The 72,089-nt window shown below is 45.2% G+C and overlaps 1 protein-coding gene and 1 pseudogene across 1 annotated transcript; one reads left to right on the top strand and one right to left on the bottom strand.

The window, feature by feature from the left end:
* Positions 1-30,638: 30,638 nt before the first annotated feature.
* LOC133379060 (vomeronasal type-2 receptor 26-like) lies at positions 30,639-49,948 on the top strand. The gene is made up of 6 exons (XM_061613668.1): positions 30,639-30,856; positions 32,863-33,154; positions 34,026-34,283; positions 39,487-39,714; positions 47,799-47,925; positions 49,038-49,948. Exons 1-6 carry the CDS (start codon positions 30,639-30,641, stop codon positions 49,946-49,948), a joined length of 2,034 nt encoding a protein of 677 aa, XP_061469652.1.
* A 957-nt stretch (positions 49,949-50,905) lies between these two features.
* Positions 50,906-51,023, bottom strand: LOC133382521 (5S ribosomal RNA; annotated as a pseudogene).
* Between the last annotated feature and the right edge of the window lie 21,066 nt (positions 51,024-72,089).

Here is a 72,089-nt window from a genome sequence, read left to right as displayed (position 1 = left end):
ATATTACTCAAGTAGATAGTGGTTGGAATGCAATGCATCAACTGGAGAAAGCAGAGATAGGACGGATGAGTGCAAAACACTGATAAACAAAGCCAAGGCGTTGGCTCAATGCAAGGTTATGAAGAAAGCTGGAAAGTTACTAGCAGGACAGGAGGGGCTGTGTTAGGAGGGCTTCAAAGCATATATAACTTGTAACTGTGTAACTATGCTTTAGACTGGTTCTCAGGCGTGAGCCAAAAAACCCAGTCTCCTTTTGCAAAGCTATTGGTGATCAATAAAGGTGTTGACTTATACTTTGGTCTCCCATCTGGTGTGTGTTTTGGGGCTTCCTCCAGATGCAAAGAACCCCTTTTTGGTAACACTGTAGGATGGTGTAACCTTTATGAAATGCTTTAAGGAAATTGCATGATTGGTGAAATGATGTCACATGCTGTGCTTAGTACTCTATCAAAGATCCATGCATGCAGTGACACTTTGTAGTCCTCACCAGTTCTAGAGAGGCTGTCCTTGCATACCCTCATACAGAATAAAGGCCAAAACTATTGGAATGAGAGCCAGTGTGGTGTAGTGGTTAGGGTGCTGGGCTAGGACCTCAGATCCTCACTCAGCTGTGGAGCTCACTGGGTGACTTTGGGTCGGTCACTGCCTCTCAGCCTAACCCTGCCTCACAGGGTTGTTGTGGCAGTTAAATGAGGAGGGAGAGAACCATGTATGCTGCTTTGAGCTGCCTGGAGGGAAGAGTGGGGTATGAATGCAATAAATAAATAAAATAATGAATGAGTGAATTCCGGAGAGCTTATGAGTTTGTTTACTGTTATGTGACCATTTGGTTGGTCCTAATAAATTAACTAGTGAATCTAAGAGATCTAACGTATTATCTTGCTCTGGTCTGGGAGGCATGTGGCATGACACATGGTGGAAAAGGCTGAGGGGATTACAGTTTTGGATGACAAAGAAGAGATTTTGCACATAGCTCTGAGGCTCAAATCGAGCTCTTACACACACACACACACACACACACACACACACACACACACACACACACACACACTTTGTTGATCTTTTCATCTGATATGCGATCTGAACTATGAACCAAGATGGCGGCAGAGGCTTCAGCTCCTTAGGGAAACCTCAGCCACCATCTTTGTTAAGGGCACTGCTACTTGTGCAACTGCAGAACAAAGTAGGTTAAGCAAGGGAATGGCAGAGCCCTGAAGCTCTCGCCATGCGATCCATGGCAGCGATCCTGCTGTGAATCTTGGAAAGGGAGTGCTGGGGCCTCAAGCAGGCTTGTGCCCAAGTGCCCCAGCATGTCTGAGACCAGCCCTGTGTAGATATCAGTCCCAAACATGGTTGCCAGGCCCAGCCTCCAAGACGTCTTCTGTATCTTTAAAAGTTGTGCATCGGGAAGGGAGAATTTCACCTTGTGGTTTTTCCCATTACAGTAGGGCCCCACTCGTATGGCGGGTTACATTCCAGACCCCCGCCTAAAAGCAAAACCCACTGAAGAGTGGAACTCATTCAATAGAATGGCGCGCGATGCCCAAAAAATGCCGCAAAAGTGGAACAAGCATCTTGTGAGTGGGGCCTTACTCTAATTGAAAGTCACTGTATTAGCAGAATGCCGAAAAGCAGGCCGCCAAAAAGTGGGGCCCTACTGTACAGTATTTTAAGAAAACCTGCACTTGGCTGAATTTTCTCTTCTCTTAAAGATACAGAATCATTCTCAGGCCCTGAGCCTGGCAACCCTACCCTAAAGTGTTCTTCATGTAAGAAAACATGACAAAACATACAACTACAAACTTTACTATGACTGTTGCCAAAGATGTATTGTGTGTGATTTTAGGAAACAGTGGGGGCAATTCCTCAAGCTCCTTTGAAGCCATTACAGAGAACGATGCCATCAGTGTATCTGGTCCCCTTATCTACCCAGTCGATCATGGAGCTTTCAGATGAGTGCCTCCTGCAGGACCTTTAGTGTCATGGCAACTTTCCCTTTCCCTCCCCTTAAAGATTAGACACCATTTCTGTTAGAACATAAGAACAGCCTGCTGGATCAGGCCAGTGGCCCATCTTGTCCAGCATCCTGTTCTCACAGTGGCCAACCAGGTGCCTGGGGGTAGCCCGCAAGAAGGACCAGAGTGCAAGAACACTCTCCCCTCCAGGTGGGAAGAGGGGAAAAAACTGAAATGTATATACTTACCCAATTTATGAGATTTTCAGATAAACGGGGGGGCACCATTTTCTGGCCTTGCAATATGGTTTACTAGACACTGCCACAGGTCCAACAAACACTTCACTGATTGGCTGCAATCCTGAATGGGTGGGGTTAAAGCTACGAAGTGTTATACAGTAGTTTAAAAAAGATTTAAAGGGGGCGGCTGACATTTTTATGTATATCTTGAGAACCGGACCACCTAGAAACTTAATTTTTTTTAATTAAAGCTGAGAGTCACCCCCCTCTGATGGTGTCACCCGGTGCTATCCGCACCCCCCACACCCCCCTAGTGATGCCCCTGCTGACTTCCTTCTGTCGCTAGACTGCTGCGTCTTTAGGAAAGCTTACCTGCCCCTCCTCCTTCCGCCCTTTCCACTTCCTTCCTTTGTCCTCTGACTTTCCAGGAGAGAGGAGATATTCCTTTGTCTCTGTTCTCTCCAAGCCATGAGGCTAACTCCTACACCTGGGCGTTATGCCTCCAACTTAGCTAATTAGTGAGAACTGGGTATGCCTTTTCTATCTACTATGTATTTCTATAAATAAAGTAGCTTTTCTTATTTTACTAAGTCTCCAGTCTCAGTGATGCTGATGCAGGGTAAAAGCCTGCATTCTTAGGCAAACTCACGCACACGCCGGCACACTCGCATTTCAACATCTGCTGTTACTCTGCTGCTGTGGTGCTGCTTTAAACGAAATTAAGCACACAAATTACACACAGCCAACAGTCGATAGCGGGAGGCAGCATGTTTTCATGGGCCAAAAAACTGATTTAAGGGTGAAAAGGAGCATTAGGTACAGTACATTGCACCCCTTTGGCAACTAAACAACTGTAAGGTTATGAACTGTAGCACTAGATGTAAATGGATATTGGATTCCTGTTGGTCTGATTTGAGTTGCATGTGCCTGCCAGCACTCGGGGGCTCCTCCCAGGCCCATGGGCATGCTTGCTGTGTTAAGGCAGCCTGTCTGTGACCTAGGGAGGGCTCTATGGGGATGCTCACTCCCCTTTCCTCCCTTTGTCCCCTACAGGCTCCTTGGATCTCTTGAGGTGGCGATGCTGGCGCAGCAGCTGCCTCAGGAACCGCTGCTGAAGGGTCTCCATGACACTCCTGCCGCCAATCCAGGGGAGGTGCCTGGAACAGCCAAGGCGCCCTCGGCAGCACCTGCCCTGTGGAACTCGCTTCCCTTAAATATTAGACAGGCGCCATCTCTGTTATCTTTTGGGCACCTGCTGAAGGCCTTCCTCTTTCAACAAGCCTTTTAAGTTGATACCTATCCCAGTCTGCGTCTGTGTTGGAATTGCTTTTTAATATGTTTTTAAACCTTTTTTAAAAAACAATGTTTTTAACCATTTTTTTTAAAAAAAGATGTTTTCAAAGCTCCTGCTGGAAGGAAGGGCAGGATATAAATCAAATAAATAAATAATGTATTTTAAAGTCTGTTTTTATGATGTTTTAAAGTATTTTTAATGCTTTTGTTTGCAACCCGGCTGGGAGGAAGGGCGGGATATAAATCTAACAATAAATAAATTCATTAATAGACAAAAAACCTTGCGGTTTAAGAATATACCTATAGCCCACAGATATTTCTATCAAACGTTAAAAAGCAGGGAAATTGGGCAGCTATAGTGAATGCACCAGGGGAGCGGGAGACCTGACCTCCTCTCTGAGATATTGTACTACCCTAGAAATTTGTCAAAATGCCAACACAATTTGGATTGGTCTTTCACAGTCCAATCCACTTGCTGCGTAGCTTGGAAGAATTTGGTAACATGTGCCTCTGAGCATATGGTGAGTGGTGGCAACACCTGCCATCTCCAAAGAAAGAGAATTGCATTTTTGTATGTTTGTTGGTGTTCTTCTTCCTTTGCTTCATTCCTGTGTTACTCTTGTTTCTACAGAGAATCTAATCTTGAAAATTTTATTAATCTCAAAGCCTTTTTATTGGTCAGTGCCAGCTGGTTCCTGAGACCTTTGTTCTGATATTTCAGGCCCCATACGGCATTAACTCAAGACTTAAAGCAGTGGTGCCTTCAGGACTACAGTAGGGCAGGCTTGCAGTGGCCCCAGCAGCTCCCCGCAAATGAGTCTCCTTTATCTGTCCCCACCCCCTGCTTTTTCTATGGCAAAAACAGAGCTTCCAACATCAATTGGCAATACTTTGCTGCACACTTTAGTAGTAGATACTCTTTCTCACTTTGCCACTGGGCTGGCGTGGAGGAGTCAGTGGGCGCCCCTGGCCCCAAACAGAGAGCGTGTGAGCCTGAGGAGCTGCTTATTGATGTCGATCTTCAAAACAGCCAGCTGGCTGCATGGAGAGGTACTGCTGTGCGTGAGTGAGAATGAAGTTATGTCAGCCTAAAGACATCTAGCTCTGCTCCAAGGGAGCATCACTCCTCCCCCCCAAAAAGGTTGTAGGGCCAGTGAGCATGGCATGGCATGGCCAATGCAAATCCATGGGCTAGTGGGGGGAGGGGTCCTGGCTGGCCTCATTTAGCTCGCAACCCAGAGATTCCTCACCTTTAACAGCAAAAGGAAAACTTGTCCCTGACTCTTGTTTATGAGCAACGTGAGTCATGTTCACTTTCCCCATTTGTTATCCATCTCAATGGTTGGAGCCACATCTGGGAGGTTTTGCAAACAGGTTTCTCTCCAGCCATTCATCTGTGCAGGGAGCCACTTCAAGCATTAAGTATATTGCAGAAGCATCCCATAATTATCAAAATCATAGCGATTCCTTTTCATCTTCTCAGCAAAGCCCCAGGGATTTCTTCAAAGACAGCCTTTGAATCCACAAAAATAAATTGCAGAGTCAAGAACAACATGAGGTGACGTCTTGCATTAGAGCCTGAAAAGACTCGTGAATAAATGTCTCTTGTGCCCTTGAGAGCAGGGGCTGAGATTTAGGGCAGGTGAGGAGGATGGTGTGTTTGAGAGGTTGACTTCCATCCCTTTCAGAACTGAAGTCTTGGCTGGGCTCCATCAGCGCTAGGAAAGCCACTGAGCCTTGCAAAAAAAGGTTTGACTTGATCTACCGTTCTTATAAGTAGTTTGGAGAATAGCCAGAAGGTAATGGAGCTCCTGCTGCTGCTGAATCAGTGACCTCCAAGAGCATCTGTCATGAACCACCCCAGCTGCGTCATTAGTCACAGCACTACTTGTCCTTGTCCTTCGTTCTTCCCCAGTAGCTCGGTGAGTGCCTTCTGACCTGGGGGTCTCATCTTCCAGCACTATCTCGTGTTGCATTTTGGATACTCTGTTCATAGGGTTTTCGTGGTAAGAGGTATTCAGAGGTGGTTTACCATTGCCTTCCTCTGAGTTTGGATGCATCTTAGCCTGTTGTTTCAGCTTTGTCCATTCTGCCTTTGGTGCTCCTGCTGGGAGTCTAGCCTCTTGATCTAGACTCCTGACGGCATTGCTCTCAGCTTCTTCAACCCTCTCAAACCCTCTCACCACATTAAAGTGTGCTTCCTAAAGGGGGAAGGGTGGGATTGAAATCAAATAATAAATAAATAAATAAATTTAAGGCAAACATACCCCAATTGGCACTTTCTGAAACAGCCATCCTTCAAAATTTGCGCCTCTCAGAATCTTGCAGTGCAGTTCTGCAGCTGTGCACATACTAGGGTAAAGTGAGCATTAAAATGCATAACTTCATAAAAATAATGTACACAGATGTGTTGTGCAAGGGAAATTGCTGGGCAGAAATGTGCATATTAGGCAAAATTGCATCCAAAATGGCAAACTCATGTGGCAATGTGGAGAACTTAATTTAAGAGTGGAAAAATAACAGGGGAATATACTCCAGTCTCCAACGAAACTTATTCTATCTTACCTTTAAGACTCTCACACATGGGCAAGACTAGAGTATGCTGTCTACCTGTTACCCAATGCTTTTTTGGAGAACAGTGCTCATCTTTGCAGAGTATCATGACCTCTTTTTTTTTAACAACAATTTTGCGCTGGCAACCACAACACTTTTATCAAGGTATGAGTACCAGCACCTCATATTTTGCTGCAAATGCACTGCTGTGTCCTATTGCCTGCGCTGGGTCCAAGGTGGCCCACCAGGCCATTTCCCCTAAACCACACCCACCTCCAATCAGCTGACATCACTGGTGAACTTTCTGCTTAGGCTCAGGTGTGAGGAATGGATAAATCTGACAGTTTATAATCCAGAGAAGCAAGAATCTAATCTGTGAACATTCACTGAATTCAGGATGATGATGATATGATATGTATATTCTTGTAGGGTATTATCAACAAAGTACTGGCAGCTCCTCTCCTTCTTGTTTGCCATTCAGGATATTGACCAGAATCCCAGGCTCTTACCCAACATCACGCTGGGCTACAGCATCCATGAGAACTTTTTTCATGGAAGAGTGACATGTGATGCTTTGCTAGACCTGCTGTCCACTGGGGAGGCAAATGTTCCAAGCTATAATTGTGGGAGACGGAATAACTTACTGGTGGTTCTTGAAGGATCTGACTCTGAAATCTCCATCCAGATTTCAACCTTGTTGGCCACCTATAAAATCCCCCAGGTAGGAATGGAGGGAGTGGGGCATCTGCTGGCTGAGCTGAATTCCCCTTCACAGGCCTGAGGACTCACACAAGAATATTAGGGCAAGATACACACTACTCACAAAGCTAGGAATTCCCTATTAGGAGTCCCCTTTCCAGAGCATCTTGCTGGGGGTATTTCTTTAAAAAATGATTACTCGAAGTACTGCAAGGGAAACCTTGTCCCCAGCAAAGATGCTTTCTAGAGATAGGATTTAGGGATGGATGAATCTGTGAGTTTAAATTTCTCTCATTTTTGCAATCTGAAGTTCACCTTTCCACATTTCTCCAGCAATTTGTTTTTTAAAATATATACAAATACTTCAGGAAAATTCGACAGCCTATTATAAACATTTCTGGACAAAAGTTTCCCTGATCTATAGCACATTTTATTACATGAATGCATGCCTTTTCATCAATCTCTCCACCATCCCTAATCAGACCTCCCTCCCTAATCTCAGCCAGGATCTTTGCAGTCCTTAATAATCATATTGGGGTAATAACTATCTGTGCCTTGATTCAAAACAAAGCAAGCCACCCATCTTCCTTTCCTTGCCAGGTCAGTTATGCTTTTGCTTCTCCTGTTCTGAGCGATAAGACTCAGTTCCCTTTTTTCTACTGGAGGGTGCCCAGAGAAGAATCCCAGTACCCAGGGATTGTCAAGCTGCTCCTGCACTTCAGATGGACGTTCATTGCTCTCCTTGCTCTTGAAAATGACAGTTTAGAGAGGTTCATGAAGACCTTGATACCTCTGCTGCTCAGGAGTGGCATTTGTGTTGCCATCTCAGAAAGCTTCCCACGACCGAAGACAAATGAATTGAAGATCAATCATGTTGCATTCCAAAAATGGGGACAAGTCCATGTATTTGTTTACTATGCAGAGACTGCTTTCTTCTTAGAGGGAATAGTGATTATAGAACAATTATTTCGCCATGTGATAAAATCCTTTGCAGGGAAAGTCTGGATCACAACAGTTATGTGGGACATCTCCCTTGATTTAATGTATAGTGGTTTCTATTTCCAACGCATCCATGGATTGTTTTCCTTCTTTATTGAGACAAATAAAAGGACAAAATATGATGATTTTCTCCCTTTTTTCCTTGCTATGAAGCAGTTTCTCGGGAAATCTTTTAATTGTTCCTATTCCAAGCATGCATTGTCGGTGAGAGGCTGGACCAGATGCAGACAGAAAGAGGACCTGGAGATGCTGCCCCAAGAAGATCTAGAAAGAATCCTCTCTCTAGACAGCTACAGGATTTATACCGCTGTCCAAGCCGTGGCTCATGCTTTAGATGTCGCATATTCATCTAGATCTAAGCGGACAGTGATGGAGGTTGCAAAAAGGCTGGACGTTCAAAGGCCACAGCCATGGCAGGTATTTCCTTTTTCATCACAGGCATCATTGTAGAAGATGGCGACCAGCTGTACAATTCCAGAATGATTGCCTTGGAATTAATATTGGAGAAAATGTGAAATGCTGTGGGGAGGTGCAATTTTGCAAACCCAGTTGGATAACACTCTGAATGGGTCCCTCTTTGTGGCCTCAAAGGACACTGCCCCCCATCACTGGCATCACTCCTCATTTGCCTGCAGGGTCCCATTTGGAGTCTTCCCCCACCCCCTACAATGGAGTTCCCTTGGGGAGGGGAGATGGCATTGCACAGGGTGTCCCTAAGCCTTCTTCCCTCCTGACTGAGAGGCTACTACAGAGGACTGCTTGCTGAAGGAATCCTCTTCAGAGGACCTGGCACTTCTCAGGGCAAATATCATTGGGGCACAGGTGGCATCAGGGGACAGTGAGGCAGATCTGAGGGCTTAAAGGTCCTCTTGAGGCTCATGGTTAAAAGCCTTCCATTCTCTAGGTGGCTCTTTTGTTGCCCCTTTGTTTCACCTTGGACTCTTCCTGGAACCTGGATTTTGTGAAGTCCCAAGAATTTGAGTTTAGACTGCTGGCTTTGATGCTACCTTAAGTAGTATAGCAGCCTTTCCCTGAGGAAGCAGATGCCTCCCACCACTCTTCCCCTCTTCAGTGGTGCAGGGAACACACCAGGAGGGAGGACATGGAACAGAGGAGGAGGAGTGGCTCCCTTCGGGCCAGGTCATTGACCATTTAAGGTTCGGAAGGTCTCTCCAAGGCCATGGAGCCTAGGGTAGAGACACGTGCTGTTGCACCAGTTTTAGTGCATCTTCACCTCTGTTCGTTAAAACTGGGGGCACATAACATTAGTCAAACTCTGCTCCTTTATACTCCAAAATGAGGGAACTAGTCCCAGGCTATGGTCTGAAGGCACATGAGGTCAGCACCCTGCTGAAGCTAAGCAGGGTCAGGTCTGGCCAGTTCCTAGATGGGAGACCGCTTGGGAACCATTTGTAAGCCATCTTGAGTTTTTAGCATGGAAAGAAAGGTGGGGTATAAATGTAATAAATAAATAAATAAACTTTGTGATTGGATGCTTTTTTCTTGAAGCCAGCTTAACTCTGTCTTCACAACTGCTTGATAGATCAACCCCTTGCCACGCCAAGGTGTCCAAAGGAAATGCTTTACAGCGGCTGACTCAGACACAGTGATTGGCCCCGTGCTTTGCTGTGCACAGTCCTGTCTGCAGTCTGACATCAGCAGTGGAGAGGGGAGACAAGGACAGCCATGGGCAGATATGTTTCAAATCGCAGCCAGACAACATGGTGTTACTGCTTTTGAAGCGACTACTGTCCACATATAGCCCCAGAAGCAGCAGCCTGGGGATAAATGCTTACAAGGTCGTGGTCTGCTTCCAGACTCTGATGGAGCAAGTTGCTCACTTGGAGCTGGCCGTGGTCCTGCTGAGTTGCCTGCTGGGTCTGACATCTGACCAGAACATGACAGGTGTCTGGGTGGCTCATGTGCTCCTAATGATTCAGTTTGAGATCTGTGTACATTCCTGATGTTTTAGTATTGTTGTAAAGCTGCATTTCCCATTTTGCATTGAAATTACACTTTTATCTTATATGTGTCAGAGTGTTCATGTTTTTTGTATGGGACAGATGTGTTTTCAGTATTGAAGATTTTATCTGTATTTGGACTATTTATGTCTGGTTGTGTTTAATGGTATTATAAATATCACATTTTACGTGAATTGCTTAGAAGATTCTGTTGATGAAGCAGTATACAAATCTTGGTAAATAAAAAAGTAAAAATGTAGGAACTTAAAAAAATCTTTTTCACATTTTATACAGCAGACTTCCTTGTATTTATTTTTATGGAGAGCAGATAACAGCTGTGTGTTTGGAACATATTTTCATCAACCTGTACAATCTGATGTTTAGGCAAGCAATTCCGGTATCTCAGCCAATTACATAACAAAAATACAATATTTTACATCACTGCTTATTCAGGTCTAGCTAGAAGTATTTAAGTTTAGTGGGACATACTCCCAGATAAGTATATACAGGATGGCAGCCTAGGCTTACTTACCTGGGAGCAAGTCCCATTGGGAGTAAATCTCAATGTAGCAAATATATTGAAAAACACACAGGTGCAGGCACTGAACCAACTAGGAAGAATTGGATAACCAGTTAGTTTACCCGTATTCTAAATGCTGCTGTTTCTGTTTCAGCTTCACCCTTTCCTAAGAAGTCCCCAGTTTTACAATTCTTCAATGGCCGGAGTGTATTTGGATGAGAACGGGGAACTGGCAGCCAACTTGGACATTGTGAACTGGGTGCAGTTTCCCAATAGCTCTGTCCTTAGGGTGAAGTTTGGGAATTTATACAGACAGGGATCCCCAGACCAACAGTTCACCATCGACCAGGAGGCCATTGTGTGGCCCAAATGGCTCAACCAGGTGGGGGAAAATAATGTCTTTCATTTCGTTATATTTCCCACTGCTTAAGCTCTAATAAGAGATCCATGCTCTGTGTGGGACTGCTTTGAAATGCCTGTCCACTCCAACCTTCAGCAGTTCTTCAGGATCTAGCAGTGGGTCCCATAGAAAGTGTAGTATGGTGGGTTCAAATCTTCTGGGGGAGCAAATTCCAAAGGGGTTGCTTCCCTTAGTAACTAGAGGAGATGACCAAGAGCTCCCCCTGGCCCTGCCATATTTAAATTGCAAAAAATCCTCATATCGCATCTGTAGCAGTGTGAAGCTCCTGGCAGCCCCCTCACTGGTTGTTTCCTCAAATGCTCCTATGCACCCTCTAGGAAAGGTCAGGGGGAGCTTCATGTGCATGGATGACAGCTGACCCCCCTCCCTTGAACCCATCAAGGAAATTTCACCATCCCCCAATGGCTGAGGATATATCATCCTCCCCCTCCCCCCAACTTTGATGAATGCAAACAGATTGGATGAAAAACTGTCCAAAGTCTAGTTCAAACTCTGATTGGGGGGGGAACTACTTTGCCAGTTATTTATTCAGTCAATCATTTCAGGGGTGGGCAGGGGACTTAAATATGACAAATGGGGGAGCTTGGGGGCCACAAAACCCATGTTGGGGTGCAGGGCCATGGCCAACGCCATATGGCAGCCAGGTTGGGTCCTGGCTGAGGGCCCCTGCAGCCCAGAGGGGCCCTTAAATAGCACCTCCTTAGGGTGGGAGGATGGCACTCCCAGTCCATGATCTGTGGCAGCATTGGATCCCCCAACTCAACCCTGCCGCAGATCATAGATAGGGAGCTCCAAGGCACCCCCAATACAGACAACATGGGCTTCAATAAACCTACATGCATGCCCCACCCACCTCTCTCATCAGTGTGAATGCCATGCGCTCTGCACATATGCGTGCCATCCCCCAATATGGCGGTGTGGGCTTCCCTAAGGGACTAAAGCCCCTGCCGCCATTTTGATAGATGGCAGGCATGCACCCTATGTGCGCATATCATTAGCATGACAGAAAAGGTAGGTGGGGCATATAGCCGGGCTTATTAGCTCTGTGCTGCCTGTATGGGATGGTGTTGGGCTATAGTGCTGTGAGCCGAGGTAGGCTGGTGCCCAAAGGCCCAGTCATACCTTGCACCAGATTTGCCTTTCTCAGCTGCACCTTCTCCATTGTCTTCAAGGGCAGCCCCATGTGGAGTGTATTGCAAGAGTACAATTTTGAGGTTAATGGAAAATGGAGAACTGAGGGCAGGCTAACCCAGTCCAGGAGAAGCCACAGCTAGTGAACCTGCTGCAAGTGGAATTAGACAATCTGTTCCACTAAGGCGACCTCAGCTTCAAGCAACAAGGAGGTTGTTTCAGTTTTGCAGGCTTGCAACGTTAAACCAGCAAGTAGGGGTCCCCCTGGAATCTTCAAAACCCTGTATCTCATCATCATGTTCATGCCTAAAGAAGCCCTAACACATTTCCCTTGACTCTCCTTGTCTTTATGCTTAGACCCTGCCTCCTTCCAGGTGTGTGGAAAGCTGCCTGCCCGGATTTGTCAAGGTGGTTCAGGAAGGGAAGCCACTTTGCTGCTATGACTGTGTTCCCTGCGTGGAAGGGACCATCTCCACTCAGGAAGGTGGGTGAAAGGGGCATTCTTGGAGAAGAGTGCAAAGGTTCACTCAGCTATCCAGGGCTTTTCAAAAGGGAAATTTAAACCTGCCCAATGGTATGTGATTGCAATTCATGTGCAAAATGCATGCTGCTTCAACACACCAGTGCATTTTCCTTCTGTGTGCATGCATGCTTTCCCATAGAAAGTTACATTTCATGGTGCTTAGAAGCCTCCATAGAGTGGGCAAAATTCTTCAGAACTGGGAATTGGGCAGCACAAATGTATTTATATATTAAAAGTTATATCCCACTCTTTCTCCCAAAGGGAGCCCATTACTGGAGTGCAGAAGAGTGCTAGCCAAGGTTCACACATGAGGCGCCATGAACTCCAGTTTACAATGATATTTCCAGGCACAATAAGAACCCTGTTAAAAATGCCATACAGGATATTAAGGGTATTACCACCATTATCATAGTATTAACCTCTCAGGAAAGGGCTTTCTCCAAGTTCTAGAATTGTTTCCTTCATATCACAAATACTGGTGAATAATCAGTGGAGATTAGTAGTGGAGTCAGAGGGAAGAGCCTTTTGTAGAGGGAGGAGAAGTGGGCATACTTGAACTGGGTCTGGTTTCTAGGGGAGCCTGGACTACTCTGTTTACTTTTAAAATTGTTATCAGACATGTTTTACATCCCCTAGAATAGTACAAGTTTTGCATGGGGTTTGATTTAATAATAATAAAATTTTATTTTTAGGCCGCCTATCTGGCCGAATGAACGGCCACTCTAGGCGGCGTACATAATTAAAAATACAACATATAACACAGTTTTAACATATAAAACAATTATAATCCACCAACCTACATCTATACACTGTAAACTAAAATTATCTAGGAGACTTGTATGCCCGCTGAAACAACCAAGTTTTCAAACCTTGGTGGAAACCTACCAGGGAGGGGGCATGGCGAAGGTCATATGGCAGAGAGTTCCAGAGGGTGGGGGCCACAACTGAGAGTGCCCTCTCTTTGGTCCGCACCAGCCTAGCTGTCTTAACTGGTGGGACCGAGAGAAGGTCTTGTGAGGCAGATCTCGTCAGGCGGCATATTTGGTGATGCTGGAGGCGCTCCTTTAGATAAACTGGACCAACACCATATAGGGCTTTAAAGGTTAACACCAACACCTTGAATTGGGCTCTGTACACAACTGGTAGCCAGTGCAGATCTTCCAGTACTGGGGTGATATGATCCTGGTGGCGGCTGTTTTTAATCAACCGTGCTGCCGCATTCTGTACCACTTGTAATTCCTGGACCGTCTTCAAGGGTAGCCCCACGCAGAGCGCATTACAGTAGTCTAAGCGAGAGGAGACCAGGGCATGCACCACCATGGGAGCAGATGGACCGGAAGGTAGGGTCACAGCCTCTGTATCAGACATAATTGATACCAAGCTGCCCGGCTCACCGCTGACACCTGAGCCTCCATGGACAGCTGGGAGTCAAGAATGACCCCGAGGCTGCGAACCTGGTCCTTCAGGGACAATCTAACCCCGTTCAGCATCAGGTCAATATCTCCTATCCTTCTCTTATCTCCCACAAGCAGTACCTCGGTCTTGTCAGGGTTCAGTTTCAGCCTGTTTCCTCCCATCCATTCACTTACAGACTCCAGGCACTTGGAAATAGTCTCCACAGCCAACTCTGTTGAGAACTTAAATGAGAGATAGAGCTGAGTGTCATCCGCATATTGGTGACACTGCAACCCAAATCTCCTGATGATAGCTCCCAGCGGCTTTACATAGATGTTAAACAGCATGGGAGAGAGGATAGAACCCTGTGGCACACCACAAGTGAGAGGCCAAGGGTCTGAAACCTCATCCCCCAATGCCACCCTCTGGTGCCTGTCAGAGTGATAGGAACGGAACCACCGTAAAACAGTGCCCCCAATTCCCATTCCCTCCAGGCGATCCAGGAGGATACCGCGGTCAACGGTATCAAAAGCCGCTGAGAGATCCAGGAGGACGAGGAAGGAGTGTTCTCCCCTATCCGCCCTCCTTAAATCATCCACCAGAGCAACCAAGGCTGTTTCAGTTCCATATCCAGTCCTGAAGCACGATTGGAATGGATCTAAGTCATCTGTTTCCTCCAAGTGTGTCTGTAGCTGTTTGGCCACCACACGTTCGATCACCTTGCCCAAGAATGGTAAATTGGAGACTGGGTGAAAGTTGTGCTCTATGGGTTCCTGGGCAGCTGGACCGAACAGGCTTCGGACCACTTGGAACAACCTCCTGGGACAACATTCTGCGGATGCAATAGAGGCAGCAAAGAAGCCCTTCTTTGCTGCCTTTGTTGGCACTTGGTAGGCTGCTATTGCTGCTCTAACCAGTGTCCGATCGTCCTCGGAGCGAGACTTCTGCCACCAGTGTTCTAGCCGTCTCACCTCCTGCCTCAAACCCCACAACCGTGGTGTATACCATGGTGCGGTCTGAGTTCTATTCAGGGGAAGAGGACGTTTCGGAGCCACCCGGTCTATTGCCCCGGTGAGCTGCCTATTCCACTCTGTCACCAAGGTTTCGACCGGGCAGCCTTCAGACAGCTCCCAATCTCCCAGCGCATTCAGGAATCCAATTGGCTCCATCAAGCGTCTGGGGCGGACCATCCGAATCAGTCCCTGTCCCCTGCGGAGGTTGTGTGGCAATAAGAGGTCCATTTTCACCAGATAGTGATCTGACCATGACACAGGGTTCGAAGAAATAGCCCCCATTTTCAGAGCACTGCCGCCCCCTCCAGAGACAAATACAAGGTCGAGAGCATGACCAGCTACATTTTGTCTGTTATTGCAGGAAATAGAACTGTGAGCCAGTATCTCAAGTCAAAAGTTCATTCAGGAGGCCTGAGTTCTGTCCTAAGTATCATTTACAGTATTTCCTAAATGTTCCATAGATCAGGTTATTGTCATGATGGTTTATGATATCATTTCAAAAACCAGCTTGGAACAATAGGCTGGAAGTAAATCAATAGATATTTGTGGAGCCTGGAGCAGGAATGACTGGGGGACCTTTGGGTGAGAATATATACTGGCTTAAGCACCCGACAGGGTGATTGTGAGGTGCAAAGGCAAACCATATCCATTGTGGTGCCCACACTTCCCCTGTTGAGATCATATGAGCACCAACTGTGAGGTGCTTCACCACCATTTCATGGCATACCTACTCCACCAGGTATTCCCTGACCAGTAATCAGATTTTCCTGGATCGGTAATACTTTCTGTAAATGATAAGCAGTATGGATAGATATATGTTAGATACAGAGCTTGGAAAAGTTACTTTTTTGACCTACAACTCCCATCAGCCCAATCCAGTGGCCATGCTGGCTGGGGCTGATGGAAGTTGTAGTTTAAAAAAGTAACTTTTCCAAGCTCTGGTTAGATATTACTCAACTTCTTTGCAGATGCAGATCTTTGCATGAAATGTCCAGAAGATCAACATCCAAACAAGGACCGAGATGGATGTGTGCCCAAGATTATCACTTTCCTGGCTTACAATGAACATTTGGGGATCCTCCTGGCTTCTTCTGCCCTATTCTTTTCCTTAACCACAGGTTTTGTTTTAGCAATCTTCATTAGATTCCTCGAAACTCCGATAGTCAACAACAGGGACTCTCCTTTGTTCTCACCTCCCTCCTGCTCTCCTTTTTGTCCTCCTTCCTCTTCATCGGCCAGCCGAGGAAAGTGACCTGCCTTGTCCAACAAATGGCCTTCTGCATCATCTTTTCAGTTGCCGTCTCTTCCGTGTTGGCAAAAACCATCACGGTGGTGCTGGCCTTCCTGGCCACAAAACCAGGGAACAGAGCAAGGAGATGGCTGGGGAAGAGTCTGGCCAATTCCATTGTCATTTCCTGTTCCAGTGTCCAAGCTGTCATCTCCACCATCTGGCTGAGAATGTATCCCCCATTCCCAGATTCTGACTTGCACTCCCAGCCTGGACACATCATCCTGAAATGCAATGAAGGATCTGTTGCCATGTTTTATGGTTCCCTTGGCTACATGGGCTTCCTGGCTGCCATCTGCTTCACGGTGGCTTTCCTGGCCAGGAAGCTGCCTGGGGCCTTCAATGAAGCCAAGCTGATCACCTTCAGCATGCTGGTCTTCTGCAGTGTCTGGGTGTCCTTTGTGCCCACCTACCTGAGCACAAAGGGGAAATACATGGTAGCCGTGCAGGTCTTCTCCATCTTGGCCTCCAGTGCTGGGCTCCTGGGCTGCATCTTCATTCCCAAGTGGTACATTATTGTCCTGAGGCCTGATCTAAACACAAAGGCATATTTAACAATAAAAACAAGAGAAGAAATCTGATTCTTATGAGAGAGTTTTTCAGGACATTCCATAACAAGTGCAAGGTGAAACTTCTTCAGTGTTTCTGAAGATGTGGGATGAATCCGAGGGAGAAATTGTATCTTTGGTTACTTTTCCGGTTCCTGGCACTTACCTACAAGAACTTCCAATGTAAAAATGCATGCAGTACTTTCTGTTTATAAACATTTTTAAAAGTAGTTAGATAAATTAGGCAGACACTCTTTAGTAAAATGCTATAGCTCAGATCCAATAATTGAAAAATAATATATTGCTAAGGGCTTCTCCAGATCATGGGTCAAAACAGGATCTCCTGAGCCCAGTATACTCTGTGTGGATTGAGCCTTCTGCTGGATTCACAAAAACAGACACACATTTGCATAAAAAGTATGTACACTCTATGGCATTTGCAAATGTTTACCTTCTTTATCAATAGCAGTTGGAGAGCCCCAAAATAAATCAGTGGCCATACCCAAGTGATGAAATGCCCTACACACAGAATACCAACAGGAAAAGCTTTCCCCATCATCGTAGTTCCATACTTGGAAAGGCCTACTCTGTTTCACATCTGTCTGCCCCATAGCTGTAAAAGGCCCAAGAGCCCTACTCTCCTCCAATGCCAAACCCTAATCCAGGCAAAGGCGTTAATTTTCATTAGTTGTGAATGAGTTATGTTGCTGTGGGACTTTCACCCGATGCTGTTCAGCTACTTTCAATGTGAGACCAGGCATGGTAATTCCGATGGAGGGGTTGAAAGCATTTAAGTTTTGCAGCAATTCAGATGCTCTTGCTGGGATAAAGTCAAGATGTAACTAATTAAAAAGCAAGCACTGTATTAATTTGTTGTGGTCATTTATTTATACCTCATAACAAATATAGCATTGGATTGGTGGTTTTTTTTAAGGTTTGAGGAAAAATAATTTGAAATCCACACTAAGTCATGGAGCTCAATGGGCGACCTTGTGCTACTCACAGTCTCTTAGCCTGACCTACTTCAAAGAGGTGTTGCGAAGATAAAATGTAAAAGAGAAGAGCAAGGAGCAATTCCCCAACACAGACACACCATATACTGTGAAGGGAATAACTAATAAAGATTACTTGTGAGTATGTGGTAAAGTGTTTGAGTTCTGAGAAACATGGCTGAGTTTGTGAAAATGAAGAGAGAAGAGCTTGTGGGAAAATGTAAAGCTTTTCATTTACCTCATGAGGGTAAAGGGGTGGATGAATTGCGGGTAGCATTAATAACTTATACATCAGTTCAAACCAAAGAACCAGTAAGAGAAGCGACCCCACAAGGGTACCCAAGCAATCCTGCCTATGTGCAGTATTTAAGAGAGAAGCTAAAATTGGAGGCTGAAAGATTGAGAATGGAGACTGAGGAAAAAGACAAGCAGCGGGTCTTTGAAGCTGGGGAAAAAGACAAGCAACGAGTGTTGGAGGCTGAAAGATGTAAAATGGAGGCTGAAAGAGTGAGAATGGAGGCTGAGATGCAAGTGGAAAGGTTAAAATTAGAAAGAGAGAAGTTTCATTCTGACAAAACAAGAAAAGAGATGAAACAAAAATAAAAGTCACTCCAAAAGACTTTGCTGTGTATGAGCCTGGTCAAGATCCACAAATTTACCTCACAACGTTTGAAAAGGCAGCTCAGATGTGGGGGCTACCTGAAGATAAATGCATGCACTATTTGTCAAATTTAATTAAAGGGGAATTGGCTGAGGTGTATCAATATTTCCCCTCAGACAGGCCAGTGACATATACTGAATTTAAAGAAGCAGTGTACAAAAGATTTAGACTGGGGCCTGATTATTTTAGAAAACTTTTCAGAAACTGCCAGATACAGACAGGAAGATCTTTCTTGGTGTTGGGAGCAAAACTGGTGGACATATTTGAAAAATGGCTGACAGGTGCTAAAGCTCAGTCTGCGGAAGAAATGAAAAGCCTTATGATATAAGACCAATTATATCATCAATTGCCATCAGAAATTAGATTGCTGGTCAAAGATCGTTCCCCTAAGTCTGTGCAGGAGGCAGCAGAACTGGCAGATCATTTTACCTCAAACCGATCTGGTTGGATGGGGAAAACACCAAGAGAATTTAAATCAAAACCAAATAATAATGGCAGAAGAGATGTGGTACCACAGAGAGTAAACCCTCAAATAAAGTCAGAAGGTGTCAGGCCCAGGATGTGACTCAGGAACCAGACCGACGGCTGTAGTTAATTCGTGTTTTATTAGGGTAATGTCCAAACAAAGACTGCGTTTTCTCATGAAGCAATACAGGGATACAGGTCCTGCGGCATTGGGAGAAAGTTGACAGAGCAAGGGACTTCTTCCCGCCTGTTCTTTAAGAAGGGGCCAAACGGGCGTGCAATCTTTCACTCCTCCTTAACTGCCCCTCAGGTACTGCCCGCCTTCCCCCCCTTCTCTCCTGTCTTTTCAGCTGTCTGCGTGTGCGCGGTGAGGGGGGAAGCATCACCCCCTCCTCTTCTGAAGTGTCCGATTCCAGGATGGGGGATAGGGGAGGGGCTGATGGTAAACTGCCTCCCCGCTTTTCGTCTGTGAGCAGCCCTCCCTCTTTCCCCTCTTGCTCTGAGCCTGAAAGAGGGGGAGGCGTGAGAATGTCCAGGGAGGGCTCAGGCTCCCCATCGCTAAGCGACCTTATCACTGGCAGTTCCTCTGTTTCGTCTTCTCTCCAAAGGGGGGAAGTTCCTCCCCCTTCCCTCTGCCATCCATCCGAATACTCTTCTCCCAACTCTCTGGGATCCAGCTCCCCGGGATTGGGACCCCAGCTCTGCCTTCTGACAGAAGGGCACAGGACACCTCATGTTTCCTAAAATGGAGGAGAAACTCTGCTATAAATGTGGTAAGGCAGGCCATCTCTGTTTTCAATGTGAGAATATAAACCCCATCAGTAATTCTGTTCAAGGAAGAACAGTGAAAAGAGAACCGAGAGAGGGAGAAATTAAGAAAATACAATTCTGTCAAGTAAGCTGCTCAAATATTCAATAATAATAATAATAATAATAATAAATTTAATTTCTTCGTCGCCTATCTGCCCGATGGCCACTCTAGGCGACTTACAAAATTGTTAAAATACAATTGATAAAATACAATAATACAATAGAAAAACAATACATCTGCAGCAACAATATTAAAACTGGGCAGGAGGCATTACAATTATAACAATTAACCCTCCCCAGATACCCCGAAGGCCTGCTGAAAGAGCCAGGTCTTTAAGGCTTTCCGAAACACATTTAGGGAAGAGGCGTGCCGGAGATCTTGTGGGAGGGAGTTCCAAAGAGTGGGGGCCGCCACTGAGAATGCCCTCTCTCTAGTACCCGCCAATCTGGCTGTTTTTGTTGGCAGGATTGAGAGAAGGCCCTGTGTGGCCGATCTTGTCGGGCGGCATAATTGGTGGCGTTGAAGGCGCTCCGTGAGATAAACTGGGCCAAAACCGTGTAGGGATTTAAAGGTCAATACCAACACCTTGAATTGGGCTCGGAAAACAACTGGTAGCCAGTGTAGGTCGAACAACACTGGTGTGATGTGATCTCGGCGGCGACTATTCGTAAGTAGTCGAGCTGCCGCATTTTGTATCAGTTGTAATTTCCGGACCATTTTCAAGGGTAACCCCACGTAGAGCGCATTACAGTAGTCCAAATGAGAGGTGACCAGGGCGTGTACCACCAGTGGGAGCTGGTGAACAGGAAGGTAGGGTTGCAGCCTTCGTATGAGGTGTAGTTGGTACCAGGCTGCCCGGCTCACTGCCGAAATCTGAGCCTTCATGGACAGCCTGGAATCAAGCACAACCCCAAGGCTGCGGACCTGGTCCTTTAGGGGTAGACTTACCCCGTTGAACTTCAGGTCAATGTTGCCCAACCTTCTCTTGTCCCCCACAAGTAGTACCTCGGTCTTATCAGGGTTCAACTTCAGCTTGTTCCTTCCCATCCATCCACTCACGGATTCCAGGCACTTGGACAAGGTCTCCACAGCCAACTCTGGTGAAGATTTAAACGAGAGATAGAGCTGAGTGTCATCCGCATATTGATGACACTGCATCCCAAATCTCCTGATGATTGCCCCCAGTGGCTTCATATAGATGTTAAATAGCATGGGAGAGAGGATAGAGCCCTGTGGTACACCACAATTGAGAGGCCAAGGGTCTGATACCTCCTCCCCCAACGCTACCTGTTGGTACCTGTCAGAGAGAAAGGAATGGAACCACTGTAATACAGTGCCTCCAATTCCCAATCCCTCCAGGTGAAGCAGAAGGATACTGTGGTCAACAGTATCAAAAGCCGCTGAGAGATCGGGGAGGACAAGAAAGGTGGATTCTCCCCTATCTAATGCCCTCCTCAAATCATCTACCAGAGCGACCAAGGCTGTTTCAGTTCTGTGACCAGTCCTGAAACCCGATTGGTATGGATCCAAATAATCCATTTCATCCAAGTGTGCTGACAACTGGTTGGCCACCACTCGCTCAATGACCTTGCCCAGAAATGGTAGATTCGAAATTGGGCAGAAGTTATCGAATACTTGGGGATCCAAGGAGGGCTTCTTTAAGATGGGCTTTACAATTGCCTCCTTGAAGGCTGATGGCATCACACCCTCTTTCAAGGATGCGTTTACCACCGCTTTGATCCCCTCGCCCAATTTCTCTCTGCAGCTCACAAGGAGCCACGAAGGGCAAGGATCAGTAAGACAAGTGGTTGGCTTCACAGATGAAAGCACCTTGTCCACTTCCTCAGAAGGGAGAAGCCGAAACCGATCCCAATTTACCGGCATGCAACTGGCCAACTCTGGTTCATCCACTGTGTCCACGGTGCACGGGATCGAGCTCCGTAAGTGTTCGATTTTATCGGCGAAGTGTTTTGCTAATAAGTCACAGGAGGCCTTTGACTGTTCCAAGGGTTCCTGAGCAACTGGACCGACCAGGCTTCGGACCACCTGGAACAGCCTCCTGGGACAACACTCTGCAGACGCAATAGAGGCAGCAAAGAAAGCCTTCTTTCCTACCTTTATTGCCACTTGTTAGGCAGCTACTGCTGCTCTAACCTGTGTCCGGACATCTTCAGAGCGGGATTTCCGCCACCGGCGCTCTAGTCGTCTCACCTCCTGTCTCAGACTACGCAACCGCAGTGTATACCATGGTGCTAGCTGAGTTCTATTTAGGGGGAGAGGACGTTTCAGAGCCACCCGGTCTAATGCCCTGGTGATCCCCACGTTCCACTCCTTCACCAGGGTTTCGACCGGGCGACCTTCAGCAGGTTCCAATTCCCCAAGCGCAGTCAGGAATCCATCCGGATCCATCAGGCATCTGGGGCAGACCATTTTAATAGGTCCTTCACCCTTGCGGAGGGGGCATGGCAACGAGAAGTCCATATTTACCAGGTAGTGGTCTGACCATGACACAGGAGTGGCAAGAATCACTCCCAACTTCAGACCACTTCTCTCCTCTCCCAGGACAAATACTAGGTCGAGAGCATGACCGGCTACATGGGTGGGCCCAGTATTACTTAGGTACAGTTCCCAGGAAGCCATGGTTTCCAGGAAATCCCGAGGGGCTCCTGTGAGAGCGGCCTCGGCATGCACGTTAAAGTCACCCAGAACTAACAGCTCTGGGGACAATGCCCGTACAGCCGAGACCACCTCCAGCACCTCGGCCAGGGAATCTGCCATGCAGCGGGGTGGGCGGTACACCAGCAAGATCCCTAAACTGCCCTTCGGGCCCAACCTCCAGTACATACAATCAACAAATTGAGTCCTATGGAGGGGAGGTCTGGCAAAAACCAAGGACTCTCGATAGATGACTGCCACACCCCTTCCCCGCCTTCCCACCCTCGGCTGCTGTGCGTAACGGAAACCTGGCAGACACATGGCCTCAAGAATTGGAGCAGAGGCTTCGTCCAGCCAAGTTTCCGTAATACATGCCAGGTCTGCGCGGCCATCCAAGATCATATCATGGATGAGCGAGGTTTTCTGAGCCACAGACCTGGCATTACATAACAGCAGTCGAAGGTCGGTAGGAACCTTGCGTCCCCCAGTTTTCGTCTGGTTCTGAGCAGACCCGGAACATGGGATGGATATAATGCATCTGTTCCGTGTTCCCCTATTCCGGCATGGTCTGCTAGCAGCACCCTTCCAGCGCCTGTCGCCCAAACTTCCTATAACTCGGCCCCCCACCTCCCTCTCCGGCTTGCACATGCCTCAATCCCTATCTGCTTATCAGCAGGCCACCCACCCTAATAAAATTAGTCCGGAGACCCGCCTCCGTACCCTATAGCAGCAGTATTTACTAATTTAAATTAAAGTAATTAAACCAATTCAATTAATTAATTAAACTAAATTAAATTACATCAAATTAAATTAATTAACTAAAACAATACAATTCAGTCCAATTCACATTCATACACATTCACACACTCATACAACTATGCATCCATACATACACCAATTTAAAACAGGAACCGGGTTGTGATAGCCATTCATCTCAACCAGATCAACCCACCAACGCAGTCCCGCACTCTGTGCGCGTAGGAGCAGGTTCCAAGATCTCTCCTAAACAGTCAGATGGCAATGGTGACAAAAGACATAGGCCACCAACAGGAAGCAGCAACCGCAGCGGCAATGATGGAAAAACATAAACACAGCCGCAAGAACACCAGGAGCAGCAAGGAAACAAAGCTGCCTCCGCCACGGGGCACAGGCTGCAATGCAGGGTGAAGCTCCTAGCAGGGGCAGCAACAAGGGCCTGATCTGCCGCGGCGACAGAAACAGAAGCGGGCGGACCACCCAGCAATGACCAGTCGCAATCCCGGCAAGCGGCAGACGTTGCCCGGCCGCAGCAACGACCAACAACCAGCAACCAACAAACCAGCAGCAGCAGCAACACGGGAACACAGCAGGCACAGGGATAACGCAGCAGCAACAGGCGACGACAGATGACGACGACACCAAGCGACAGCGACAACGGGCAGGCAGGACCCCCACAGCCAGCGGGACAGGCGACAGCAGCAGAAGCAGCCCAGACGACTCTAACCGGTGACAGCAAGCAGGCAGGACCCACACACGCCGCGGCGGCAGCAGCAGCAGCAGCAGGAAGCCCAAGCCAAGCAAAAACGAGGCAAGAGCAGGAGCGAGACCAACCCAGCAAGGCCCAGCAACGGGCCAGCAGAAAGATTTTGACTCAAGCTTGAGAGAAGAAGTATGTGTGCAAGAGGCAAAATATTGGGCTTTGCTGGACACTGGTGCTGCTCAGACCTTACTGAGGCCAGATTTGATCAGATCTGAAGAAATTTTACCTCAGGAAAAGTTAGTAATCCTTTTTTTTTATATATAATAATTTTTATTCAAATTTTCATAAAAAACAAAACAAAATCAAAAAAACATAACACAATAGAAATGAAAATAAAAAACTTGACTTCCGATTTGTCACAGATCAGCTATAAGTATATAATATATATCAAACCTGTCCCTAAATACATACAAGATCACTTTTCTCTATAGTCTATCTTAATTAATCGTCAAATCCCATTATCATCATTTCATTTTTATCTTTCAACAAAAAGGCTAAGAGAGGCTTCCATTCCTTAAGAAATGTATCTGTCGATTTTTCTCTAAGTAAACATGTCAATTTATCCATCTCTACTAAGTCCATTAATTTCAATAGCCATTCTTCCGTTGTTGGTGTTGATTCCATTTTCCACTTTTGTGCATATAATAATCTTGCTGCCGTAATCATATATAATATTATTCTTCCATATTTCTTTTCTATTTGTTTATCCATAAAACCCAATAAAAAAAATTCTGGCTTTGACTGAATATTTATCTTTAAGATTTTTTGCATCATCCTACCTATCTGTGCCCAAAATAATTTTGTCTGTTTACACAACCACCACATATGATAAAATGATCCTTCTTGTTGTTTACATTTCCAACAAACATTAGAAACATTACTATACATTTTTGACAACTTTTCTGGAGTCATATACCAACGGTACATCATTTTATAGAAATTTTCTTTAAGATTATAGCATAATGTAAATCTCAAGCCTTTTTTCCACATATTTTCCCATTGATCCATTTGTATATTATAACCAAAAAGTTTTGCCCACTTTACCATACACTCTTTTACTTGTTCTTCTTCCATATCCATTTTCAGCAAGAGTTTATACATTTTCGCAATTATATTTTCATCATTTGTACACAAACCTATTTCAAAATCAGATTTACTTATTTCAAACCCATACATTTTCTTATCCATTTTATATCTTTCTAACAATTGTAAATAGGCAAACCATTGAGAACTATATCCCTCCTTTATCAGTTGCTCTCTCTCTTTCATTATATATTCTCCATGTACATTTTCTAATAGTTCTTGATAAGTTAACCATTTCTCTTTTCCAGCCATTTCTCTTCTGTAAAATGCTTCTTGACTTGAGACACATAATGGTATTTTCGAATAAAACCTTGGTTTATATCTATTCCATATTTTCAACAGAGAGCATCTTATAAAATGATTATTAAAATCCACATTAACTTTTATTTTATCATACCATAGATATCCATGCCATCCCCACTTCAGGTTATGGCCCTCCAGATCCAGTAGTCTTTTATTCCTCAATAAAAACCATTCCTTTATCCAGACTAAACAACAAGCAGCATAATAAAGTCTCAAATTTGGTAATCCGAGTCCTCCTCTTTCTTTGGCATCTTGTAATAATTTAAATTTAACTCTTGGTTTTTTTCCCTGCCAAACAAATTTAGAAATATCTTTTTGCCATTGTTTAAAAGGTAAATCAGAGGATATTACAGGTATTGTTTGAAACAAAAACATCATTCTCGGCAATACATTCATTTTTATCACGGATATTCTGCCCATTAATGACAATTGTAATTTATCCCATCTTAACAAGTCTTTCTTAATCTCTGTCCATAATTTTTCATAATTATTATGAAACAACTTTGAGTTTTTATTTGTCATAATTATACCTAAATATTTCAACTTTTCCTCTATTTTAAAATCTGTCTTGTCCATCAACTCTTTTTGTTCCCTTGAAGATAAATTTTTCATCAACATCTTTGTTTTTTGATTGTTGATCTTAAATCCTGCTAACGGTCCAAATTCTTTTAATTTGTCCATCAATGCATTAATTCCTTCCAAAGGATTTTCTAATACAATTATCAAATCATCAGCAAATGCTCTCAATTTATATTCCTCTTTTTTTATCGTTATTCCCGAAATCCTTTTATCTTGCCTTATATCTCTAAGCAGCACTTCTAAGACCAAGATAAATAAAAGGGGAGATAACGGACATCCCTGTCTTGTACCCTTTTGTATTTCACATGAGTCCGTTAAACCCCCATTAACAATTATCTGTGCCTTCTGAGATGTATAAATAGATCTAATCCATTTTATAAAATTATCTCCAAAATCCATTTGCTCCAAGACCTTAAACATAAATTTCCAATTCAAATTATCAAATGCTTTCTCAGTATCTAAAAAGATCAAAGCTGCTTGTTTATCATTTCGTTGTTCTAAATATTCCAACACATTCAAAACATTTCTGATGTTATCACTTAATTGTCTTTTAGGTAGAAACCCCGCTTGATCTTCCTGAATAAATTGCTGCAATATTATTTTCATTCTTTCTGCCAAAATCATATCGGCCGATAATTTTTTGTTTTGGTTAGGTCCTGCTCCTCTTTAGGTATTAATGTTATATTAGCATTTAGGAAAAGTTGGTAATCCAAGGTGTGAGAGGTGAGCCAGAAAGCATTCCCATGGCCTAGTGAAATTGAACTGGAGAGGAAAGGAGGAGACTTATAAAGTGGGTATCAATGCCCAGCAACATGAACCTGTAATTCTGGGCAGAGATGTTATGGGATCCCAAGGAAAAATCTATGTGGTGACCAGACAAAACTTGGTAAAGCAGCAGAAGCCATTTTATTTGAACAGAACAGGATGGAACCTGTAGCTGAGCCTGAGATCGCCATAGCAACCCAGTGTGTCTGGAGTGAATGAAACTTTGCTATGAATGTTTTCTACTGCAGAAACACAACAGTTCAGGGATGAGTTGGAGAAGGATAGCAGTTTGAATCCAATAAAGGAACAAGCCCTTACACAAAGAATCCCATTTACAGAGACCCGGAGGGATCAAACTGTGTGGGGAAATGGTGTACTGTATAGGCTGTGGTTACCTAAAGAGAGAGAGAACTGCTGTGAACCAGTTAAACAATTGATTGTGCCTAGCAAATTCAGACCCAGATTGCTAGACATGGCACATGATATTCCTTGTTCAGGGCATCTTGGAATAAAAAAGACAAAGAAAAGGCTGACTGCGCATTATTATTGGCCAAATATTTCCAAGGATGCCAAACAGTACTGTTCCTCTTGTATGATATGCCAAAAAGTGGGGGAAAGCGGAGTAAAAACAAAAGTTCAATTGAAGACCCTTCCTATCATAGGACAACCATTTTATAGAGTGGGAATAGACTTGGTGGGTCCTTTTTCTAAACTCACAAGGCATGGCAGGAAATATATATTAGTGGTGGTGGGTTTTGCAACGAGGTACCCAGATGCTGAGGCCCTGAGGTCAGTGGAAGCCCCTGTAGTGGCAGCTGCATTGCTGAAAAAAATTATGAGGGTGGTTTTTCCACATGAGGTTTTGACTGATCAAGGCAGTGTATTTATGGGAGAAGTGATGCAATGTATGTGGAAGAGTTGTGGGTTGAAACATCTGAAGACAACCACATATCATCCAGATGCCAATGGGTTAACAGAAAGATTTGACAGAGTGCTGAAAGGGAGTGGTCCAAATTTGCCAGTCTTGGTACAAGAAAGCAAAGCAGAGGAGGTGGATGATGAGGTAAAGGGGGAATCCTAAGTGTTCTGAGCAAACATAAGGATCTCTTTAATGTTAGACCTGGTGGAATCAGTGTAGCAAAACATATTATTGACACTGGAAATCAATCCCGAATTAAATCTACCCCCTATTGTGTGAATGGAAAAGTGTTGGATGAAATCAGAAAGGAAGTAAGAGATATGCTAGAGTTGGGTGTGATTTGGGAATCAATTAGTCCCTGGTCCTCTGGTATAGTGCTGGTACCAAAGAAAGATGGGACAATCAGATTTTGTATTGATTACAGAGCTATAAATAAAATCACAGTTCCAAATGCGTACCCCATGCCTAGGGTAGACACCATGTTAGAACTGTTGGGGGCAGCAACAATCATCTCCACAATAGATCTATGCAAAGGATTTTGGCAGATGGAGTTGGAAGAGCAATCCAGGGCTAAAGTTACTTCATATAACCCAAACTGGCATTTTTTTACTTTGATGGTTAAACCAGCCTTTTTAAGTGCCTCCAACACCACTGTTAAATGTTGAACATGTTCAGGCACCGACCTGCTGAATATAGCTATGTCGTCTATGTATGCCACAGCAAAATCTGACATGCATCTTAAAACAGTATTAATTAATCTTTGAAAGGAATTTGGTGAGTTCCTAAGCCCCATTTTCTCCTCCATTGGCAATTGGTTGTGGAGTGTGGATTGAGTTGGTTGTGGGTTGGATTATATTTGGCTGGTATTTAGGCAGAATATATATGACTGGAAACATAAAGAGTGACAATGTATGAAACCATACACTTGTTGAACATTCCTAAAGTAATCTTGTTATTTCCTGGTGTTATCAAATAAATACTTTTATTGGTTTACCAAAAACCTGATCCTTGTCTGGGAATACACAGACCAGAAGGAAGGGCAGGGTAATTACCAAGGCTGGAGGGAAACTGTATCAAATAAATGGTGGCAGCGGTGAAGAAAGTGTAACATCGTCAAGTATCCAGAGCAACCCAGGATTGTATGCTTTATAGACAAGGATACAAGGGGATTGTGGACAGCAAGGGCACCCAGACACAAAGTAACAAGCCATAGGGAGACTAAGGCGAAGTCTCTAGCAGTATTGTTTACAGGGAGTGACTGGTGGTGCTGCCTAGCAGTGGGATCTTGTGAGATCTGTGCTAGTGCGTGTGAGAGAACAAATAAAAACTGAGATCCTGACAGGTGGTGGCCCTGGTGGAAGTATCACAGGTAGAGCCAGCGGTGGGATCTTCACAATGTGCTCTGGTGTTTCTGGGTCGCCCATGGAGCTTGAGTTTGTGCCTGGCTGTTGCCTGTGCCAGAGCTGCGGTGATATTTCTGTGCTTGATGCCTTTCAGTAGACAGTCTTTCAGCATCTGCCCATGTGTGGTGAGTGCTCATTGGGGTGGTGGGTGACTGCGTGTGTGGTGTGGGTGCAGTCTTCTTGATGTTCAGCTGTAGTCCTGCTTTTCTGCTTTCCTCTTTAACATTCATCAGCATTTGTTTTAAAACATTACTGGTTTCTGCTAGCAGTATGGTATCGGCTGTATATCTTAAATTATTGATATTTCTCCCTCTAATTTTCACACCTCCGTCATCTTGATCCAATCCTGCTTTCCATATGATAGATTCTGCATATAGATTACATGAATAGGGTGATAAAATACACCCCTGTCTCACACCCTTTCCGATGGGGAACCAATTGGTTTCTCCATATTCTGTTCTTACGGGAGCCTCTTGTGCAGAGTATAGGTTGCGCATCAGGACAATCAGATGCTGTGGCACCCCCATTTCTTTTAAAGCATTCCATAGTTTTTCATGATCTACACAGCCAAAGGCTGTGTCATCTAGAATGCACAGGGTGGTTTTCTTCTGAAATTCCTTGGTCCATTCCGTTATCCAACATATGTTTCTGATATAATCTCTGGTACCTCTTCTGTTTCAAAATCCAGTTTGGACATCTGGCAACTCTCACTCCATATATGGTAAGAGCCAACTCTACGATTCACTGTTTCTATGATCCCATGGAAACTGTAGCTAGTACAGAATGTGGCTGGAAGACTTTTAACAGGGGCAGCTCACAGGGAACACCTCTCACCAAAATGGAGAGAACTTCACTGGTTGCCACCAGCTGCTTCCCATGATCCTGGTGCTGACATTTCAGGCCCTATATGCCTTGAGCCCAGGACCTAAGGCAGTGGTGCCTTCAGGGATGCCTGTCTATGCCTCCCTGCTTTTCCTATGACTAAAGACAGCTAGCAGGATCAATTGGCAATCTTTGTTGAGCACATTAGCAGCAGATACTATTGCTCACCAAATTAGTGAGGAGTCAATGGGCACCCCTAGCCCCAAGCATGAAAGATGCGAACCTGAGGAGCTGCTTCTTGAGAGGGGTCTTCAAAATAGGCAGAGGCTCCATGGAGGTGGTCTGCTGAGCACGAGTAAGAATGAAGTTGTGTCAGCCTAAGGAGGTCTACTCAGAAGACATTCTCAAAAGAAATGACCTTCATTTCTGTCTCTGGTTTGAGGGGTGCATCAACCACCCCAATTATCTTGTTTGTACAGCCAGAAGGCATCGCATGGACAAAGGAGCTCAATGGGCCAAATCGGGGTGGGTGGGTTCCTGGCAGGCCAATTTTGGCTTACAAACCAGAGATGGGTTAAAAAGAATCTTGATCCTGCCTCTTGTTTATCAGCAACATTAGACATGTTCAGTTTCCCCATCTGTTATCCTTCTCAGAGTTTGGAGCCACATCTGGGAGGTTTTGTGAATAGGTTTATTTCTCCAGCCATGCATCTGTGCAGGGAGCCACGTAAAGCATTCAGGATGTTGCAAACCATTCCCCATCCATAATTATCAAAATCATAGTGATTTTTAAAAATCTTCTTCTCACCAAAGCCCCAGGGATTTATTCACAGACGGCCTTTGAATCTGCAAAAATAAATCTCAGAATCAAGAGCAACATGAGGTGACGTCTTGCAGTTGAGTCTGAAAAGACTCATAAATAAATATTTCTTGTGCCATTGAGATCAGGGGCTGGTTCAGGGCAGGTGAGGAGGACGGTGTGTGTGTGAGGTTGACTTCCATCCCTTTCAGAAGTGAAGTCTTGGCTGGGCTCCATCAGCACTAGGAAAGCCACTCAACCTTGCAAAAATGGTTTGACTTGATCTAAGGGTTCTTTTTAGTTGAGGGGAAGAACCACAAGGGAATGGTCCTGCTTCTGTTTCTGCTGCTGCTGCTGCTGCTGCCTTATACAGACTGTGGGATGCTGAAGGCAAAATGCCCCTTGACTTTGGAGAGAGATGAGATAGACCCATTCAATTATTACAGGCCAGGAGACCACCTCATTGGCGGGGTCATCTCGGCCACAAGAGCTTTATTTCATCCACACGTCTTCAACAAGCCTCCCTCTACCAGCTTTAACCAGTAAGTCAATTTCAGGGGGCGGAGTGACTGCAGCTCCACTTGCTACCGTTTTCATGAACTCCCATCATCCCCGATTATTAGGACCTTTCCTGTCCCTACTAAATTCATGTCCTGTTCTGCCTTCGAGGAGAGACTTGGGGGATGCATCAGTGCTAAGGCATTATTGATTTTCTAGGCTGCCTTTTCTAGGTCCCTTTCCAACAGCTAAATATAGCATAGGACAATGACAAGCTTTAATATACAGACCCATCCCCTTTTATTTAAGGCCAGGTTGGTGATGACCTGTGACAGAGACTTTTCAGTGGACATTTGTGGAATGTCTTCCCCAGTGAAGGGCATCCATCTCCAACATTATTGACTTTTTGAAGGAATTTCAATACATTCCTGTTTACCCAGGCATTTGATAGCTGTAGGAGACTGTTCTTTGCAACCTGGATAGTATGGGATGGAAAATGTTTTTATCTGCTATTATTTATTAGAATATTTTAATCTTTCGTCCTGTTCTCTGCCCTGGGCTCCTTCAGAAGGAAGAGTGGGATGTAACTTTTATAATAATCATCCCTGTAAACAGATATTGGGACTGGGGCTAAGGTCGTTGTTTCTTGGTTTTGCAAGTGGAGAAGGCCAGAGCACTTTCTCTTTGCTGCTACTTGTGATTCCCCTCCAGAGGTGCCCATTATGTCAGAAAATGTTGCCAAATTGCAGCTTTTCTCTAGTAAAGTTGGACCAAGTCCACGCTGCAATTAAGCACCGTATCAGCCCTTCATAACTTTTCAAAGAAATAAACTCTTATAGACCGCTTCCAGCCAGACAACCTGTTTCTTGAGCATTCATTCAAATTGTTATTTTGCACAGAGTTTGCAGGGAGGTTAGAGAACAGCCACAGTTTGCTGAGAATTAATTCTGAAGTGTTGGCATTATATGGTGGTGGATTGTTATCCTACAATTTCCTGTGCATTTCCCCATCACTTTCCTTTGGTTTGAGGAGGGTCAGTGGTTGGAAATTAGACGGGGTTGCCCAAGAGCTGAAATCCATTTAAAGTGTGGAGCTGGAGGCAAAGGAATCAGCCAAGTAATGTTCACCCAGGGAGAACAGCCAGAGGGGAGGCACCCCGGAGAGGCAGTGGGAGAATTGGGGGAGGGTTGTGTGTGATGTCAACTTCTGTGTATGTTTGTAGGTGAATTGCATCTACATTGGGGTACATCTGCTATGGTATCACTTGATGTGTGTTATAACTAGGGATTCAGTTCGCATTTAAAGGCAAACTTATCCCAGTTAGCGCAGCCATCCTTTAAAATTCTCACCTCTCAGAATTCTGCATTGCAGTTCTCCACCCGTGCATATACTAGGGTAAAATGAACAGTAAAATGCATTGCTTCATAAATATAACATGCAAAATGTATAGTATAAGGGAAATTGCCTTGCAGAAATGTGCATATAATGTGCACATTTGGCAAAATTTCATCACAACCACTTTTTATTTTGGCTGCCCATGATATCCATTTTGTGCTGGCACTCACAACATGTTTATCAGGGTCACAGTAACAGCACCTTCTTTTTCCACAAAATGCACTGCCAGTGTCAGTGCCAGGAGGAGGGAAGCTCCAGTCCCTGGGCCAACCTTGGCATGTCAGGGAGTCCAATGTGCCACCCGAGGCCATTTTCCCTAAACACGCCCACCTCCTATCAGTTGACGTCACTGGTGAACTTTCTACTAAGCTTCAGGCAGGAGGGATGGATAAATCGGTCCATTTCAGTTCTTTTGGTTTTTCCTTTTTCCAGTTCTCTGCATTTCTACAGTAATTTATATGTGTCTGTTGTGCTCACACACACACCATCAAGGAAAATTTGGCATTTTGTCTTGTGGCTTTGACTCTGGAGCAGTGTTAGCATAAGCAAAGTTCTAGAAATTAAATCCAGAGTTTATGTTATCAGAGAAGCAAGAATCTAACTTGTTTATATTTTATGAATTCACGATGATGATGTGATATTTGTATTCTTGTAGGGAATTACCGGCAAAGTACTGGCAGTTCCTCTCCTTCTTGTTTGCCATTCAGGAGATCAACCAGAATCCCAGGCTCTTACCCAACATCACCCTGGGCTACAGCATCCATGAGAACTTTTTTCATGGAAGGTTGACGTACAATGCTTTGTTAGACCTGCTGTCTACTGGGGAGACAAATGTTCCAAACTACAATTGTGAAAGATGGAATAATTTACTGGCGGTTCTTGAAGGGGCTGACACTGAAATCTCCATCCAGATTTCGGGTTTCTTGGGCATCTATAAGATCCCCCAGGTAGGAATGGAGAGGGAGTGGGGCATTTGCTGTCTGAGCTGAATTCCCCTTTGCAATCTCTCCAGATGATTCAAAAAGTGAGTAGGGAGGATGTCCAAAGTGAGACTGGAGACAGACTCTAGGCCTGAGGACTCACAAGATGGATGCTATTCACAAAACTAGGCAGTCCCTCTTGGGAATTTCCCTTCCAGAGCATCTTGCTGGGGTTCTTTTTATAAAAAGTGACCGTGCAAAATACTACAAGGGAAAACCTGTCCCCAAGACTATCAATCTAATTTTCTCTCCTTTTTCTAATCTGAAGTTCAGTTCACAATCTCTCCAGATTACTCAAAAGGTGAGTGGGGTGGATGTCCAAAGTGAGACTGGAGACAGACTGCAGGCCTGAGCCCTCACACAAGTATATTAGGGCAAGATGCATACTATTCACAAAACTAGGCAGTCCCTCTTGAGATCTCCTCTTCCAGAGCATCTTGCTCTGGTTCTTTTTTTAAAAAAAGGGATTACCCAATATACTACAAGGGGAAACCTGTCCCCAACAAAGGTGATTGCAAGAGATGGGACTTAGGGATGGATGAATCTGTCAATCTCATTTCCTGAAGTTCAACTCTCCACATTTCTGCAGCAATTTGGTTTTTTAAAACTTCATGAAAATTCATCAGCCAATTATACACATTTCTGCTCACCATTTCCCCTGATATACAACACGTCTTATTACATGAATGCATGCATTTTTATGAATTTCTCCACCATCCCTAATGGCACCTTCATCTCAGCCAGGATCTTTCCAGTCCTTAATAATCATATTGGTGTAATAAATATCTGTGCCTTGATTCAAAACAGAGCAAGCCACCCATCTTCCTTTCCTTTCTAGGTCAGTTATGCTTTTGCTTCTCCTGTTCTGAGCGATAAGACCCAGTTCCCTTTCTTCTACCGGATGGTCCCCAAAGAAGATGCCCAGTACCCAGGGATTGTCAAGCTGCTCCTGCACTTCGGGTGGACGTTCATTGGTCTCCTTGCTATGGACACTGAGAATGGAGAGAGGTTCATGAGGACCTTGACGCCTCTGCTCCTCAGGAGTGGCATTTGTGTTGCCATCTCAGAAAGCTTCCCACGACTAGACACAAGTAAAGTAAAGATCAATCATATTGCATTCCAAAAGTGGGGGAAAGTCCATGTATTTGTTTACTATGCAGAGACTGCACATGTTTTCGAGGGGATAGTAATCATGCAAGTATTATCTTACAAAGGGAAAAAATCCTTTGAAGGGAAAGTCTGGATCACAACAGCTATGTGGGACATCTCCTCTGACCTAATGTACTCTCTCTCATCATTCCAACACATTCGTGGTATTTTTTCCTTCTTTATTGAGATGAATAAAAAGATAAACGATGATGATTTTGTCCCTTTTGTCATGGCTATGAAGCAGTTTCTGGAGAAAGCTTTTAAGTGTTCATATTCAAAGCATGCATTGTCGGTGAAAGGCTGGACAAGATGCAGAGAGACAAAGAACCTGGAGATGTTGCCCCAAGAAGATCTAGAAAGAGTCCTCTCTCTAGACAGCTACTGGATTTATACCACTGTCCAAGCTGTGGCTCATGCTTTAGATTTTGCGTATTCATCTAGATCTAAGTGGAGAGCGATGGAAGGTGGAAACAAGCTGGAAGTTCACAGGCTAGAGTCATGGCAGGTATTTACTTTTTCATCACAGGCACACTGCTGAACATGGTGACCGGCTGTACAATTCCAAAATGACTGTCTTCGAATTATAATCGGAGAAAATGTGAGGTGTTGTGGAGAGCTGCCATCTTACAAGTCTAGGTGGGAAACCCCTTGGATCGGTCCCTCTTTGTGGCCTCAAAGGACACAGCCGCCATCACTGGCAGCACTCCCCCTTAGCCTGCAGAGGTCCGCTTGGATTAAATCCCTTCCCCCACCCCGTTCAATGGAGTTCTGTTGTGCAGGGGAGATGACATTGCACAGGTCCTCCCTAAGCCTTCTTCCCTTCTGACTGGGGGGCTACACTGGCAAATGCCTCTCTCCCCTGAGGCACCTCCCTCCTTCCACCAAACTCTCTCGTATATCTAAGGGAGTGTGTGTTTCACTGGATCCTCAAGATGTTGTTAGGGCCCTTGACTCCAGTGCAAAGCTGCAGGGCCACCAGCTAAGGAGCCAGATCAACTTCAGAGCTCTGAGCAAGGTGCTTGAGATCTGAAGACCTCTGTACCTGAGGCTGTCAACATTGGTGCCACCATCTCAGTGGGGCTGTGAAATCTACTCTGGATTTTAGTCATAGCTTCCAAGGAGCTGTCCCTGGTGCTGAAACCTAGGTGACATGGATCGACCAGAAGCCACTGGCTGTTGGACAGGTGGCTCAAAATCATCTCTTAGACCCAGGCCTGTGGTGTAGTGGTGGCACCATCTTTGTGATCTATTTAGCTCTTGTGTTGCCCCCTTGTTTGATCATGGACTCTTCCTGAGACCTGGCTTTTGCATTGTCCCTAAGACTTGACTTTGGAGTGCTGGCTTTGATGTCACCTGAAACAGCACAGCTGTCTTTCCCTGAGAAACATATGCCTCCCACCACCCTTCCCCTCTTCAGTGGTGCAAGGAACTCACCAGGAGGGAGGCCATGGAACAGAGGAGGAGTGGCTCTCTTTGGGCCAGAGCATTGGCCATTGAAGGCTCTGAATTCCTATCCAAGGCCATGGAGCCTACGGTAGAGCCAAGTGCAGTTGTTCCAGTTTTAGTGCATCTCCACCTCTGTTTTTTTAAAACTGGGGGCACACGACTTTAGGCAAAATCTGCCCTTTTTTACTCCAAGATAAGGGAACATTGTGATTGGATGTGTTTTTCCTTGATGCTAGCTTGACACTGACTTCAAAACTGTTTGGTAGATCATCCCGTTGCCACTCCAAGGTGTGTCTAATGGAAATGCTTTGCTGTAACTTAGGCAGAAACAGTGACTGGCCCCATGCTTTGCTGTGCACAGTCCCAAAAGGACTGACAATACCTGTGGGAAAAGGACAATCTTAAAGCTGTGGGCAGATTTGTTTCAAACTGCAGCCAGACCAAACAGTCTCACTGCCTTTGAAGCGACTAGTGTGCCTAAGTCAGAATCGAGTTGAAGGCAGTACATTTACATTTTAGTAGCCCTTGGACAGAAACTTAAAAGGTCCTAGTCTGCTTCCAGAATCTGTTGGAGGAAGTTGCTCCCTTAGAGCTAGCCATGGTCCTGCTGACTTGCCTGCTGGGTCTGACATGTGACCAGAGCATGGTAGGCATCTGGGTGGCTCATGTGCTCATCATGAGTAGGTATCAACAGTATATACATTTCTGATGTTTTAATATTGTTGCAAATCTGCATTTCCCTCTGTTTTGCATTAAAAATAACTTTTCATTTTATATGCTGCAAAGGTTTTAATTTTTTATTGAGAAAAGATGTGTTTGAAGATTTTGTCTATATTTTGACAACTGTTTACATCTGGTTGTGTTTCTTGGTTGCCTTTATTGGTATTACAAATATCATATTTTTGGTGAAGCGCTTAGAGGATTCCGCTGATGAAGCAGTATGCAAATCTTGTTAAATAAAGAATTAAAAATGTGGGAACTTTAAAATATCTTTTCCACTTTTATATAGCAGAGTTTCATGTATTTATTTTTCTGGAGAGCAGATCATAGCTGTGTGTTGGGTAACATATTTTAATCAACCTGTACAAATTTAATTACCCTGTACAATTTGATGTTTAGGTAAGAAATTAACTAAGTCTCAGTTAATTACAGATTAAAAATACAATACTTTACAGCAGTAATTATGCATGTCTAGCCAGAAGCCAGGCCAGGCACAGGCCCAAGTGCCCCTAAAGCTAGGAAGGACCCCTCCTAAATTTATAGGCTTACCCCAGGCTGCAAATCACACCCTGTGATCCAACACTAGCATGGACTGTGCAGCAAGAGCACCACCTCCCAGGCAACACCCCCCATGCTGCTGATGTGGGCCCTTGGGTGATGGCAGGTGTGCATATGGAGCATACTAGCATGCTGATGTGACAGCACAAGAGATGGGATGGCTGGGCCTATTTAAGCCCACACCACCTGCATCAGAGGGGTGTGGTCTTGGAGCCAAGGGTCCACCCCATGGCCTAACTCTACCATGGATGGTGCAGCAGGAGCTCCCCCCTCCTAGGCAACACCCTCATGCAGTTTGTGTGAGCTTAAATAGGCCCACTCGCCCCACTTGCTGAATTGCCTTGTCAGCAGGGGTCGATGCCCCTGCCACCATCTTGGATGATGGCAGGTGTGTGCCTGCAGTGCCCTACCATGCTGGTGCAGCAGTGCAAGAGGTGGGGGTAGACTTATTTAAGGAACCAAAAAAGAGGTCAAAGACCAAGATGCTGGAAAATAGGAACTTTTATTATAGATACAACCCAACACATTTCAGCCTGTTATCTGCAGGCTTTCATCAGGGGCTATGGTAAATCAAACAAAAGGGACAAGTTAACTCTACACACATATAAAATCATACACACATATATAGTACATATAAGTCTTTAGGACAATCTGATACTCACATGATGGCTTATAAGATTATAAGATCAGCAAATCGCTTTCTGTACTGTGTCAAAATCAAATGTTTCAATGAGTGATGCAATTGGATTGTCTGTATATATACACAAACAGTCCAAAGCGAAGGACAGGTGAATACAATAATGTTCCCTGTAGCGTGAGGAACAGCTAACACCTGGATGCAAGAAACAAATGAGGGACTAAGGGAAATTTTCAAAATTTACAGTAGGGGGAGAAGCTCAAAATCTTAATATAACCCACTAGGGGTCATTGTTTTTAAAGTTAAAATCCAAGCTAACTCTTTTCTTAATAGAATATCTTCATTCTCTCCGTACACCTTCTCCAAAACCCAAAATCTTAGATCGGCTATGGAATGTGGGCATTGGCTATAGTGATCCACTAGAGGGGCTCCCATCCTTTTATTCCTTAAGTTGCTAAGATGCTCTCCTATGCGTTTTTAATCATTCTTGAAGTCTGACCCACATACATTTTTGAGCAGCCACACTGTATCACGTCAATGACTCTTGAAGTGTTGCAAGTTGAAAAGTGATTCAGAGTGTGTCTTTTGTGATTGACTGGATTGGTAAATTCCGTCATTTTGCAAGTGTATCTGCAGAAAACACAGTGACCACAGGGGTGGTGACCCCTGGGTGCAGTGGTACCTGGAAGGACCTTTGTGCTTGGATACAAATTTACCTTGAAATCACTTCTGACTAGGATATCCTTCAAATTCCTGGTTCTCTTAACAGAGATCAAAGGTGGCTCTTGACAACCAGGGATGTGGCGTACAATGTGCCAGTGTCTTTTTATGCTGCTCTGCAACCTACTAGTGATATGGTCAAAAGTTAGGTTGCATTTCAGACAAACAGAGTTTTTTGGTGCTGTCTTCTGTAAAATGTCAACGCGTTCTCTATCAGCAACTTTCTCAAAATTATTGTCAATAACATGGGACGGATATCCCCTTTTAATCAATTGATTTTTTAGGACAAGTGATTGTTCCAAGAAATCTCTCTCTGAGGAACAATTTCGTTTTATTCTTAGGAATTGTCCATGAGGTAGATTTTGTCTGAGGGATTTTGGGTGGAAACTGTCATATCTAAGATAGGTATTCCTATCTGTGGGTTTTCTATACATTGTGGTGCACAAATGATTATTTTCTTTTGTTATCAATAAATCCAAAAAATTAATCTTGTCCATGCTATGCTGGAAATCAAATTGGATGTGCGAACTCCTATTGTTAACCCATTCAAAAAAGTTTTTTAAATCTTCAACCAAGCCCCTCCAGATACAAAAGACATCATCTATATACCTCCACCATCCCAACAATTGTTCTGCAAAAGTACCAGAGACCACATTGATTTCCTCTTCAAAGGATTCCATGAAGAGATTAGCTATTTCTGGAGCCATGGGGCACCCCATGGCAACTCCTTTTATTTCCATAGCCCCTGATGAAAGCCCGCAGATAACAGGCTGAAATGCGTTGGGTTTTATCTATAACAAAAGTTCCTATTTTCCAGCATCTTGGTCTTTGACCCCTTTTTTGGTCCCTCTTTTGGATGCTAGCCACCCCCTGCTTTTTCTCTTTTATCGGTAGGCTTATTTAAGCCTATTCCAGCTGCATCAGAGGGGTGTTGCCTGAGAACCAAGAGCCCACTGAAGTCTGGTGCCCAAGGGCCCACTCATGCCTGGTGCCGGCCTTGCACAAAATAGGAAAACCTGGATAACCAGTGTGGCTACTCATATTCTAAATGCTGCTCTTTCTCTTTCAGCTCCACCCTTTCCTAAGAACCCCCCAGTTTTACAATTCTTCAATGGCTGGAATGTATTTGGATGAGAATGGGGAACCCACAGCGGACTTGGACATCGGCAACTGGGTGGTGTTTCCCAATGGGTCCATCCTCAGGGTGAAGTTTGGGAGATTATACAGACAGGGATCCCCAGACCTACAGCTCACCATTGACCAGGAGGCCATTGTGTGGCCCAAGTGGCTCAACCAGGTGGGGGAAATCATGTCTGACATTTCATTGTATTTCTCATCCCTTAATCTCTAATAAGTGAAGGATGATCTGTGTGGGGCTGCCTTCAAATGCTTGACAACTCCAACGTCAGTAAATTCTTCAGGATCTAGCAGTTGGTCCCAGTGAAAGTGTTATATGGTGGGTTCAACTGTTTGGGGGGAGTATATTTCAAGGGCATCACTTCCCTTAGTAACTAGATGAGATGACCAAGAGCTCCCCCAGGACCTCCCATATTTAAATTCTAAAGGAAAATTCCTCATATTTGGCAGTGCGAGGCTCCGAGCATTTCTGAAATGTTCCAAGAAACCAATGTTGTCTACAATGTGGTTTCACAGCAACATTCTAGGAAAGGGCAGGGTGAGCTTCACGTGCATGGATAACAGCTAACTTCCCCTCACTTAAACCCTTCAAGGAAATTTAACCATCCCCCAACTTCTGAAAATATATCATCCTTCCCCCTCCCCTCCCCTTTGGTGAATGAAAACAGATTGGATGGGAAAACTATCCCAGGTCTAGTTCAAACTCAGGTGTGGGGGTAACCACTTTGCCTATTATTTATTTATTCATTCACTTCAGGGGTGGGCAGCAGACTAAAATATGACAAATGGGGTATTTGGGGGCCCACACAAACCATGTTAGGGCAGGATGAGTGCCATGATTAAGTAGAATTGCCTTTCAACATAAAATGAATCAAATTTCACCCCCAGCTTCAGTGACACAGGTTCCCATTTCTTTGTTCCACACTGAACAGCCTGGAAGCTGCACTCTTCAAAAACTGCAACTTCCGCACCGTCTCCAAGGGTAGCCCCATGTAGAGTTTATTGCAACAGTACAGTTGTGAAGTTATTGGGGCATGAATTTAGTCATTTATTTATTTATTTGTTACCATTATTTTTACCCCGCCCTTTTTCCAAAACTGGAACTCACGGCGGCTTCCAGATAAAAGTACATATATAATTAAAAACTTACAAAAGTCTGGATTAAAATCAAATTAAACAATTTACAGTATTAAAACCATTCATACATACAGTCAAAATAATTCAAACTCAGTTAAAAATAATACAGTTAGACGATAGCAATGCAGCACCCTTTAAGTCCTGTCCTTAACAACTTTCAGTTCCAAAGGCTTGTTGGAATAAAAAAGTCTTTGCTTGCCGACGGAAGGACTGCAAGGAGGGGGCCATTCTTGATTCCCTAGGAAGGGAGTTCCAAAGCCTCGGGGCAGCCACCAAAAAGGCCCTATCTCGCATCCCCACTAGTCGTGGCTTGTGAGGATGTGGGTATTGAGAGAAGAGTCTCTCCTGAGGATCTCAGGACCCGGGCAGGCTCATATAGGGAGATATGGTCTGACAGATAGCCTGGACCTAAGCCATATAGGGCTTTATAGGTCATCACCAGCACTTTGAATTGTGTCCGGAAACAGAGTGGCAACCAGTGGAGCTTTTGTAACAGGGGAGTCATATGGTCCCTGTAACCAGCCCCAGTTAACATTCTAGCTGAAGCACATTGCACCAACTGAAGTTTCCAAACAGTCTTCAGAGGCAGCCCCATGTAGAGCGTGTTACAGTAATCTAAATGGGATGTAACTAAGGCATGTGTCACTGTGGCCAGATCAGACAGCTCAAGGAACGGGCGCAGTTGGCGCACTAATCTTAACTGTGCAAAAGCACTCCTGGCCACTGCAGAAACCTGGGCCTCCAAATGTAAAGCTGAGTCCAGGAGCACACCCAAACTGCGAACCTGAGTCTTCAGGGGGAGTGTAACCCCATCCAGCACAGGCTGAATCCCTATTCCCTGATTTGCCTTTTGACTGACCAGGAGCACCTCTGTCTTGCCTGGATTAAGCTTCAGTTTGTTTACCCTCATCCAGTCCACCACTGATGACAGACACCAGTTTAAAACCAAGACAGCTTCCTTGGAGTTAGGTGGAAAGGAGAAGTAGAGTTGGGTGTCATCAGCATACTGATGGTACCGAACCCCAGACCCCTGGGCAACCTCACCCAGTGGTTTCATGTAGATGTTAAATAGCATGGGGGACAAAACTGAGCCCTGAGGGACCCCACAGGCCAACTGCCAAGGAGTCGAACAGGAATCCCCCAGCACCACTTTCTGGGTTCGTCCCTCCAGGAAGGAATGGAGCCACTGAAAAACAGTGCCCCCAAGTCCCATCCCAGCAAGGCGGCCCAGAAGGATACCATGGTCTATGGTATTGAAAGCCGCTGAGAGGTCCAGCAGAACCAACAGGGACACACTCCCCCTGTCCAGTTCTCTGCGTAGGTCGTCCACCAAGGCGACCAAAGCCACCTCCGTCCCATAACCAGGCCTGAAACCAGACTGAAATGGATCTAGATACTCTGTTTCATCCAGGAATCCCTGTAGTTGGGAGGCCACCACACGCTCTATTACCTTGCCCAAAAATGGGATATTGGACACTGGGCGATAATTATCCATTATGGAGGGATCCAGGGAGGGCTTTTTCAACAAAGGCCTCACAACTGCCTCCCTTAGGCACACTGGAACTCTGCCTTGTTGTAAGGAGGCATTGATCACTCCCTTCACCCACTCAGCCAGTCCCTCTCTGGCGCTTTTAATGAGCCAGGAAGGGCAGGGGTCTAGAAGACATGTGGCGGCTCTCACCTCTCCAAGGATCCTGTCCACATCCTCGGGCTGTACAAATTGAAAAGAATCCATTATTATTGGACAGGCAGGAGCCAAAGTTACATCCACTGAGACTGTATCAACTGTAGCATCCAAGTTGGAATGAATCTGAGTGATTTTATCTGCAAAGTGCCATGCAAATTCTTGGCAGCGGTCTGTTGAATGTTCTATATTATCCCTACGGGGGCCAAGATGTAAAAGACCTCTGACCACTCGAAACAGCTCAGCTGCACGGCTCCCCGCAGACACAATAGTGGCAGAAAAGAACACTTTCTTTGCTGCCCATACTGCCACGGAGTAGGCCTTCAAATAGGCTCTAGCCCGTGTTCGATCAGAGTCATTCCAAGTCTTCCACCAATGTCATTCTAGTCTCCATCCCAGGGGGCTGGTCTGGCTCCACTTCGTGAGAGGGGATGCTCAGGAGCGATCTTGTCCACTGCCCTGGCCATTTCCCCATTCCAGAGGTCAACCAGAGCTTCGACAGAATCGCCTGCCGAGGTGACAGGAAAATCCCCAAGAGCCATCAGAAAACCATCTGGATCCATCAGCCTCCTGTGGTGGACCATCCTAATCGGTCCCCCACCCCTGCAGAGGTTCTGAGTCCCAGTGAGTCTAAACCCAACCAGGTAGTGGTCTGTCCATGACAACGGAGCTACAGAAAGTTCCTCCACACCAAGATCACCATAATCCCACTCCACACAGAAAACAAGGTCCAGGGTGTGGCCAGCAACATGAGTGGGGGCAGATATTACTTGGGACAGACCCATGGCTGTCATGGAGGCCATAAAGTCCTGAGTCACTCCAGACAGGGCGGCCTTGGCATGGATGTTGAAGTCCCCTAGCACCACAAGCCGGGGGGACTGCAACACCAACCCCGAGACCACCCCGGCTAGCTCAGGAAGGGAGACTGTTGAGCAGAGGGGTGGGCGGTACACCAACAGGATCCCTGTCTCGACCACTCAACTTCAGATACAGACACTTGAACTCTGGATACTGTGGGATAGGGCACCTGGTCTGGGAAATGGTATCATCAACCCAGACTTGGCAATCGAGGAGGAGGGGTAGCTTTTGTTTATCGTGAATCTATTCCTTTATCCAGACTTCCCTGTCAGCATCATCCCAGTTTTGAAGCTCTTTGTTTAAAGTTCAGTCACCGGGATCCCATTGTTATTTTACTGATTTATAGGCCTCCTCATCCTCAAATGAAATCCTTGTCTGAGTTATCCGACTTAATTACAGAACTGTTATTGAAGTCCCCCAGGCTTTTAGTGTTGGGAGACTTTAACATCCATACAGAATCTCCATCTTTACGAACAGCACAGGATTTTCTGATCATGATGTCCACTCTGGGATTACAACAATTAATAAGGGCCCCTACCCATATTGCAGGCCATACCTTAGACCTCATTTTCCAGCCAGACTCAGATAAAAATAACCTCCAAATAGACAATATAGTCATTTCTCCATTACTATGGTCTGATCATCATTTGATACAATTTAGGCTATCAGCAATGCTCTCTGTCTCTGAGAATTTGACCACTACTAAATTGTTCCATCCTAGACGACTATTAGATCCAGATACGTTTGTATCCAGACTTCTTGACTACCCAGCTCCTCACATGGGAGAGCCAATTCATATTCTGATTAACACGTGGAACAATATGATGACAAATACAGTGGATGCAATGGCCCCCCTCCGCCCACTGAAAGGGACTAGATCTAAATCAGCTCCCTGGTTTTCAAATTATCTACTAAAGATGAAGCATTCTTATCGGTGTCTTGAGCGGTGTTGGCAAAAGACTAAGAGTTCATTCGACCAAGCTCTTGCTAAGAAATCGGCTAAAACATACGCTTCAGCTAGACTAGCAGCTCAAAAATCTTTTTACTCGACTGCAATTGCCTCAGCTGGAAGTCAATCAAAAGGGCTGTACCGGATAGTGAATGGCCTTTTGCATATACCACAACCTGTGTCTAATATAGCCCATTCCCAAGCTCACAGCCAAGAATTTGCCACATTCTTTGAGGCTAAGGTTGTCCAGATTCGTTCTACTCTAGATACAGGTGAACCGGCACACTCTACTGTTAGTATGTCCGAAGCAGTTTGTCCAACTATATATTCCACCTTTTGCCCTGTTCAACTAGCCGATATTCCTCAGTTATTAAATGTAATGAAGCCTACAACCTGCTCACTTGACCCGTGTCCATCATGGCTTATAAAATCATCAAGAGTTCAACTAGCCAGTTGGCTTTGCGTAATTATTAACTCGTCTCTCCAACAAAGCTGCTTACCCGAATGCCTGAAAGAAGCAATAGTCACTCCATTATTAAAAAAACCCTCTCTGGACTCCTCTTTGCTAAACAACTTTTGTCCAGTGTCAAATTTGCCTTTCCTGAGCAAAGTCATCGAAAGAGTCGTAGCTATGCAGCTACAAACGTTTATTGACACCTCCGACTACTACGACTCCTTCCAATCAGGCTTCAGGCCAAACCACAGGACAGAAACAGCCTTAGTTGCACTAACTGACGACCTTCGGCTTGAACTAGATAAGGGCAATTTGTCTTTACTAATCCTATTAGATCTATTGGCTGCTTTTGATACGATCGACCATACCATTCTTTTGGACCGTCTCTTTGAAATAGGACTGAGAGACTCGGCTTTACAGTGGCTTCACTCCTTTTTAGAAGGCAGGTCCCAGAAGGTTGCCCTCGGGGAGTATTATTCAGAGCCCTGGCCACTACGATATGGTGTTCCACAGGGCTCGGTTTTATCCCCGATGTTGTTTAATATCTATGTAAGACCTTTAGGTAAGATCATTAGAGAATTCGGTATTCATTATCATCAATACGCGGATGACACCCAGCTCTACTGTTCCTTTCCACCGAACACTAAAGAGGCTATCCACCCTCTTAATCAATGTCTTGCTGCAGTGCAGAACTGGATGAACAGAAACAAACTGAAGCTCAACCCAGAAAAGACAGAAGTTATTCTAATCGGAAAAGATCCTACTCAAGAAGCTGGAAATTTACCTTTATTAGATGGAGTTCTTCTTCCACTTAGGACCCAAGTCCGTAGTTTAGGTATAATCCTGGACTCAACCCTGACTTTAAAACCTCAGATTGCGGCTGTCTCCAGAGCGGCTTTTGCCAAACTAAGACTTGTTCGCCAACTTCGACCTTTCCTAGATATGTCTAATCTTAAAAAAGTGACCCAGGCCTTAGTAACTTCACGGCTGGACTATTGCAACTCATTATATGTCGGTCTTCCTGTCAGTTCGCTACGGCCGCTAAAGTTGGTACAAAGAGCAGCAGCCCGAATGATCACGAGAACCGTCCCGCGGGCTCGCACTACGCCTCTTCTTTTCCAACTACACTGGCTTCCCATCGGTCTTCATTATCAGTTTAAAATTCTGGTTTTAACCTTTAAAACCTTACATGGCCTAGCGCCGTCATACTTGTCAGATCGCATTACAGAATATAAACCTTATCGGCCTGTACGATCTATAAATGACCATACTCTCATTGTTCCATCAACCTTCTCTGTTCGTCAAATGGCTACCAGAAAGAAAGCTTTTTCAATTGTAGCCCCTCCTTTTTGGAATAATTTACCACCTGAGATACGGTCTTCTTCTTCTCTCATTGACTTCCGACGCCAGACCAAACCATTTTTATTTCAACAAGCTTTTAATATTTAATTGGTGCTGATACAGTTGTTTTTTAGGGATAACACTGTTATATGATTTGGTCTCTTGTTTTATGTTGTTAGCAATTTGGGATTACGTTTATTGTACGCCGCTCTGAATTCCGAAATTGGGAACTAGGGCGGGATATAAAATTGTAAATGATAACAATAATAATGTAATTTATGTGTCGCCAATCTGGCCAATGGCCACTCTAGGCGACGTACAAATCAGTTGCAGTAAATGCAGCACAATAAAATACACATAAAATACAATATAACAAGGAAACTATAAATAGGAATGATAACAGTTCAGAGTAATAGGCAATTAGTCCTGAAAATTAACCCTCCCCGGAAGTCCCGAAGGCCTGTCTGAAAAGCCAGGTCTTCAAGGCTTTGCGGAAAACATTCAGGGAAGGGGCATGCCGAAGATCGTACAGGAGGGAGTTCCAGAGAGTGGGGGCCGCCACTGAGAAGGCCCTCTCTCTAGTCCCCACCAACCTAGCTGTTTTAGTTGGTGGGACTGAGAGAAGGCCCTGAGTGGCTGATCTTGTCGGGCGGCATAATTGGTGACGCTGGAGGTGCTCCATCAGGTAAACTGGTCCGAAACCGTGTAGGGATTTAAAGGTTAGTACCAACACCTTGAATTGAGCCCGGAAAATAACTGGGAGCCAGTGTAGATCGAATAACACTGGAGTGAAGTGTTCCCGGCGGCGACAATTTGTAAGTAGTCGAGCCGCAGCATTTTGTATAAGTTGTAATTTCCGAACCGTTTTCAAGGGTAACCCCACGTAGAGCGCATTGCAGTAGTCTAAACGAGAGGTGACCAGGGCATGTACTACCAGTGGGAGCTGATGAGCAGGGAGGTAGGGTTGCAGCCTACGAATGAGGTGTAATTGATACCAGGCTGCCCAGCTCACTGCCAAAATCTGAGCCTCCATGGACAGCCAGGAATCAAGAACAACCCCAAGGCTGCGGACCTGGTCCTTTAGGGGCAATCTTACCCCACTGAACATCAGGTCAACATCTCCCAACCTTCCCTTGTGTCCCACAAGGAGCACCTCGGTCTTATTGGGATTCAACTTCAACCTGTTCCTTCCCATCCATCCACTCACAGATTCCAGGCACTTGGACATGGTCTCCACAGCCAACTCTGGCGAAGATTTAAACGAGAGATAGAGCTGAGTGTCATCCGCATATTGGTGACACTGCAGCCCAAATCTCCTAATGATTGTCCCCAGCGGCTTCATATAGATATTAAATAGCATGGGAGAGAGGAGATAAAATAAAAATAAATAAATAAATAAATAAATATCATGATAGACCACTGCAACTCCACCTCCCCGCCCCCCAGGTCTTGCCTGCTGCTGCACAGAGAAACCTGGCGGGCAAAGAAGAGAGAGATTAACACCCCCCCAGCTTCATCCAACCAGGTCTCTGTAATACAAGCCAGGTTGGCATGCTCATCCAGGATCAAGTCTTGAACGGCCATTGTTTTACCGTTCACCGACCTGGCATTCATGAGCAGCAATTTCAATTGTGCCACTGAGGCCACCTCAGCCTGAAGCAACAATGTAGCTGTTTCAGTTTGGGGTAAAATTTAGTGACAAGCTTCAAATTAAACCTGTAAGAGGTGGTCCCCCAGGGTTCTTCCAAACCCGCATCTCATCATTTCCATAGATAGCCACCCTAACACAATTCCTTTGGTGCTCCTTGTCTCTGTGCTTAGACCCTGCCCCCTTCCAGGTGTGTGGAAAGCTGCTGCCCTGGATTCATCAAGGTGGTTCAGGAAGGGAAGCCACTTTGCTGCTACGACTGCGTTCCCTGCGCGGAAGGGACCATCTCCACTCAGGAAGGTGGGTGACTCCAGAGAAAAGGGGCACCTTGGGGGAAGAGGGCAAAGGTTCACTCAGCCAACCAGAGCTTTTTAAATGGAAAATTTAGAACTGCCCAGTGGTATGTGTTTATAATTCATGTGCAAAATGCATGCCGCTTCAACACACCTGTTTACTTTCCTTGGGTGTGCAGCATATTTTGTGCATAAAGTCATATCTCAAGACATTTAGAAGCCTGCATTGAGTAGTAGAAAATCCTGAGAACTGGGCATTTGACAGCACAAACTTTCTTATTTATTAGGTTTATATCCAACCCTTCTTAAAATGAGCCCAGAAGAAGAGTGTTGGCTAATCTTCACACATGAGGCATCATGAACTCCAACTTCTGATGCTATTTCTAGGCACAAATGTCTCATATAACTTTGTCCAATAAGGTCCCTCTTACGAGTGTCATACTGGATATTAAGGGCATTGCCACCCTTTTCATACCACTGATGTCTCAGGAAAACTGCCTCCATATTCTAGAATTGTTCCCTTCATTTTACAAACATTGGTGAAAACTCTGTGGAGAGTCGCAGCGGAGTTTGTGAGGAGGCTCTTTCGCAGGGATAAGATATATGGGCATGCTTGCTCAGATTCTGGACTACTAGGGGACTCTGGAGTACTCAGTTTGTGTTTGCAGGAAATAGAACTGAATGGCCCATGATCCCTTTTGACTAGCAACTCGAGTCAAAAGCTGATTTGGGAGGCCTGAGTTCTGTCCCGAGTTTCATTAATTTCATAACTGTTCCATATATGAAATATAGATATATATATGGCTTATGATGTCAGTTCCAATTAAATCAAGAGATATCTGCAGAGCTTGGAGCAGGAATGACTGTGAGGCGTGAAGGAAAACCATCTCCACTGTGGTGCCCACTGTTTTACCAGATGAGGTCATACGAGCACCAACTGTGAGGTGTTTTTACCACCATTTGAAGACATACCTGTTCCCCCAGGCTTTTCCTGATCAATAACATTAGTAATAGATGTTTTCATAGAGCATGGACTACATTATTACATTGGTAATAATTTCTGTAAATGAAAAGCAGCACGGATGGATATAAGCTAGATATTACTCCTCTTCTTTGCAGATGCAGATTTTTGCATCAAATGTCCAGAAAGTCAACATCCAAACAAGAACCAAGATCAATGTGTGCCCAAGATTACCACTTTCCTGGCTTATGAGGAAGACTTGGGGATCCTCCTGGCTTCCTTTGCCCTGATCTTGTCCTTAACCACGGGCTTTGTTTTAGCAAACTTCATTAAATACAAGGAAACCCCAATAGTCAAAGCCAACAACCGGGACCTCTCCTACATCCTTCTCGGCTCCCTCCTGCTTTCATTTTTGTCCTCCTTCCTCTTCATTGGCAGGCCAAGGAAAGTGACCTGCCTATTCCGACAAATGACCTTCAGCATCATCTTCTCAGTTGCCGTCTCTTCTGTCTTGGCAAAAACCATCATGGTGGTGCTGGCCTTCCTGGCCACAAAGCCAGGGAACAGAGCAAGAAGATGGCTGGGGAAGGGTGTGGCCAACTCCATTGTCATTTCCTGCTCTGGTGTCCAAATTGCCATCTGCACCATCTGGCTGGGCAGTTCACCCCCATTTCCAGATTCCGATATGCACTCCTTGCCTGGAGAGATCATCCTGCAGTGCAATGAAGGGTCTGTTGCCATGTTTTACGTTGCTCTTGGCTACCTGGGCTTCCTGGCTGCCATCTGCTTCACAGTGGCTTTCCTAGCCAGGAAGCTGCCTGGAGCCTTCAATGAAGCCAAGCTGATCACCTTTAGCATGCTGGTGTTCTGCAGTGTTTGGATCTCCTTTGTGCCCACTTACCTGAGCACAAAGGGGAAATACATGGTAGCCGTGCAGGTCTTCTCCATCTTGGCCTCCAGTGCTGGGCTCCTGGGCTGCATCTTCATTCCCAAGTGGTACATTATTGTCCTGAGGCCTGATCTAAACACAAAGGCATATTTAACAATAAAAACAAGAGAAGAAATCTGATTCTTATGAGACAGTTTTTTCAGAGACATCCCTTAACAAGTGCAAGGTGAAACCTCTTCTGTGTTTCTGAAGATGTGGGATGAATCCGCAGGAGAAATTGTATCTCTGGCTACTTTTCTGAATACTGGCACTTAGTGACAAGTAGTTCCAATGGAAACATGCATGCAGAATTATTTGTTTATAAACATTTTTCAGTAAGTTAGTTGTTGTTATATGCCTTCAAGTCGATTATGACTTATGGCGACCCTATGAATCTTTTGGATGTACTCATAGGCTTTTCTTGGTAAGTGTCAGGCCCAGGATGGGACTCAGGAACCAGGCTTGTGGTTGAAAGCAATTCAGTTTTTATTAAGGTAATATCCAAACATAGACTGCGCCTTCTCATGAAGCAACACAGAGTTATAGATCCTGCGACGTGGAAGAAAGTTGACAGAGCAAGAAACTGCTTTCCCGCCTGTTTCTTAAGAAGGGGGCAAACGGCCGCGGAGCCTTTCGCTCCTCCTTACCGGATCCTCAGTTGCCACCCTCCTTCTCCCCCCACTTTCTGTCTCTTCAACTGTCTTCGAGTACGCGGCGACGGGGGAAGCATGGGCCCCTCCTCTTCTGAAGTCTCCGACTCTGGTACGGGGGAAAGGGAGGGGGCAGGCTTTGAACTTTCTTCAGGCTTCTCTGTCTGGAGCAGCCCTCCCTCTTCCCCCGTCTGTTCTGAGCTTCGGAGCAGCGGAGGCGTGGGAACCTCCAGGGGAGATTTTGCAACTGTAAAACCCTCAAGTCCCCGTTGCTAGGTAACTCTATCTCTGGAATTTCCTCTGCTTCGTCTTCGCTCCACTTGGGCGAAGTGGCCCCCTCCCTTCTCTCCAGTTCTTGTGAATTCCATTGATCTAAATCCCTGGGACCCCAACCCTGCGTCCCGACAGTAAGAGGTGTTCAGAGGTGGTTTACCTTTGCCAACCTCTAAGCTGATGGCACCCAGTATTCCCAGGCAGTCTCCCATCCAAGTACTAAGCAGGCCCGACCCTGCTTAGCTTCTGAGATTAGATGAGATCAGGTGTGTTCAGGGTAGTATGGCCGCAGTATTTTTGAAAGCAATGAGAGCAATTAGGTATGTACTTTGTAGTCAAACGCTGTAGCTCAGATCCAATAATGGATAATTAAAATGGATTAAGGGCTCTTTCAGTTGGTGGGTGACAACAGGATTTTCTGGGCCCAGTATGCAGTGTTGATCGGGGCCTTTTGCGGGACTCACAAAAAAGACACAGATTTGTGCATGAAAATTGCATGCACTGTATGTCATTTGCAAATTTGTGCCAAAGGAGTTGGTGGGCCCAAAAATAAATCAGGGGCCATGCCCAAATGATACAACGCCCTACACACAGAATACCAACCGGTGAAGCTTTCCCCATAATTGTAGTTCCACACTTGGAAAAGCCTCCTCTGTTTCATATCCGCCTGCCAGATAACTGTAAAAGGCACAAGAGTCCTGCTGTCCTCCAGCGCCAACCCTAATTCATGTAAAGATATCAAATTTCATGACTTGTTAGTGAGATGTGTTGCTGTTGGGCTTTCATCTGCTGTGCTTAGGCTGACAATAGTACGTTCAGTGTCAGACCACACATTGTATTTCAAATGGAGGGGTTAAAAACATCGAAGTTTTGCAGCAATTTGGATGCTCTTGCTGGGATAAAGTCAAGATTTAAATAGTTAAAAAGCAAGTACTGTATTAGTTTGTTGTGGTCATTTATTTATACCTCATAATAACTCGGTCATGAAGCTCATTGGGTGGCCTTGGGCTAGTCACTGTCTCTCAGCCTAACCTTCCACACAGGACTGTTGTTATGAAAAAATGGAAAAGAGGCGAGCCAGCAGTAACCACTCCCCCACACCCCATTTTTTCCTCCACCATGGGTAGAAAGCAGTTGACTATTCCTCCTTACATATTGCTGCTACAATCAACTATACCACCACCCGCACTGCTGAATTTACCTAGGGAAAAACTCTAACACACCAAGAGGCTGAATAACAATAACACATCAGTTGTGACACACACAGTGAACATTTCTCTCCTCTCCGCCATTCCAGTGACACAGGGTGCAACAGCAATGGCACATTTGGGCAACTGTACGGGTCCTTCTGCTGGACGTCTGGGCATCTGCACCTCTCGTACTTGCCCTTCTAAGCGGTCCTGCTGTAGAAAACCTATTTATTGAACGTTAATCCTGATTTGCTTGGACAAAGCTTACAAAGAGTTTTGATTGCATCTGGTCTTTACTGAGCATTCATTCTGATTTATTTGCAGGGCGGTTACATGACCATGAGCATTCGTCCTCCATACATCCCAATTACACATCTTCTCATTGATCCTTTCTTTCTCCCACACTTTTCAATGCATCTCCCCATCACTTTCCAAACTGCAAGAAGTCTGATTCTTTTTCAAAGTGAATTTGGTATTGGGAAAACACCTTAATCTACCTTAATTGTGCAAATGTAAAGTTTCAATTTGCACTTGAATACCTCCCAAAAATGCTGCTAGTCTGGAGATGCCCAAATGGAAAGGGAGGAAATTCTCATGAATTACATCTCACTTTGCCCAGATTACATCTCTATGTCATGCCCAGTAGGGTAGATGGAATATAGCAGGATTCACAAGAAAACTGAAATACACATCCCTCAATTTTTGAAGGTCAACTGAAAATCCACCTTTAATTTACATTTGCTATGAACCCCCCCCCCCAAATATACATATCTAGTCTCTTGGCGGTGTGGACATCTGTTGGCCATAAGTGCTGATTTAAGGGTGAAAAGGAGCATTAGGTACAGTACATTGCACCCCTTTGGCAACTAAACAACTGTAAGGTTATGAACTGTAGCACTAGATGTAAATGGATATTGGATTCCTGTTGGTCTGATTTGAGTTGCATGTGCCTGCCAGCACTCGGGGGCTCCTCCCAGGCCCATGGGCATGCTTGCTGTGTTAAGGCAGCCTGCCTGTGACCTAGGGAGGGCTCTATGGGGATGGTCCCTTTCCCCCCTTTGCCCCCTACAGGCTCCTTGGATCTCTTGAGGTGGCGATGCTGGTGCAGCAGCTGTCTCAGGAACCGCTGCTGAAGGGTCTCCATGACACTCCTGCTGCCAATCCAGGGGAGGCGCCTGGAACAGCCAAGGCGCCCTCTGCAGCACCTACCCTGTGGAACTCGCTTCCCTTAAATATTAGACAGGCGCCATCTCTGTTATCTTTTCGGCGCCTATTGAAGGCTTTCCTCTTTCAACAAGCCTTTTAAGTTGAGACCTTATCCCAGTCTGTGCCTGTGTTGGAATTGCTTTTTAAGATGTTTTAAAACCTTTTTTTAAAAAAAACACGTTTTTAATCATTTTTTTTTAAAAATGATGTCTTGAAAGCTTTTTACAAAATGTGTTTTCAAAGATGTTTTCTTTTAATGTTGCCCTGAGCTCCTGCTAGGAGGAAGGGCAGGATATAAATCAAATAAATAAATAAATAAATAATGTATTTTAAGGTCTGTTTTTATGATGCGTTAAAAGTGTTTTTAATGCTTTTCTTTGCCGCCCTGAGATCCTGTTGGGAGGAAGGGTGGGATATAAATCTAACAATAAATAAATTCATTATAGTCAAAAACGTTGTGGTTTACGAATATACCTATAGGCCACAGCTGGTGGGGAGGGTGGGAGTGTGCAGTCGATAGCTGGCGGCAGCATGTCTTCATGGGCCAAAGAACTCCCTCGCCAGGTGGCCTTGCCTGTCAGTGAAGACGTGTCATTAGGGAGGAGGGAGCGTCTCCTGATGGGATCTATAGGTGTTGCAGCTTATGAACCAGCAGGAAGTCACATTCCTCACACACCCATCTCAGCTTTGGCGTGGCTCCATGGCCTTGGGAGCGCTTGGAAGACTCTGCTTCCCTCTGGGGCCCTGCACGTGGGATGATGAGATGGAGGCTGCGCAGGCAAATTCCGGCCACCTACAGGGGGTCTGGTCGGACCACTGGTAGTAGGCACTCTGTTGTGGGTGACCATTGTCTGGCTGGCAGCCACACTGACTCCAGACTGCTATGGCAGTGTGCCCATCGAGATCCTCAGCCTGATCCTGCTGGCAGAGGCCTTCTGTGGATCTGAGAAGGATTCCCTAACTGGTGCGCATAGGTGGAGCGGTGGGTGGGTGGGCGAGCGGGGGTGGGGCTCCCAGTGTCCAACCTGCCCTGGAGGTGCACAGTGATGCCAGCGAAGCTCAAGGAAGCTCCCAGCAATATGCAGAGGAGCACTCCAGGTGGGAAGTGCTGAGCATTTGTCCCCCAGGAGCAGCCAGACCAGGCGCCCCCTGATGAGGAGCCCAAAGGGGAAACAACGTACACAAACATGGCAGCAGATGCCACCCTACCGGCAACGCATGCCCCAGCTGTGGGCATCATACCTCTGGCACCCATTGCTGTCTGTTGAGTTTCTATCTGTGGAAGTCAGAGTGGCACCACCATTCCAGCTGTGCCTGACCCCAGGTGGTGAGTCGCGCATGCCTGCCAGCACCCGGGGGCCCTTCCCAGGCACAGAGGAGGGGAGTCATTGCAGAGTCCTCTGCAGCCATTCTGCTATGTCGGTATGCATCTCCTGGAGGGCCTCCTAGTGGCAGCCACCACCACCCCATCCACCATACCCTGGACACTCCAAACGGATGCCGACATTGGCACTGGGGAAGGGGCAACACAGCTGTGGGCAATATTGGCATCCATTCGAAGTCTCCAGGGTATGGTGGATGGGGTGGTGGTAGCTGCCACTAGGAGGCCCTCCAGGAGATGTGTACTGACATAGCCGAGTGTGTTATGAGGAATCAAATATTGGGAATTTTTAATCTTTGATTCATCTCAGTGAACCAGAGTTTGAAAAGGCCTACAACAGCAAAGATTCCTGGGAAACAACCCCTCTGTGACCTCTGACTACATATCTTGCAATGCCTGAAGGTATAGACTCCCTGACTCCCATGGAAATTTGGGATTTGTCACCCAGTAAGAATAGGCGCTCCTTTCAAACAAAGGAAATGCTTATGATAATCTAGGCCATCAGGAGGAGACAGAATAGCTCCTTTCAAACTAGGAGGTGTTGTGCATTTCTAAGCCTTCGGAGGAGACAGGATAAACTCCTGTCAAACAAAGAAACTGTTTTACACAAGGATTATGATGATCTTAACCTTGAGGAATCATCAGGAATCTACAGCGGGGAGATCACACCTATTATCTGGGAACTTATCAGGAAATGAGTGGGTTCACACCTTCCTGATGACATTCACTTTGGGGTCAGTTTAGTTAGGAAAAGGTATAAAACATGAGGAGTGAGAAGGGGAGGGCAGTTCCTCTTCTGGAGGGCTCCAACAACTGCTTTTCTTATCAACGCACGCTAGCATCTTTGGGACAATTTCAGAGCTAAGGATCTTGAGTGAGATCTTTCAAATCTGGCGCTGGTTACAAAGGGTGGATCTTTTGCTCATTGGGCTAGATACGAAAGTCTCTCTCTCAGCCTTAGTCTTGCAGCAACTATATGCAACTTCTGGGCCTTTTCTTTCCTTTTTTCTCTCTGTGTGGGTGAGCTTAATGTGAAAGTGTTCATAGAGCTAGTCTCTTTGCTTTAGTCTATCCAGCGTTGCTGAACAAACAAATGAGTAATAGTTAGAAAGCTGCAATTGTATACTGCAATATGTTTCCCTTGTTCCGTCTCTTAATAAAACCACTCTTTCTTTTACTTTCAGTGTATGTGTTATTGGGTTAAGGGTGAAATTATACATGCTGTGGGGGTGAGGTGCGGGTAACTCCAGCAAAAGATCCTGGTGCTCTCTTTTGGGGACTTGGATTTCTAGTGAGCTCTGCTCATGAGGAAGTTCAAGGGCCTGTCATAACAAGTGGCACCAGAGACTCCTGCAATGACTCCCCTCCTCTGTGCCTTGCAGGAGGCTGGGCAGGGTGAAGGGGCTGCCTGTACTGGGGGAAGTCCCACCACCTCTGGTGGGAAGAGCTATGGGGTAGGGGAGGAGGAGATGGTGGTGGTTCGGGGTGGCCATCCCCAGGGACACCCTGGCCTAAGGCACCCGCATGGATGCGCACTAGCATCTCTGGGGCACGCATGGTGCTTGATTTTGTGCCTGGCTCCTGTCTTTCAGTATCTGCCCATGTGTGCTGCATGCTGTTTGAGGTGGAGGGTGACTGTGTGTGTGGTGGGTGTGCAGTCAGGGTGTGTGCTTGGACTGGCCCTACTATTAGGCAGAGTGGGATAGCCACCTCAGATGGCATAAGCTAAACAGCAGCAGTGGTGGCCTCTTTCCCCAAACTCCAGAGCCCCCTGGCTTTTCCTCGACTCCTCAGCCAGCCGTACCAAGGCACTCTTGTAGCTCACCTGGCCTGCACAGTCTGTCTGTCCTAGTCGACCTTCCCTGACACATCACAGACAGTGCCCTTGGAAAGTCCCCTGATCATGTGAGCAGGAGGAGGCCATGCACTCTGTTCATATGATGTGTGAAGAGAATTGTAGTCTAAAACATCTGGAGGGCACCAGGTTGGGAGAGACTCTGTGTTGTATCTGGAGCCACTCTTAAAGATTGGGTGGAAACTGCAGCTGGTACAGAATGTGGCTGCAAGACTTTTAACTGGGGCAGTTCACTGGGAACCTCCATCACTAATATGGAGAGAACTTCATTGGTTGCCACCAGCCGGTTCCTGAGACCTTTGTTCTATCAGGCCCCATATGGCATAAACTGAAGACTTAAAGCAGTGGTCCCTTCAGGACTAGAGCAGGGCAGGCATCCAGGGGCCCCAGCAGCCCTCCCCACAAATGAATCTCCTTTACCTGTCCCTACCTCCCTGCTTTTTCTATGGCAAAAACAGCTTCCAGCATCAATTGGTAATCTTTGTTGCACCCATTAGCAGCAGATACTCTTGCTCTCTTTGCCACTGGGCTGGTGTGGAGGAGTCAGTGTGTGCCCCTGGCTCCAAACAAAGAGCAGGTAAGCGTGAGGAGCCGCTTATTGACATCGATCTTCAAAACAGCCAGCTGGCTGAATGGAGGGGTACTGTTGTGCGTGAGTGAGAATGAAGTTATGTCAGCCTCAAGACATCTAGCTCTGCTCCAAGGGAGCATCACTCCTGCCCCAACAAAAGTTGTTGGGCCAGTGAGCATGGCATGGCATGGCCAATGGAGATCCATGGGCTAGTGGGGGGAGGGGTCCTGGCAGGCCTCATTTAGCCCACAGGCCAGAGATTCCCCACCTTTGAACACCAAAAGGAAAACTTGTCCCTGACTCTTGTTTATGAGCAATGTGAGTCATGTTCACTTTCCCCAACTGTTATCCATCTCAGAGTTTGGAGCCACATCTGGGAGGTTTTGCAAACATGTTTTTTTCTCCAGCCATGCATCTGTGCAGGGAGCCATGTAAAGCATTCAGGATGTTGCCAAACCATTCCCCATCCATAATTATCAAAATCATAGTGATTCCTTCTCATTTTCTTCTTAGCAAAGCCCCAGGGATTTCTTCAAAGACAGCCTTTGAATCCACAAAAATAAAGCGCAGAATCAAGAACAACATGAGGTGACGTCTTGCATTAGAGCCTGAAAAGACTCGTGAATAAATGTCTCTTGTGCCCTTGAGAGCAGGGGCTGAGATTTAGGGCAGGTGAGGAAGACGATGTGTGTGTGAGGTTGACTTCCACCCCTTTCAGAAGTGAAGTCTTGGATCGGCTCCATCAGCACTAGGAAAGCCACTGAACCTTGCAAAAATGGTTTGACTTGATCTAAGGATTATTTTTAGTTGAGGGGAAGAACCACAAGGGAATGTTCCTGCTTCTGTTTCTGCTGCTGCTGCCTTATACAGACTGTGGGATGCTGAAGGCAAAATGCTCCTTGACTCTGGAGAGAGATCAGATTGACCCATCCAATTATTACAGGCCAGGAGACCACTTCATTGGTGGGGTCATCTCTCCCAGAAAAGCTTTATTTCATCCACACGTCTTCAACAAGCCTTCCTCTACCAGCTTTATCGGGTGAGTCAATTTCAGGGGTCGGAGTGACTGTTGCTCCACTTGCTACCATTTTCATGAACTCCCATCATTCCCAATTATTAGGACCTTCCCCGCTCCTGCAAAATCCCTGTCCTGTTCTGCCTTCAAGGAGAGACGTGGGGGATGCATCAGTGCTAAGGCATTACTCATTTTCTAGCCTGCCTTTTCTGCCGCTGCTGCTGGCAAGGTCCCTTTCCAACAGTAAATTATAGCAGCATAACAAAATGACCAACTTTAATATACCTACCCACCCCTTTTTATTTCAAGACATTCCTATTTACCCAGGCATTTGATAGCTGTAGGAAGTTGTTGCTCACAACCTGGATAGTAAGGGATGGAAAATGCTTTTATCTGCTATTGTTTATTAGAATATTTTAATCTGTTATATTGTTCTCTGCCCTGGGCTCCTTCAGAAGGAAGGGCTGAATGTAACTTTCATAATAATCATCCCTGTGAACAGATATGGGACTGGGGCTAAGGCTGTTCTTTCTTGGTTTTGCAAGTGGAGAAGGCCAGAGCACTTTCTCTTTGCTGCTACTTGTGATTCCCCTCCAGAGGTGGCCGTTATGTCAGAAAATGTTGCCAAATTGCAGCTTTTCTCTAGTAAAGTTGGACCAAATCCACTTTGCAATTAATCACTGTATCAGCTCTTCATAACTTTTCAAAGAAAGAAACTCTTATAGACCGCTTCCAGCCAGACAACCTGTTTCTTGAGCATTCATTCAAATTGTTATTTTGCACAAAGTTGGCAGGGAGGTTAGAAAACAGCCACAGTTTGCTGAGAATTCATTCTGAAGTGTTTGCATTATATGGTGGTGGATTGTTATCCTACAATTTCCAGTGCATTTTCCCATCACTTTCCTTTGGTTTGAGGGGGGTCAGTGGTTGGAAATGAGACAGGGTTGCCCAAGAGCTGAAATCCACTTTAAGTGTGGAGCTGGAGGCAAAGGAATTAGCCGAGTAATGATCAGTTAGGGAGAACAGCCAGAGGGTAGTCAGTGAGGTTTGGAAGGAGAATTAGGGGAGGGGGGTTAGATGTAATCTTGTCTATTAGAGATAGGAGGGTGTGTGGTTTCAGCCTCTGAGTGTGTTTCTAGGTGAAGTGCATTTGCACGTGAGTGTATCTGCTATGGCATCACTTGATCTGTAGTGTGTTCTAAGTAGGGATTCAGTTCTCATTTAAAGGCAAACTTGCTCGAATTCGCACTTTCTGAAACAGCCATCATTCAAAATTTGCACCTCTCAGAATTCTGCATTGCAGTTTTCCACCCATGCATATACTAGGGTAAAGTCAGCATTAAAATGCATGTTTGTAAAGTGTGTGTTATGTGCCTTCAAGTCTATTACTACTTACGGCGATCCTATAAATCAGCAACATCCAATAGCAACTATTGAAAAGATCTGTTCAGATCTTGTAAGTTCAGGTCTATGGCTTCCTCTTTTTCTACTCCCTTCTGTTTTTCCCACCATTATTGTCTTTTCTAGTGAATCGTGTCTTCTCATGATGTATCCAAAGTATGATTCTGAAGTGTTTTATGTTACATGGTGTTGCATTGTTATCCTTCACTTTTCAGTTCATCTTCACATCACGTTCCTTTGGTTTTGGGGGTTTGGTGGTAGTTGAACGTGTGAGGAGGGTTGCACAAGAGCTGAAATCCACTTTAATTCTGCAGCTGGAGTCAAAGGAATCAGCAGACTAATGATCAGCCAGAGAGAATAGCCAGAGGGAAGGCAGCCCAGAGAGGCAGTGAGCCTTGGTGGGAGAATGGGGGGAGGGGGGTTACTGGGGAGGGTTGTGTGTGACTTCAACTTCTGGTTATGTTTGTAGGTGAATTGCATCTGCATTTGAGTACATCTGCTATGGTATCACTTGATCTGTAGTGTGTTCTAACTAGGCAAACTTATCCTGATTAGCTCTTTCTAAATCACAGCCATCCTTCAAAATTCCCACCTCTCAGAATTCTGCATTGCAGTTGCATGTACTAGGGTAAAATGAGCAGTAAAATGCATTGCTTCATAAAATAACATGCAAAATGTATAGTATAAGGGAAATTGCTTTGCAGAAATGTGCATATAATGTGCATATTAGGCAAAATTTCATCATGACCTCTTTTTGTTTTTTACTTCCCGTAATATCCATTTTGTGCTGGTGCTCACAAAACGTTTATCAGGGTCAGAGTGACAGCACCTTGCTTCTTTGTCAGGATTAGGCAAGCTCTAGTCCCTGGGCTGATCTTGGCATGTCAGGGGGTCCAATGTGGCCACCCGAGGCCACGTTCCCAAAACACGTCCATCTCCCATCCTTGGACATCACTGGTGAACTCACAGTTTCAGTTCTTTTGTTTTTTCATTTTTCCAGTGTGGCATTTTGCCTTGTGGCTTTGACTCTGGAGCAGTGTTTTCATAAGCAAAGTTCTAGAAATTAAATTTATTTATTATTTGACTTATATCTCGCCCTTCCTCACTGAAGGAGCCCAGAGTCTATGTTATCAGAGAAGCATGAATCTAACCTGTTTATATTCACTGAATTCAAGATGATGATATGATATGTATATTCTTGTAGCAAATTACCAACAACGTACCGGCAGTTCCTCTCCTTCTCATTTGCCATTCAGGAGATCAACCAGAATCCCAGGCTCTTGCCCAACATCACCCTGGGCTACAGCATCCATGAGAACTTTTTTAATGAAAGAGTGACGTACGATGCTTTGTTAGACCTTCTGTCTACTGGGGATGCAAAAGTTCCAAACTACAACTGTGGAAGACGGAATAATTTACTCGCAGTTCTTGAAGGGGCTGATACTGAAATCTCCATCCAGATGTCAGGCTTGTTGGGCATCTGTAAAATTCCCCAGGTAGGAATGGATTTGCTGGCTGATCCTAATTCCATGTTCCATGTGCTTAATTTTCTTTTGCAATCTCTCCAAAGGATTACTCAAACAGTGAGAGGGGTGGGCCCCTCTGCCTCCCTTCTGCAATCTGTGGCAGTAGCCGCGGATCGCACAGCAGGAGCTTCCGCCTGCCCACCATTCCCTCACCCCACCTACCTGTCTCCTGCCTTTTAGCATTGCCCTTAATGAAGATGGCGGCTGAGGTTTCCCTAAGGTACTGAAGCCCCTGCCACCATCTTGGTTGATGGCAGAAATGTGCACAGGAAGCACGGATACGAGCCATCAACAAAGATGGTGGCGGAGGCTTCATCCTCATAGGGAAACCGTGGCCGCCATCTTGGTTAATGGCAATGCTGAAAGACAGGAGACAGGTAGGTGGGGCCGTGGGAGGGCTGCGCATGCACACACACACATGTGCACATGCTGGGGCACCAGGGCAAGCTGATGCCCAAGGGCCCCGGCACGTCTGGGGCCAGCCCTGGGTGGATGTCCAAAGTGAGACTGGAGACAGACTGCAGGCCTGAGCCCTCACACAAGTATATTAGGGCAAGATGCATACTATTCACAAAACTAGGCAGTCCCTCTTGGGATTTCCCCTTCCACAGCATCTTGCTCTGGTTCTTTTTTAAAAAAAAGTGGTTACCCAATATACTACAAGGGGAAACCTGTCCCCAACAAAGGTGATTGCAAGAGATGGGACTTAGGGATGGATGCATCTGTCAATCTCATTTCCTGAAGTTCAACTCTCCACATTTCTGCAGCAATTTGGTTTTTTAAAACTTCATGAAAATTCATCAGCCAATAATACACATTTCTGCTCACCATTTCCCCTGATATACAACACGTCTTATTACATGAATGCATGCATTTTTATGAATTTCTCCACCATCCCTAATGGCACCTTCATCTCAGCCAGGATCTTTCCAGTCCTTAATAATCATATTGGTGTAATAAATATTTGTGCCTTGATTCAAAACAGAGCAAGCCACCCATCTTCCTTTCCTTTCTAGGTCAGTTATGCTTTTGCTTCTCCTGTTCTGAGCGATAAGACCCAGTTCCCTTTCTTCTACCGGATGGTCCCCAGAGAAGATGCCCAGTACCCAGGGATTGTCAAGCTGCTCCTGCACTTCAGATGGACATTTACTGGTCTCATCGCTCCAGACACTGACAATGGGGAGAGGTTCATGAAGACCTTGAGGCCTCTGCTCCTCAGGAGTGGCATTTGTGTTGCCATCTCAGAAATCTTTCCACAACTGAATACAAATGAAGTAAAGATCAATCCTCTTCCATTCCTAAAGTGGGAACAAGTTCATGTATTTGTTTACTATGCAGAGACTGCACATGTTTTAGAGGGAATCTTAATCATGCAAATATTATCTTACAAAGGGAAAAAGACTTTTGAAGGGAAAGTCTGGATCACAACAGCTATGTGGGACATCTCCTCTGACCTAATGTACTCTCTCTTATCATTCCAACACATTCGTGGTATTTTTTCCTTCTTTATTGAGATGAATAAAAAGATAAACTATGATGATCTCCCTTTGGTTCTGGCTATCGAGCAGTTTAGTGAGAAAGCTTTTAATTGTTCCTATTCAAAGCATGCGTTGTCGGTGAAAGGCTGGACCAGATGCAGAGAGAGGGAGAATCTGGAGACATTGCCCCAAGAAGATCTGCAAAGAGTCCTCTCTCTAGACAGCTACAGGATTTACACCACTGTCCAAGCTATGGCATGGGCCTTAGATGTCGCATATTCATCTAGATCTAAGCAAAGAGCAATAGAGGGTGGAAACAGGCTGGAAGTTCACAGGCTAGAGTCATGGCAGGTATTTACTTTTTTCATAACAGGCATCACTGCTGAACATGGTGACCGGCTGTACAATTCCAAAATGACTGTCTTCGAATTATAATCGGAGAAAATGTGAGGTGTTGTGGAGAGCTGCCATCTTACAAGTTTAAGTGGGAAACCCCTCGAATTGGTCCCTCTTTGAGGCCTCAAAGGATACAGCCCCCATCACTGGCAGCACTCCCCCTTAGCCTGTAGGGGTCTACTTGGACTAATTCCCTTCCCCCGCCTCCTACAATGGAGTTCCATTGGGCAGGGGAGATGACATTGCACATGCTCTCCCTAAGCCTTCTTCCCTCCTGACTGGGGGGCTACACTGGCACATACCTGGGTCCCCTGAGGCACCTCTCTCCTTCCACCAAACTCTCTCATATTTCTAAGGGAGTGTGTGTTTCACTGGATCCTGAAGGTGTTGTTAGGACCCTTGACTCCAGTGCAAAGCTGCAGGGCCACGAGCTAAGGAGCCAGATCAACTTCAGAGCTCTGAGCAAGGTGCTTGAGATCTGAAGACCTCTGTACCTGAGGCTGTCAGCATTGGTGCCACCATCTCAGTGGGGCTGTGAAATCTACTCTAGATTTTAGTCATAGCTTCCAAGGAGCTGTCCCTGGTGCTGAAACCTAGGTGACATGGATCGACCAGAAGCCACTGGCTGTTGGACAGGTGGCTCAAAATCATCTCTCAGACCCAGGCCTGTGGTGTAGTGGTGGCACCATCTATGTGATCTGTGTAGCTCTTGTGCTGCCCCCTTGTTTGATCATGGACTCTTCCTGGGACCTGGCTTTTGCATTGTCCCTAAGACTTGACTTTGGAGTGCTGGCTTTGATGTCACCTGAAACAGCACAGCTGTCTTTCCCTGAGAAACATATGCCTCCCACCACCCTTCCCCTCTTCAGTGGTGCAAGAAACTCACCAGGAGGGAGGCCATGGAACAGAGGAGGAGGAGTGGCTCTCTTTGGGCCAGAGCATTGGCCATTGAAGGCTCTGAATTCCTATCCAAGGCCATGGAGCCTAGGGTAGAGACAGGTGCTGTTGCACCAGTTTTAGTGCATCTCCACCTCTGTTCTTTGAAACTGAGGGCACATGACATTAGTCAAACTCTGGCCCTTTTTACTCCAAATCAGGGAAATTTGTGATTGGATGTGTTTCTCCTTGAAGCCAGCTTAACACTGACTTCAAAACTGTTTGGTAGATCAACCCGTTGCCACTCCAAGGTGTGTCCAATGGAAATGTTTTGCTGTAACTTAGGCAGAGACAGTGAATGTCGACATGCTTTACTTTGCACAGTCCCGAAAGGTCTGACATCACCTGTGGGAAAAGGATATGTGTAAAGCTGTGGGCAGATTTGTTTCAAACTGCAGCCAGACCAAACAGTCTCACTGCTTCTGAAGCAACTAGTGTTGTCACATTCTGGTGACAAAGCTTAAAAGGCCCTAGTCTGCTTCCAATCTTTGTTGGAGCAACTTGCTCACTAAGAGCTAGCCGTGGTCCTGCTGACTTGCCTGCTGGGTCTGACAAGTGACCAGAACCTGACAGGTGCCTGGTGGCTCATGTGGTCCTAATGATTCGGCTTGATATCTATGTACATTCCTGATGTTTTAATATTGTTGCAAAGCTGCATTTCCCCTGTTTTGCAATAAAATGAGCCACTTTTCATCTTACATGCAGCAAAGGTTTTATTTTTTTATTAAGAAAAGATGTGTTTCGCTATTGAAGATTTCATCTATATTTTGACAACTGTTTACCTCTGGTTGTGTTTCTTGGTTGCCTTTATTGGTATTACAAATATCATATTTTAGGTGAAGTGCTTAGAGGATTCCGCTGATGAAGCAGTGTGCAAATCTTGTTAAATAAAAAAATTAAAATGTGGGAACTTTAAAATATCTTTTCCCCTTTTTATATAGCAGTTTCATGTAATTTTTCTGGAGAAAAGAGAATAGCTGTGTGTTGGGAACAGATTTTAATCAACTTGTACAATTTTAATCAACTGGTACAATTTGATGTTTAGGTAAGAAATTCTGAAGTCTCAGCTAATTACATAATAAAAATACAATACTTTTTACAGCACTAATTATGCAGGTCTAGCCAGAAGTCCTCTTAGGATTCGTGGGACATACTCCTAGATAAGTATATACAGGATGGCAGCCTAGGCTTTCTTACCTGGGAGAACTTCCCATTGGGAGTAAGTATTGATGTAACACAAAATGAGATCCAGTGCCAGTGGATGGCCAGGCCAGGCACAGGCTGAAGGGCCTCTGCAGCTAGGAATGACTCCTCCTAAATATATAGCCTTACCCCAGGCTGCAAATCACACCCTGTGATCCAACACTACCATGGACTGTGCAGCAGGAGCACCACCTCCCAGGCAACATCCCCCGTCAGTGGTGTCACTAGGGGTGTAGGGGTGTGTGGACCACACCAGGTGACACCATCAGAGGGGGGTGATTCTCAGCTTTAATTTTAAAAAAATTAAGTTTCTAGGTGGTCCGGTTCTCGAGATATACATAAAAACGTCAGCTGCCCCCGTTAAATCTTTTTTTAAACTACTGTATAGCACTTCGTAGCTTTAACCCCGCCCATTCAGGATTGCAGCCAATCAGTGAAGTGTTTGTTGGACCTGTGGCAGTGTCTAGTAAACCTCATTGCAAGGCCAGAAAATGGTGCCCCCCCCCGTTTATCTGAAAATCTCATAAATTGGGTAAGTATATACATTTCAGTTTTTTCCCCTCTTGTGTGTAGGAGTCAGACCCTGGGCAGTGTTTTCAAAACCTTCCCAATTCTTGCTTTTGTGGGGGTAAAAGCATTGCTAATCCCATAGCTCCAGAGTAAATCCCATTGAATTCAATAGGATTTACTTTTGAGTAGACATGGTTATGAATGTGCTGAAAATCAATGGGACTTTGGAGTAAATGTAAAAAAGGATTGTGTTTGTCTTCTCTTTCTGTCCCCTCCCCTCCAGTCCTAAAGCAAGTAGGCAGGGCTTACTTGGGTATTTCAGTTTTTATTCTGTAGGAAACTAATACTGATTTTTTAAAAACTAATACTGATTTTTCTGCAATGACCAACTGGTTTGACAATAAACTATTATATGGGCTGTATGTATTTATACATCTGCAGTGTGTGTGTGTAGTCTTTCCAACAACCCTGTGAGGTAGGGTTGGAAACCAAGGCAGCTCACAACAAGAAATAAAGCCATTTAAAATCCAATAAACATAAAGCAAGAATAAACAGTTGGAAAACAGCCTAAAGAGGCATGATTCTGAATTTTGGGTTGGGTGAATAAAGTTTATTTATTTATTATTTGATTTATATCCCACCCTTCCTCCCAGTAGGAGCCCAGGGTGGCAAACAAAAGCACTAAATGCACATTAAAACATCATAGAAACAGACATTAAAATATATGAAAACATCTTTGAAAATATTTTTTAAAAGCTTTTTTAAAAAGAAAAGGCTTAAAAACATATTAAAAAGCAATTCCAACACAGACTCAGACTGGGATAATGTCTCAACTTAAAAGAACAAGTTGAAAGAACAAGTTCCTTATCACTTGAGGCTGTAGTTCTCTGCACACTTCCCAGTTTGAGTAAGCCCCATTGAATACATTGGGACTTGCTTCTGAGTAAACAAACATTGGATTGCACTATAAATATATTTACAGACTGTGTACATAAACATATTTGAGAGTCATGTTTATATAAATATTTCTTCATCCTGTGTCCCAATAAGTATTTGATTTCATACTATGGTTGTAGATGATTTTTTCCTCTACATTTTAAGTGTGCCCTTCTTCCTGGGGGTGGTCATGGTTCTCCATTGTTTTCATCCTGAGGGGAGGATAGGCTGAGAGATGGTGAGTAGCACATTTAAGGTCTCTTCATCTCCCTCCCCTTTTTAATTTGTCTTTATTTTATATTTCTCCAATATCTTACTCTGGCTGTTTTTATGTATTTTAAATATTTTTAGATTAAATCAATAGGAAATCATAATTGTGAACCTCCCTAAAAGCAATTTACCTATCCTTATGTTTTGGCAAAGTGATGGTGTGAAGGCATGCTGGTAGAACAAAAGACCATGTTTGAGGCATGTTATAAGGTGTTTGAGGACTTTGTCACACATTACTTTTTGAGACCTGTAGATTCATGTTGGAAAGAACACGTACACATATTGAATGGTGGCTTGGGTGCTGTTTTTTCAGTCTATGCTGCGTGCGTAGGGAAGGTGATACGTCATCTGGCAGCTAGCTTCATAACGTGAGAATGAAAAACATTTGGATCACCATTCACTTGTTTACTTTTCTCACTATTGAGACCACTTCATATATTACTTTTTCATACACAGAAATTTAATCTTTGTATAGGAAAAAGTATTTTTGTAAAATGTGAAGGACAGTGGCTGTCTAGTCAGTATAACCACTGTACAAGATCTACTCAGCCACTGTAATTACCTTTTAGTTTTGAGTGCCCTTTTGTCTGGGTCTTGGTTCAGGTGTGTATCCAACTTTGATGTGCTTATGGAAGGGGTGTGCAAGTAGTGCCCCCCCCAAGTGTGGAGGCTTGGACAAACATTGTGTTATGGAAAACCAAAGTCTGTGTGAAAGTACATATTTGGGAATGCCATCAGTGTAATCCTAAACACACTTAATAAATAATATCGAACTTGCACGTCACAAAATATATTATGGTCATGTCCATAAGCACCAGGATGGTAGTCACCCAGGGGATCTTAGTCCCTCTGCTTTTTTGGGAGCAGCATCCCTATGTCTCCAAGCATCCTACAGTCAGCATGAAAAGGGAGTGTGTTAGTCACTGAGAAGAGTCTTCTAATATGATTCCTTGCCTTTTCTACAGATTGGAGCCAATCAGAGTGAAAGGAGGTGAGTCAGCCACTGAGAAGACTCTTCTCAGTTGCTAACGCTCTCCACATTCATGCTGATTGGCTCCTAGAGATGTTTGTTGTTGTGAGAGAATGCATTAACAAAGATCTCATTCTTAATCCGGGAGCAAAAAAGGGTGTACGTGGCTGTAACTATCATGAAGGGACCCTGCAGCTCTGAATTTTCTACTAAACAACTGATAAATACCTCTGTAACTTTGTGTCTGGAGACGTATTATTAAGAATCACTTTCCATAATTGTAAGGAGGTGTGTCCACACACATGCATCCCAGGCACGTAAATGAGGGGTGAGAGCAGCATAGGGACATAAGCAGATGTCTTATTCCAGGGGTTCCCAAACCTTTCTTCTACACAGACCACTTGAAAATTGCTGAGGGTCTGAAAGTATCTGAAAATTTACAATGGGCATATGCAAGATAATTAACTCCCATTAGTGATAAGAGCAAGAATTTGAGCTGTACATATAATATTGTAATTTAAAGGTGTAATTTTAATTTTGCTAGTTGTTTATGTCACTACTATTGCCATTACATCCAGTGATATACGGGAATTACGATTTATAAGTAACATTAGTACAAAAAAATTACTAATGATTCTGTATGGTCTGATACGGGAGGAGGTCCATGGGGGTGACACCATGAGTTACCGCACTGGGTGACGCCAACCCTAGTGACACCACTGTCCCCCATGCAGCTGATGTGGGCCCTTGGCTGATGGCAGGTGTGCATATGGAGCATACTAGCATGCTGATGTGACAGCACAAGAGATGGGGTGGCTGGGCCTATTTAAGCCCACACCACCTGCATCAGAGGGGTGTGGTCTTGGAGCCAAGGGTCCACCCCATGGCCTAACTCTACCATGGATGGTGCAGCAGGAGCTCCCCCCTCCTAGGCAACACCCTCATGCAGTTTGTGTGAGCTTAAATAGGCCCACTCGCCCTACTTGCTGAATTGCCTTGTCAGCAGGGGTCGATGCCCCTGCCACCATCTTGGATGATGGCAGGTGTGTGCCTGCAGTGCCCTACCATGCTGACATATTCTAAATGCTGTGGTTCTTGTTTCAGCTCCACCCTTTCCTAAGAACCCCCCACTTTTACAATTCTTCAATGGCTAGAATGTATTTGGATCAGAATGGGGAACCCGCAGCTGACTTGGACATAGTGAACTGGGTGGTGTTTCCGAATTGGTCCATCCTCAGGGTGAAGTTTGGGAGATTATACAGACAGGGATCCCCAGACCTACAGCTCACCATCGACCACGAGGCCATTGTGTGGCCCAAATGGCTCAACCAGGTGGGGGAAATCATGTCTGACATTTCATTGTATTTCTCATCCCTTAATCTCTAATAAGTGAAGCACGATCTGTGTGGGGCTGCCTTCAAATGCTTGGCATCCGTAAGTTGTTCAAGATCCAGCAATAGCTCTCCATGAAAGTGTAGTGTGGTGGGTTTAGTTCTTCTGGGGCAGCAAATTTCAAGGGGGTTGCTTCCCTCAGTAACTAGATGAGATGACCAAGAGCTCCCCCTGGCCCTGCCATATTTAAATTGCAAAAAAATCCGTGTATCTCATCTGTAGCAGTGTGAGGCTCCTGGCAGCCCCCTCACTGGTTGTTTCCTGAAATTCTCCTAGGAACCAAAGTTGTCTACTGTTGTTTCACAGCCGAAGTCTAGTTCAAACTCTGATTGGGGGGATAACCACTTTGCCAGTTATTTATTTATCTATTCATTTCCGGGATGGGCAGCGGAGTTAAATATGACAAATGGGGGGTTGGGGGTCATAAAAACCATGTTGGGGCAGGACGAGTGCCATAGTTAAGTGGATTTGCCTTTCAACATAAAATGAATCAAATTAGTGACACAGGATCCCATTTCTCTGCCCCACACTGAACAGCCTGGAAGCTGCACTCTTCAAAAACTGCAACTTCTGCACTGTCTCCAAGGGTAGCCCCATGTAGAGTTTATTGCAACAGTACAGTTGTGAAGTTATTGGAGCATGAATAATTGTGCCACTGAGGCCACCTCAGCCTGAAGCAACAATGCAGTTGTTTCAGTTTGGGGTAAAATTTAGTGACAAGCTTCAAATTAAACCTGTAAGAGGTGGTCCCCCAGGGTTCTTCCAAACCCGCATCTCATCATTTCCATAGATAAAGCCACCCTAACACAATTCCTTTGGTGCTCCTTGTCTCTATGCTTAGACCCTGCCCCCTTCCAGGTGTGTGGAAAGCTGCTGCCCTGGATTCATCAAGGTGGTTCAGGAAGGGAAGCCACTTTGCTGCTACGACTGCGTTCCCTGCGCGGAAGGGACCATCTCCACTCAGGAAGGTGGGTGACTCCAAAGGAAAGGGGCACCTTGGGGGAAGAGGGCAAAGGTTCACTCAGCCAGCCAGAGCTTTTTAAATGGAAAATTTAGAACTGCCCAGTGGTATGTTTATAATTCATGTGCAAAATGCATGCCACTTCAACACACCTGTTTACTTTCCTTGGGTGTGCAGCATACTTTGTGCATAAAGTCATATCTCAAGACATTTAGAAGCCTGCATTGAGTGGTAGAAAATCCTGAGAACTGGGCATTTGACAGCACAAACTTTCTTATTTATTAGGTTTATATCCGACTCTTCTTAAAATGAGCCCAGAAGAAGAGTGTTGGGTAAGCTTCACACATGAGGCATCATGAACTCCAACTTCTGATGCTATTTCTAGGCAACAACAACAACAATAATTTATTTCAGTCATTGACCAGATACAATTTCTAGGCACAAATGTCTCATATAACTTTGCCCAATGAGGTCCCTGTTACGAGTGTCATACTGGATATTAAGGGCATTGCCACCCTTATCATACCACTGATGTCTCAGGAAAGCTGCCTCCATATTCTAGAATTGTTCCCTTCATTTTACAAACATTGGTGAATACACTGTGGAGAGTCGCAGCAGAGTTTGTGAGGAGGCTATTTCGCAGGGATAAGATAAATGGGCATGCTTGATCAGATTCTGGACTACTAGGGGACTCTGGAGTACTCAGTTTGTGTTTGTAGGAAATAGAACTGAATGGCCCATGATCCCTTTTGACTAGCAACTCGAGTCAAAAGCTGATTTGGGAGGCCTGAGTTCTGTCTCGAGTTTCATTAATTTCATAACTGTTCCATATATGAAATATAGATATATATATGGCTTATGATGTCAGTTCCAATTAAATCAAGAGATATCTGCAGAGCTTGGAGCAGGAATGACTGTGAGGCGTGAAGGAAAACCATCTCCACTGTGGTGCCCACAGTTTTACCAGTTGAGATCATATAACACCAACTGTGATGTGTTCTTTCCACCATTTGAAGACATATCTGTTCCCCCAGGCTTTTCCTGATCAATAACATTAGTAGTAGATGTTTTCATAGAGCATGAACCACATTGGTAATAATTTCTGTAAATGAAAAGCAGCACGGATGGATATAAGGTAGATATTACTCTTCTTCTTTGCAGATGCAGATCTTTGCATCAAATGTCCAGGAAGTCAACATCCAAACAAGAACCAAAATCGATGTGTGCCTAAGATTACCACTTTCCTGGCTTATGAGGAAGACTTGGGGATCCTCCTGGCTTCCTTTGCCCTGTTCTTGTCCTTAACCACGAGCCTTGTTTTAGCAAACTTCATTAAATACAAGGAAACCCCAATAGTCAAAGCCAACAACCGGGACCTCTCCTACATCCTTCTCGGCTCCCTCCTGCTTTCATTTTTGTCCTCCTTCCTCTTCATTGGCAGGCCAATGAAAGTGACCTGCCTTTTCCGACAAATGACCTTCAGCATCATCTTCTCAGTTGCTGTCTCTTCTGTCTTGGCAAAAACCATCACTGTGGTGCTAGCCTTCCTGGCCACAAAGCCAGGAAACAGAGCAAGGAGATGGCTGGGGAAGGGTCTGGCCAACTCCATTGTCATTTCCTGTTCCAGTGTCCAAGTTGTCATCTGCACCATCTGGCTGGGCATCTCTCCCCCATTACCAGACTCCAACATGCACTCCCAGCCTGGAGAGATCATCCTACAATGCAATGAAGGGTCTGTCTCCATGTTTTATATTGCTCTGGGCTACCTGGGCTTCCTGGCTGCCATCTGCTTCACAGTGGCTTTCCTAGCCAGGAAGCTGCCTGGAGCCTTCAATGAAGCCAAGTTGATCACCTTCAGCATGCTGGTTTTCTGCAGTGTTTGGGTCTCCTTTGTGCCCACCTACCTGAGCACGAAGGGGAAATACATGGTAGCCGTGCAGGTCTTCTCCATCTTGGCCTCCAGTGCTGGCCTTCTGGGCTGCATCTTCATTCCCAAGTGCTACCTTATTGTCCTGAGGCCTGATCTAAACACAAAGACATATTTAACAATAAAAACAAAAGCAGAAATCTGATTCTTATTTGACAGTTTTTCAGAGACATCCCTTAACAAGTGCAAGCTAAAAACTCTTCTGTGTTTCTGAAGATGTGGAATGAATCCCCAG

This window comes from Rhineura floridana, chromosome 3, assembly GCF_030035675.1.
Source record: "Rhineura floridana isolate rRhiFlo1 chromosome 3, rRhiFlo1.hap2, whole genome shotgun sequence".
Taxonomy (NCBI): Eukaryota; Metazoa; Chordata; class Lepidosauria; order Squamata; family Rhineuridae; genus Rhineura; species Rhineura floridana.
This window is presented reverse-complemented; position numbering and strand designations above follow the sequence as displayed.

Excerpts from the sequence above, each read along its gene's own strand:
- LOC133379060 (XM_061613668.1), top strand. The coding sequence starts at position 30,639 with ATGGTCCTGCTTCTGTTTCTGCTGCTGCTGCTGCTGCTGCCTTATACA. Across the intron at positions 34,284-39,486 it reads CACGACTAGACACAAGTAAA|CTCCACCCTTTCCTAAGAAC; the intron begins GTAAAGATCAAT and ends TTTCTCTTTCAG. Across the intron at positions 39,715-47,798 it reads GGCCCAAGTGGCTCAACCAG|ACCCTGCCCCCTTCCAGGTG; the intron begins GTGGGGGAAATC and ends CTCTGTGCTTAG.